The sequence below is a fragment of the Pollicipes pollicipes genome, unplaced genomic scaffold (assembly GCF_011947565.3).
Source record: "Pollicipes pollicipes isolate AB1234 unplaced genomic scaffold, Ppol_2.1 Scaffold_4740;HRSCAF=5597_pilon_pilon_pilon, whole genome shotgun sequence".
Lineage (NCBI taxonomy): Eukaryota > Metazoa > Arthropoda > Thecostraca > Pollicipedomorpha > Pollicipedidae > Pollicipes > Pollicipes pollicipes.
Window position 1 is genome coordinate 11,150,118 of NW_023596545.1, and position 70,603 is coordinate 11,220,720.

At 54.3% G+C, this 70,603-nt stretch overlaps 2 protein-coding genes across 7 annotated transcripts; one reads left to right on the top strand and one right to left on the bottom strand.

Moving 5' to 3' along the window:
- The first annotated feature begins 6,690 nt into the window (after positions 1-6,690).
- Positions 6,691-31,208, top strand: LOC119098528 (ELAV-like protein 1). Of its 6 annotated transcripts, none has more exons than XM_037221481.1 (7): positions 6,691-6,981; positions 14,919-15,022; positions 24,073-24,226; positions 24,847-25,099; positions 27,124-27,195; positions 27,543-27,587; positions 28,031-31,208. In XM_037221481.1, exons 1-7 carry the CDS (start codon positions 6,702-6,704, stop codon positions 28,353-28,355), a joined length of 1,233 nt encoding a protein of 410 aa, XP_037077376.1. In that variant the 5' UTR covers positions 6,691-6,701; the 3' UTR covers positions 28,356-31,208. The 6 variants fall into 6 exon arrangements, with proteins under 6 accessions (XP_037077376.1, XP_037077377.1, XP_037077378.1 ...); XM_037221482.1 differs by having other exon boundaries at positions 24,847-25,072; XM_037221483.1 differs by lacking the exon at positions 27,543-27,587.
- Positions 31,209-49,947: 18,739 nt separating this feature from the next.
- On the bottom strand, positions 49,948-58,179 carry LOC119099041 (YLP motif-containing protein 1). The gene is made up of 9 exons (XM_037222092.1): positions 57,440-58,179; positions 57,090-57,138; positions 56,405-56,560; positions 55,784-55,922; positions 55,231-55,306; positions 54,770-54,816; positions 53,657-54,047; positions 53,100-53,251; positions 49,948-51,602 (listed from the first exon to the last, which is right to left on the bottom strand). Exons 2-9 carry the CDS (start codon positions 57,126-57,128, stop codon positions 50,923-50,925), a joined length of 1,680 nt encoding a protein of 559 aa, XP_037077987.1. The 5' UTR covers positions 57,129-57,138; positions 57,440-58,179; the 3' UTR covers positions 49,948-50,922.
- Between the last annotated feature and the right edge of the window lie 12,424 nt (positions 58,180-70,603).

Genomic DNA, 70,603 nt, shown 5'->3' on the forward strand with positions numbered 1-70,603 from the left:
GAGCCTGGTTGATACGGCCGATTTGTGTGATGATGAAGCGGATCGCGGCGGGCGCGGGTGTTATTCTTCAGACGCGGCTGGCTGCGCACGAGCCCTGCTGCCACGACCCGCGCCCGCCGCGTCGGCCGCCACGCGCCGCTGCGAGACAGCGCTGACAAAGCACCAGTCGTGCCCGCAGTGGGACGACCGATCTCTCCACTCTCGATGGAGTGTCGGATGTGGTGCAGAGCCCCACGCAAGACAAATAAAGTCACCATCTTGCGGACGGTGATGGTCACTGGATGGTGATGGTGATGGTCACTGGATGGTGACGGTGATGGTCACCTGAAAAGGATTGAGTCCACCAAGTATATCTTTTCCGTGTTTTCCAAAACGAGCGAAAATGTGTGATTCCGAAAGGAACTCTTCAGCCTCAGCAAATCCCGGGCCTGAAGAATTTCTGGTCCTACTGGAATTTCTGGAATTTCTGGTTTCTGGTCTTAGGCAGTAAGACTGTCCTCCCAAAAAACCATTGCCAATACCAAAATTTAAAAGAGCTTTTTCTGTGAAAGGTGAAGACAATAAAGGGAGGCTGCCTCTGCACCTGGCAAGTATGCACCAATTTGCTTTGCATTTGACATTAAAATAAAACAACCTCAGAAGTCACAACTCCTTTACTCCGCACAAACAAGAATAAGTTTGAGTTCCTTGTGTTTCAGCATTATGAATATAGAGTTCTCATGCTGGCAAAAAGTAATCTTCTGTACGCCATAAGTTACTGGTTAAACGACGCTATTGGCGAACACTAGTTGTAATGTCGAAACGCAGATTTATGAGATAACCGATACTTGCGCTATAGCGTCGCTTCACCACTACCGTCTGGGGTATTGATGGTCGATATTGTCGGCATGCAGCTTTGAACTCACAAAGCCAACTCCTATACGTGGACAGAATACGCATTAATGCAATTCCTTACACAAAATACAAAAATACAAAGACAAATGCCCAATGCCCAATGCCAAAGCGTTTAAATTCCAAGCAGGCCGCATTCAACAACGTGTACGCACACAGTAACGCGACTTTAAAGTAATGACGAGCAATAGAAGTAGAAAGATAAGCATCTCTCACTTGCTTTGCCGTCAAAGATACTACGCTGCTTGCTAAAAGGCACTCGTATCATGGCTCTTTAAAGACGTATCAAATACTACTTGTCCCAGTTTATCACTTTCATGCTCTTGAATACCTACGCCTCTCTTATCATCAGCGCCACCAGCCTTTGCTCGCGTAGAGCTTCACCGCTCGAGGTTTGTACGGAACACAAAAGTAAGCTACGATATACTAGTGTCTTATGTAGGGTCCTGTTTCTTACAGCGGTGCCTACCGTCCGCTTCTTATGTTAAGAGAAAGAGGCCGCCATAATGTTGATGGCTTATGGTTAAAAGTATGGTTTTCTGGAGCATCTCATGGTTAATTTGATATCTTAAATCTTGTATAGATAGCACTGAATCCCCTACTCGTAGGACTGCTGGAGTAGATTTGCTCAGACATGTTACGTCGTTGCACGAATCAGCAGCTTACTGGAGCCATTGCAGAACACAGGGTGGGGAGTGATGACGTTAATGCTCCACGGCTTTGCAATATGGTCAGAAAAACTGGCTGGAAGTACATCTGCTCTTGAAATCGTGGCAGAAGCTCAACCACCAGGAAAGACAGTCATGGTGTCATAGTACTTAGTGGCAATTTTCTGCTGAAATAATTTTCACGAGGCTTTTTTCTACGGGTGTCTTGTGCTGACATGTAGGCAGAACACTCTGAGGCAGTTACCCACAGCTGACGACTTAACGTAGCTTTGAAAGCTCACTGACAGGCCCTAAGCTGAAGTTAAAAAAGCTAGAATAAGATATTCCCTCATCTTCAAAAGGATCCTTCGTCACGCCATCCGCTGCTCTACAATCGCGATCACAAATACCATGAAAAGAGCGCAATTTTTAGCAACGGGTCGACTTTTCTTACGCCTGATAGTTTTTAAAATTGCTTTAGGTTCCAGTAGAAACCCGAAATCACTAAACAGATCACGTTTCATTACCATATTGGTTGATACCTCGGCATTGGACTATGCACTGGAGCACGTTAAACTCTTGCTTAGAAATTATGCTGTCGAACTGGGATTTTATGGGCGCAAACTGTTTTACTGTTTGTTGTTACTGTTTTCAGTTCCCGTGACCTCCCAAACGTAACTGCGCTGCATGCGGTGAGAAAGGTGTACATTGAGCTGTGTACGTTCGTTTTCGTAATCAACGATGTATTGTTTTTTATTGAGCGTATTGAATCGTTTTGCTTTCTTTGATTTCGATCTTCGTTGGTCCGACCCAACCGTCACCGTGGTTGCAAGGTAATATGTAAAGCGGCCACTGGGCGCGGCTCCAGTTAGTCTTCAGTAGCTCGTGACTCAGTTGATCACTAAATCGGTGCAGTATTGTCGAGAACTGCACACCAGATTGACCTAGCGTCGTGGACTTCCAGCAGTGCGATATGATCAGGGGTTGACCTCCCTCATTCGGTCGACGTGCGGAACGCACAGTGTGTGCATTGCATGCAATCTGCAACACGGGTGTCAAAATCAAGCCAGCCCCGGGTGGCAGCGGCGGGGATTAATCCAGCTTCACTTCACTGAGAAAATAGCGGCCGGTGGTAAAGGTGCAAATGCCCGCGCGACGGGTCAGGCTAGCTCGAGCGTAAATCAAGTCCCCTTCCCATGAGCGGACCTCGCGAACCAAGCCAGATCGGTTGAAATCAGTTGCGCTGTGTTGACTACGACTTACAACTGATCTACCTCGCTGGGCATTCGTGCTTCCGGCCATCTGATGGGAGCGGGCGATATTGCCTCATTAAAGCCTGTCTTAACTTCAGACTGTACCACCGATAACAAAAATGAGGCGACTTTCATGATTTCCTAAATAGTTGTTGCTTTGCGATGCCAACCGGCTTGGTTTGGAATTCCACGAAGCTAGGAGCCCCTGTTCTATCCGTGTTGCAGATCACATACCACCAGACTCCGGTGAGAATGCGCTTTTGGGAGTATGTCCGTAGTATGACAAGAGGACATGGAAAGCAAGCAATTGTGACCAATACGCATACAAAATAACTGGATTCGTCAGGGGTATTTTACCACCAAAACATGCGTATGTTTCTTGTAGAATGAAACGAGGGTTGTGGTATAAACAATTACCCTCCAGCGCAGAAAGTATATGATGAATGGAAATATTGGCATGTCTTCGCTGCCAATCTTCTGCTCACGCTGCCGTAGCGCTAAGGCCTGAACGCCTGTCGCCGTTGGGGTGAAATAGTGATTGTGTCTGCGCCCTATGGGCCCGTTCTAATGTCAAGACTGAGGAGAATTTCGCCAAGATAGAAAGCAACCGGCGTCCAACAAAAATGTTGTATTTTCTCTAGAAAAGCCGCAGGTTTCTAGGTACATCATTCGCAGGCAAACCTACGCGTCCTGGCTGCTTTTTTGTCGGAATTGAAACCCACACGAATATACTAGCCACAGCACATGTTAAGCGTATCCATGATATTTATTATAAAACGGTGCATAAAATTTGGGGCTTTAAGTCATCCCATTTTGAACGGGTCACCGGATCTGCGAGCGGTGCAGGTTCGCGCACGCAACTGGTAGATATTGTGGTGTTCCGAATTACTACGATATACGCTTTCCTTCAACCGGCAGCTGCTCAACGCCTCAGTAGACGGAAGGTCACGCACATGATAGGTTTGAGATCCACGGGAAAAAAATGGAACGCTCCTGCACGCGTACGCAGCATGAGTACGGCGTCGCCTTCCACCCAAAAACATGATTTTGAGTCGACTCATCTCGCCATCGGTACGTACCAATCTCAATAATCGAAGGACATTGGTCAATTTGATGCGACAACGCAGTGTTAGACATTCAAAAAGCGTTGGAATGCTCTCTTAGGAAATTACGTCATTGAAATTAGGTTCAAGAATAATTCGATTAACCTTTGGTCAGGTATAGAGGTAAGGTCATGGTCAAGCCAAGCCGCTTTATTTCTAGAAATCTTGCTTTATGTGGTAGGCTCTGACACGCATGTCAAATTGCTGGATCGTGACGTCAAAAGATTCCGTATGTGTACTCGATAAAGGTCAGTGGAGGTCACTGGTCTGAAGTGACCGCGATCAACCTTTTTGCTTTGGGTAGCATGCCGCTTAGAGTAGTGCTTGGCGTCAGTTGTAAATTCAAATACTGAAATAAGCCCGGGGATATTCTTGAGTTTTATTATTTTAAGGTCAGATAAGGTCACTGACGTGCTGCGAACCCATTTCGTCATGAGAGGCATCTAGGTTAAAGCGGGTTGCATGCGGAGATCTCGGGGCACTTTGGACACCGATGTGAAGTTTGACCTTTTTGACGTCATTTGACCTAAAGTTTATGACCTAAGGATGTCAAGATTTGACGCACAATAGTTCACATAGAGGCCTACCCACTCTGTATATCTAGTGTCTCTAACTCTCTTTGTTTTCGAGATCTCGGGGTGGGGGAATCAAATTGACTCCTCCCCGCCCGAGCGCGGAGCATTTAACCGGCCACCCAGGAGCGTGTTACTCACAGATAGAGCCGGGAACGTTTGCCATCCTCATATCATGATACTGACTCACTGATCTGCATTGTCCGTGTTGCGGGTGTGATGTGCTCACTAAATTCGGTGGCTTTATATTTTTAGGTCGTTCATTGTTTTGCCAATGACGGGGTGCAACGAGACACGGTCGTATCGCACAGGACCTTTGGTTATTTCAGTATGAAGCAACTACGCTTGGATAATGATTTTCATACCAAGTTTTACCGTCACATTTCAACTTCATAGTAGTGATGTTTGTTGTGTAATTGCAGAAGAGTGCAAACGTTTTCACACATGCAACGTGCAAGGTACCGTTCTGATGGCATTGTTTATGGTTCGACATATCTCTCGACTGTTGCCTATTTCCAAAGCAGGTGGCGCTGGCCGCTCATCGGTGATCGGGCCGTGGTGAAAAGGCGCCCAAAATAGATGCATGAACCTTGGGCGTGCACCATTGCATATGTTATGACTTGGAACGCGTGAAGACATATCTACCTGCTGAACTCGGTAGTTATAGCTTTATACATTAGTGATTTGGAGGAATCTGGGTTAAAACTCTGAGCGTGGGTCAGATGCTCTGATCTGCATGCACGCGCGCAACGCGCACTCCATGATGTTAAACCAACACACCGCACTTTGCAGCGCTGACTAAGCTCTGCCCTGCAGCTGTGCAGTGATGACTTAAGCTATTACAACGGTTTACTTTCTAAGGCGCGTGAGGTCAACGGAGGCTGGGGGCGGTGAGGCACTGAGACACGTGGCGCATGAGGCGCGGATCGGTTCTGGGCCAGCGCCGCAGTCTGCGCGCCGGTGGGGCATACCCAGCAGCGAAGGTTTGGTGCCGACCGGCCGAGCCGTTTAGGCGCAGCACCCACGCAAACTAACACTCTCGCAGACTGAAAGGTAAACACAGCCGAAATGCTCGGAGCGTCCGCCGTGGATGAAATAGTCATCGCTAGAAGCGTGCTGCAAACGTTTGCGCTCTCCGATTTTGAACAAAGTTTTGCTCATAATTATTGCAGACACAGCAGGCATGACGACGAAGCCAGCCTCCTGGTTTCAAGGCTGAATTTTTAGCCAGTGACAGACGAAGAAACAAAGCTGAAGTCGAAGCTGAAGCCGATGGCTTCAGTGTTTGAATCTGCGAGCCGAAGGCGAAGCCAGCGACTTCGCATCTTTCCAAACGTGAAGACGAATCCGAAGCCGGTGACTTCGAACTTTGTACGCGCAAAGCCGAAGCCAAAGTCAGCTTCGTCCCCATGCCCGAAGCAAAGATCATTCAGACGAAGGGAAAATTGGTTACATTCCGTCGACTGAAAACAGCCATGCCGTGGGCTGCTAGTCCATGCGTATAATTTTGAGTTGGTGTATCCGGTCTCAGAATGACCATGAGCTGTCGGATTCCACCGGAATGGCGATCGTCTGGACGTTAACCCTGAATGCGTTTGGGTCTACTTGCATAGGTCTTCGATTCGTCTGACGTGAAAGCACATCCACATGTCATCTGCACGCCTTTTCCACGCCAACCAAGTCGCCTCGCCAGTGGTTTTCTATGGGAGACTGGTTAGGGTGTATTGTACGGGATATTGTGTTCAGTTACACGCTTTGTGGCCATGTTTTTTATTCAACGGCATTAGGACTTCTTTTCGAAGCATGTTGATATGTCAGGAACTGATAATCAAGAGGTTCCCAGTGTCGCATGCTCATTGCCTTTTTGCTGTTTGATAGGTCATTGATTGAACTGAATGGGTCACATTTGATACTACTCGTTTCCTGCGATGCCAACTCAACAGTTATTTGATTAACCATGTTTGGTCCAATCCAAAATGGGTCACTTCCGCCGTTCCGCTGGCTGGATCGCAGGCTGCTTTTCTGGGATGCGAGCGTTAACACCTGCCATTTGCCACACTGTTCTGGCCATTTGCTGGACGCTCGACGAGCCAGTTGACGGTGACTGTTGAGCACTGGGGTTGGGTGAGACATCAGCAGGGTTCAGAACCGAGCATATCGCCTGCCCTGATCTCCATAGCGTGACCTCTGTGTGACAGTGGCCGCCGCCCCGTGCCGGCAGACTCCGTGACGTCCATGATGAACGGCGTGGAGCTGGAAGGTCTGACGTCGAACGGAGGCGTGCATGCCGCCCAGGCCGACTCGAAGCCGGGCCACGGCGCCGTCAGCAGCGGCGGCGGCACCAGCCCTGGGCCCGGGCCCGGCCACGCGCCCCAGTCCTGCCAGACCGAGGAGTCCAAGACCAACCTGATCGTCAACTACCTGCCGCAGACCATGTCGCAGGAGGAGATTCGCAGCCTCTTCTCCAGCGTTGGCGAGGTCGAGAGCTGCAAGCTGATCCGCGACAAGGTGACAGGTACGGACGCGTGCGGCGCGCAGGCAGGGGCCGGGTTCGGCGCCGGACTGGTTTGCTCTGTCGCCTAGACTCGCCCTGCGCTGCGTCATGTTCGTCGCTGAGATGTTTGGTCCTCCGGCCAGGGCGTCGTCGGGTGTCCCTCGGGAGGTTTTCAGCTCTCCAGCGCAGGACGCAGTACCTGTGGAGCCGAGAGACAGGCGGCCGTGGTTAGCTGACTGTTATGCTACTTGGGTAGGCGGTACACATGTAGCCTGCAGGTGCATAAGATCGTGGAACCTCCCCGAGCTGCGGAGCCTTAAAAAAACTGAGCCGCTGAAGTTGTGCATCAGGTGAACTGATCTTGTCACATCCACTCAGGCACTGTTTTGAACCCGGTGCCCTGAAAAGTATGCAAACAAGGTAACAAAAGTAAAAACTGTAGCTTGACTTGGTTGGCTGCACTCTGCAAAGTGCTGCTTTTATATCAATCCATTGTCTCTCTTGCCGGTGCATACTGTCACAAGTGTAGAACGATTTTAAACTATGTTTCGTATTCATTTGCGACCGTTTCTAGGACACTGGGAACCGGGCTTCCGCGTCCTCTGGAGCCGGTATCTGAAATATGTATCGTGGTAGCCTTGCCAAACAAGAAACATCAGTCGAAATTGAGTGACATGTTTGACAGCTGGCAACCACCATCTACTTTCGTTCGTGTGTTGTTCCTACATGATTGATTACTTCCCGAGCAACTAACCATCCCGTCGTTTCCAGTACGCTTGTAATGCAAGTCCGCCCACTGTCACTTGTGCTCGGTGTGCCAGTATGTAAGCTGGCGTCCTGCGAAAGGGCAGCCGAAATTATTTCAAAGGCACAACAAGTATTCAGTATGCCGAAGCTGCCATGGATTACTTGTGCGCAAAACGCGTTTTGTGTGTGTGTATCCGAGTGGAATGTGGTACCAAATGTATGGGCAGTGCAGCTGGCACGGCACCAGGCGGCTGTCCGCACGCCGTGTAAGCGATCTGGAGGCACCGCAGCCGGGGCTGGGTGTCGGCGGAGACTATCCAGCCGCTCCTCTCACCCCCGGAGGCTCAGCACAGAGAATGCCAGGGGAGGCCAGGGGATTTACGGAAAGCCCTATTGACAGACACCGCATAGATCTGTCCCTCGCCCACTGCCCCTCCGCAAGGCAGCTGCAAGCGTTCTGCCGCGGCTGGTTGACCGACAGAACGCTGCGGATGGTGCAACAATGCGTAGAAATACAGGGTGCATTTTGGCTTCCAGCGTTTTTGCCTACGTTTCTGAGAACGGTCGAGGTCGTCCACCCTGCCATAGTCGCAGCAGATAGTCGGCGGTCCTCATGTAGCGGTCAGGCGTGCTGGCCGCCCGGCCTGGCCGTCCTGACTGGCCGTCCGGCGCAGTGTGCTGGCGCCCCCCGGCCCGCCGCCGGTCCAGCTGGCCGCTCGGGCGTGGTCCAGCCGCTGGCCGCCACGTGCGCGTCGCGCCGCCGGCCGTCCGATCGGCCGCTGGTCATCGACCGAGCCGCGGCGGCCGTCCCCTGCACGGCGGTGGCGGCGGCAGCGGCGACGGCTGACGTCATGGCAACGCCCTGGGGGAGCCGCCGTCGCCGACGACGCAACCACGAGTGCTGGCTAGCGCTGGCATGGTGCGTCATGCGCTTCGGCCGTGGCATGAGCAAGCAGACTGTGCTCTGGCTCATTGGTAGCGTATGACTGATAGCGGCCTTCGTGAATAGCACCGCATCGATAGTTGGCTGGGTTTCATAATGCACTGGCCTCCATCCATGTGCCAAGGAGTCGATTGTTAGCGTGTATGAAAGGAAGATGTAGGGAACGATCGATTCAGTTTGTGTCGATCGTCGTTGCCCTGCGGCTCGGCTTCCTCCCGTACTTTATGGCAGTGGTGGTGCTCAGAATTCAAGCACCTCGAGCAGACCAACTTTAGAAGACGGGACTAAAAATACATTGAGCCAGGGCGCAACAATAGGTGAACTCCCTAACCTCACTGTCCGCATTCCTGGCGTGTTTACGCAAACGAGCATGGTGATTGCTGTCAGAAGATCATCCGTGACTGGATAAGAGCATTCCTCCTCGTAAAAGAACATTGAGAAATGCTGTTGCCGCCGTCGATGCCTGGTGCCAAAAAGCCAGCGGTCAGATAGCTAGAATAGTGAACGTGCCATTTGTGAGCACCACTGAGGTGAGCACATGCCATATGGATGGAATGGGCGGGCGGAGGGGCGCTGCAAAGGAAGTGTCTTGCAAGCCGTGGGCGGCACCGGTGTCGCGGGTGCGCCGGCGCTGCGGCGGCGGCGTTGGCGGCGGCTGCGGCGGCTGCGGCGGGCCAGCTGAGCACCGTTTGGACCCAGGCGCCGCCGACGCTGCATAGCCCGTGTGCAGGCGGACGTGTCGCCGTCATATTTTTAGCCGGAATGGCGGTAAGGGCGGCCGACTCCGCGGCTGTGCCATAGGCCAGGTGCGGCGTGGCTGTGCCGTAAAACCCGCCGCCGCCTCTGCCCGGGCAGAGGGGAGGAGCAAGAGGTGCAGCTCGGTGCCGCGGCCGGCCGGACCAGAGACCGGGCCGGGACCCGCCGCTGGTTGTCTCGAAACCAGAGGCTCGGCTCCGTGTCGTGCACCGGTCAGCCAGGAGTCGGCGCGACCGTTTGTGTCCGGCCAGCGGTGGCCGGTAACAGCCTACACACTGCCCACAGATAGACACTGCACAGCTGCTCGCTGCTAGGCCACTTTGGTAAACAGTTGGAGCGTTCGACGAGTTGATGCATTTGGAAAGGTCAGCCGTCTGCACGGCCGGCGCCCGCCGCCTGGTATCTGGCGACTGTCACTTCTGGTCAGGTGCACAGGCCAGGAAAATGGATATGACACATTTGGCATCGTGTCGTCCGTGGCCGTCGAGTTTCAGCGTGACTTGGAACTCTGATTTCTTTCATAACGCCATGGGGCTAAAACAAAATATTGCTGACAGGAAGGCAGCTGTGCCTTGTCAAGGCTCCATCCCACGCCCGCCGCTTCTGCCGGGGGGACGGACCGATGGGTTCTAGGCAATCGGAAACCAAAGGATCGTCGGTACCGCGTTGGAATGCATGTCAGGTGCCGCCCTCGCTAGCAGTACACCTGATCAGCCCGTTTGCATCGCAAATTAGTGTTGTCAGGCGGCTCGACCCTCACACTGAAGTCTATGGCGCCCGGAGCTTGACGCAAACCTGTTCCAGAAAATTAATGGTTTGTGTCCGGGAAATACGGTGGAGAAGCTAGCAAATTATTAGCTGAGTTGCGCAAACAACGTTGCAAGTGTTATGCTTTCATAAAGCAGACAGAAATGTGCACGCCGTATGCTCAATATTCGTCGGCGATTAATGCTGGCGAACGCTCTGCATGTAATTCGGTATCTGGCTGGTTTGTGACTGCCAAAATGTGCTGCAGAGCTCCAAATGTGTCCCATTTTGAGCGCATTCAATAGGTCAGGGCATGACATGCAAGCACGTGCATAGTAAACTTTTTTTTAAACATGGAGGGGAACTTTTCGCATGGTAGGCTGATCGTGTGCAATGCTGTAAAAAGACGGTCTGTTGTGGACTTTGTTATCAGCCGGCGTTTGCAAACAGCTGTTTGCCACAAAATGATCTCACTTATCACCTGTACAGTGTCCATCCGCTGCGATTATTGGATGCATTAAGGATGCCTTATTGTTGAGTTAATATTTCTTAATGTTTACTGTTTTGTATTCAGATGAAATGCTTGGTGTTCATTGATGTGCCGTGCATTTTGTTTTAATATTAAAAGTTTCGGTGTTATTGATGTACTTTCACTATGTGAGATGTTAGATGTGCATTAATGATGAGCACGCGAGAGCTGCGGTTTAAACAAAAGGGTTCATTTGTAAGTTACTTGCCGTTGAATCTGTCGTCTGGCTGTAATTGCACACGGCGTCTGGAAATGGTGCTATATATATATATTCTGGGTGGCTGCTGCTGAGCAAACAAATGCGTTCGGTGCCGCGGGTGCACGCAGTGCCGCCTGGCCACAGCGGGGCTCCGGGAGCCTGTGGCCGCGGATACACGCGGTGCCGCCTGCCCAGACCGCGGGCGCACGCAGTGCCGCCTGGCCAAGCTGCGGGTGCACGCAGTGCCGCCTGGCCACAGCGAGGCTCTGGGAGCCTGTGACCGCGGATACACGCGGTGCCGCCTGCCCAGACCGCGGGCGCACGCAGTGCCGCTTGGCCACAGCGAGGCTCCGGGAGCCTGTGGCCGCGCCTAGCGCCAACTGTTAGGTAAACGGGGCTGCCGTGCTCTTGGCAGTGTGCCGCGTACATTCCGCCGCCAATGCGCGCCTCCCCCTCTCAGTTCTCCTGAAACTCCAGCTTTGATGAGTCAAGTTGTCCCGTAAACCCTTCTACGTTATGGGAGTCTTCGACCTTGGAGCAACTTGAGCTGTTTCCGGCCCTTCAGGCGCTGCAGGTTTTAAATGTGTCTCGGGGCCCCCTCAGTGTCCAGGAGCCAGATGTGAGCGTCTCGCGACTTAATATCCGCCTTGGCGTCTCTCTGGTGGTCGCAGATCCGGTACCTTCAACCCATCGTTGACTCCCAAGAGGCATGCGACCAGCCAGCCGCTGGTAGATTGCCCGACCGCTTTGATTTCTGTCATACAGTCCCAGATACACACGTTGAAGCTAAAAACAAACGCTCAAACAGGCCGCACGCCTTGCCAGCTTCTCTGTTGTTTTGGATAGCTTGCCTGTTAATCACTACTGGCGTAGTGATGTCAGCAAAGTTGTTACGTTGCTTCATGGAATAGACATTTTTAAGTTCCTGCTATAGGCAATGCAAAGAAAGTCTAGTATTTATATCTGAAACTTATCAGAATGTTGTCCGCTCTGTCTAAGTTTGTTTGCGCAGGACGCGTTCTACATTTGCTTAGCCACGGGTCGGCTGCCACGCCGGGGGCTGATCCTCCAGCAGCCGTCGTCAGCTCTCCGCAGCTGTTAGCGGACTGGTGCGGGCGCGCTGACGGCTGTCGCCCTGAGCCGGCCAGTCAGTCGGCGGCGGCGCGACGCCGGGCCCCTGGCTGCCGCCGCCGGCCGCCGGCCTGCGGGCCTCCAGGCGTGCCGCGTGGCCGCGGCGGGCGCCGACCGCCGGCTCCGCGGTGGCGCGATCGTGTAGCGCTCTGAACGGACGAAGCTTTGGTGGCGTGAAATGGACGGGCGACGGCGACGGCGACGGCGGCGGCCGCCGCGGCGAGGCTGCGCCGCACCCGGCGGCCGTCTCGTCGACATCCCTTGGCGCAGTTGGGGGTGACCGTCGGACGCGCCGCCTCTGTGAGACGAGCACTCTGCCGGGTTGCTCTTCCGGCGAAGTGCTGGTATTGAAAGGCCTGTCGGCGGCTGCGTTCGATGGAGTTGTGTTCTGAAATGCCTTGAAGCATTGGCTTTTGAGGGCTGGATACAAAATGGATATGAATGCTGACCGGCGGACGGTCCAGAGACGTCACTAGGCTGGCGGAACGCCAGGCATCGGCGCGCCGAATGGCATAGTTTCTCAGTTGCGCGACGATTTACGAGCGGCCACTGTTGTGTCCAAGCCGTGGACGGGCACGCGACATTGCGAAAAAGCATGCGCGCTGTCTGGCCGACTTCCGTCCGGCTGGCGCGGCGTCTCGGTGCCCGTCCGCGAGCCGACGCCGCCCGCCTGTTTACGACCGGGCCGCCAAAATAGCTACAGTGCGATGTTTAGGTTGCAGCGGCGGCGGGTGGCGGCGCGGCGGTGGCGGCGACGGCGGCAGCGGCGGTGGGCGGACTGTGTCGACCTGCGTCTGCTGCGGCGGGCGGCGAGCGCCGTCGGCGCCCGGTCGGCGCTCCTGGCAGCGGGCGCTCCGGCCCGGCCCGGCCCGGCCCGGCTCGGCGCCGTGCCCGACGATTAGAGCCGCTACCGGCCGGCTGGAGGGCCGGCGCCGGTCGACTCGGCGGACTCGGCGGAACGCGACTGTCTCTCGGATGCGGTGCGCCCGCACACAATGGCTGCCGTGTGATGTCAGCTATTTCGGGCCATTGGCAGAGACGCGCGGGGGGTAGGTCAGGACGGCCTGTAACCGGAGCCGCGTCCTGCTGGAATGTAGCAGCGAGTGACGGCGCCGGCGGCCCGGTCGGTTTCGGTGACAGTGACGGGCCGCCGCCGCCGCCGCCTGCCGACGGCCCGTCACCGACACCTGTCGTCACGGACGGCCGCCGGCCGCCCGCTGCCAGGCCGGCCCACTCGGCCGGCGCACGGCGGCCCCGTCTGCTCGGCGAGTCCAGCGACCGCTGGAGCGCCCTGAGAGACGCGGACGTCGATGCAGACGCGCGCGGCACGCGTAGCAGGCATGATCCTCGCGGACAGCGAACCAAGCATGGCTTACACAGCTGAGACCTTGAACTGCGAGACCAGCCGTCTGATCGCGGCGAAGCAGTGTCGCCCGGCTCAGAGCCGGTATGGAAGGAACGACCGGAGCGCGTCACCGCGCCGGTACCCGGCGATCTCTATGTAGCTTGGAGGCCAGCCACCCTCCACGTCAGGCAGCACAGGACCGGCGGCTGACGAGGCCCCCGTCTATGGATGGGTGCACGCTCTGGGTGGATGTCTGCCCCGAACGCATTTTACCTGGTCTGGTTAAAACATTGTCAGCCGGTTCCTTGTAAGCTATTTCATGCAGGTTTTACCCCTAACCGGTGAGAAGGCCCCCAGTTCGTTTGTTCAGCTAGCTGTGAGTGGGTGACCTGAGGTGCAGATGGGCCCGTCGGCCGCAGCTAGTTGTGGTTGAGAAAAATACGGTGCAGTCGACAACGTATGGCAGTGATATCGTTTTGTCTTTATATTGTGCGTTCACCTGCTTTTGCTTATCCCTCTGTGATCTGTGTTGAACCCGTTCGTCCGGCTTACGAAGCCAGGCCGAGCCGGGGCCCGCGGCGCCGCTGAGTGGGCACGGCCTCCCCTCTCTCGTCACCCGGGCCAGCCGGGCCGGCCGCATACGTAGCGGCCGCTGGCGCACTGAAGGGCATCGTCCCCTTCCCCCCCCCCCCCCCCCCCCACCATACACACTCCTCTATTGTTCTCTGCCTTGCTCTCCTTATTGCCCTGGCAGTGTATGCAGCGAGCAGCATTCTTGGGGCAGCAGGGGTTCGGTTACTGTTTTGCATGTAATTGCATTGTCTGCTTTATGTGATATTGAAATTGTCTGACTGTGGTTGTGGTTCTAACAGAAGCTCTCGTACGTCGCCGATCATTGCCTTTTGGTGTACGATTTCAGGAATCTGACTGGCGACTCTGTTGGAGTGTTTCGGGTCCTGTGAAAGTGACGGTTGCTTAAGGTTGCCCTTAAGGTGTTCCCGCGCTCTAGTGAGCTTAATGGATTGACAGATGATGAGGCGTGTCGTGTGTTGGCTGCTGCTGGCTACCGTCCGGCCGGCGTCGGTGCCGTGGGCGGCCCGCTGTCCTAGGCGCCGTGACAGGACAGCGCCTGACACTGGGTGTCCGCGATGAGAGGCGTGTTTGTACGCGGCCGGCTGGCCTGCCTCCAGAGCCGGCGAGTGATTCGGCGTGGCGGCTGCGGCTGGGTTCGGGTACGGTGTCGGGGTGCCCCCCCCCCCCCCGCTTCTGGTGCGGTGTCGGATGGTCCACGCCGCTCAGATGTTCGGTGTGAAGGGGGGCGGGCTGCCGTCTCAGTGGCGACGGTGTGCCCTCCGACCCCGCCGGACCGGGTGACCTTCGCGGCCGCCAGCAGCGCGGCGCCTGCAGGCCGCCCACAACTCGGCCGAATTTACAGCCGTGACAACCTTTCGAGTCGGCTTAATCGGACGATGGCGGCCGGCGAGACTTTGGGCGTCGTTGACTATGTGCCTGATGACCCCACCGCCACTGGCTGACCCCAGCTACCCTCTCTCTCCGGCAGGTCAGAGCTTAGGGTATGGCTTTGTCAACTACCATAAAATTGAGGACGCTGAGAAGGCTATCAGCACGCTGAACGGACTGCGACTACAGAACAAAACCATCAAGGTACGTGAACTGGGGCTGGCTGGCTGTGACCGAAGCTTCTGCCCACTGACAGACGCGGTTTGCTGCGACTTTTGCTGCGTAATATTCCTCACCGGCGCGGCGACCAAGTGCACGTCGCGCGCCGCCTGTGACACCTGCTTGCCCGCGCGTCGACAGCTAATGACTTGAGTCTTCGCCAGTCGGGTCGTCTTGCGGCCCAACTTTTCCTAGCTCTGAATGGCTTCCTGCGCCGTGATGGCGGTGATTTTTTCCCCCTTTCGCCGCCGCGGCGCACATTGGGCGGCGGTCAATGGCGGCTGGCGGCTGGCGGCGGCGCTCGGCACGGGCTGCATTATTCACCAGCAGCCGTCTTGTGCGGCTGTTGTGGTGTGGCCCGGCTGGCTGTCGGCGCGACCGCTGCGGTGTGGCGCAGGCGGGCGGGCGTGGTCCCGGTCGATAGGCGAGCTGTCGCCGGCCCGGCGGGCGGGGGCGCGGCGGACGCGGCCAGCTCGGCCCGGCCAGCTCGGCCAGAGCCGCCCGTGTGCGATGGCCGGGAGGGCGATGTGACCCGGAGGTGGACGGCTCTCGCCAGGCGCGTGGGGCAGCCGGGCGGGCGTGACCAGGGCGGTGTCAACCGCCCGCCTCGTCCAGGCGACCGGCCAGAGCAGGCCGGTGGCCGCGACCTCTGCGCCCGACGCCAGTCGGCCTGCCTGTGGGAGCGGGCCGCCGCTGAGCCGGCGGGCGGAGGTGGAAGCGGACCCGAGCCGGGCCGGCTGGCTCTTCTCCCGCACGCAGCCGGTAATGACGCGACGCCACAGCTGTCGGGCGGGCCGGCACCTGCAGCCTGCCGCGCGCGCGCGCGCTACACGCCGCCCCGGCCCGCTCCTCCCCTCCGCTGCGGGCGCTTCGAGCAGGCGGCTACACACCGCACAGCGCGGGCGGCGGTGCCGACGCCTCGGCCTGCGTTCTATGAACGTGTCATCCGACAGTCTCTGGACGTCGGGGGCTGTCTTCTTCCGGCTTCCGAAGACTGGCTGCCGGACCAGTGCGTTTTATTGTACGGCTTTTGAAAAGAAGGCATCGCGCGGTGTATCGAACTATATTGCACGGGCTGTCACTCAGGCCCAGTGCCGGCTGCCATTTGACTGATCAGAATGGGCCGTGAGGATCCTAGCAGTGGATGTATCCAGAAGAAGTTGGATGTTAGTTGTTCACCATACTTTGTGATTTAGAACATGAAATCTTCGTGATCGCACGTCACCATTCGTAGGTATGTGTGCATAGTGTAAGATCGGCAATGCTGATATATGTACTCACGTAGATGGGAAGTTGTACTCTTAAGTAAAAGACTCCCGCCCTGTTCGAGAGAATGGTGTCTAGGATCGCTTGATCTCGGCCAGAGTTCGCTGGTAATGCCGCTGCGGGCGCCGCTGTTGCCTAACTTTGGTTGATTCTCAAGGTCGGCGTTGCCCGCTTCCGAGTAACCTGCTCGGTAGGAAGGGAGTGGAGCAATGGAGTGCGATATGCCGGGATCTGCCATCTGCGGCACGTGCAGTGTGCACAGTGTGAGCCAGGGCTCCGGCGGGCCCGAGCCACCACGCGGTCACGGTTGTGATGATTGCCCCAGCCCGCGGTCTCGGGCGGTGGGACGGCGCCGGTCGCCTGCCCAGTCGGGCGGCAGTCGCGTCGGCCGCTGCCCTCGCCGCGCCGGATCCGGTGGGAGCGGCCGACGCGCCGGCAGCTGCCGTCGGCCCTCCCCCGGTCGCCATTGTCCGGGCGCGCCGCTCAGCTGATGCGACAGCCGGCTTTGTGGCGCGCGTGCCGGCCGCCGAGCCGCTTTGTTAATTCAGGGCGGCGGCGGGGTGTGCGGCTCCGCTACAGCGCACACGGGCGGGCGCCGCGCGCGCAGATCGATGCCGTGCCGGCCCCGGCCGCCGGTTATCATGCTGCTCCCCCAAACAAGTCAACGGCCGGCGGTCGGCAGCTGCCGCTGACGGCGGACGCCGGGGGAGGCCCGCCGGCCCGGCGGCCGCCGCCGGTAGCCGGCCGGCCGGCCCGGCACGCGCCGCCGCCGCCCACGCACGCCGTGCCCCCGGTGTTCGGGACGAGCGGCTGACGGATCCCGGTGTGCTCCGCCGCTGGCCGGATGGAGCGGGAGTTTATCGCGACTGGCCCCTCTCCCCTCGACCCTCCCCCGCCAGAGTGTGGGCAAGGACCTGGCGTGGGCTCGTTGTTTGTTCCTGCTTTGAGTGGAGCGCTGCGAGGTTGTCGACGCGCCCTGTCGGCTATCCCAGGGCGGACGGGAGCCAGTCGGGCCCAGTCGGCGGTCAGATGGCAAAGCTGGGGTCACAAGCCTGGGGACAGCAGACGGCGGGGTCTAATGACGGCTGCCCGAACAGCTCTCACACAAGGCATCACTGAGATGGGAGGTCATCAGAAACGCAGTTTCCGAACCGACCATTGCCGTCTCAAGACATGCATTTAGAGCGCTCATTGCTTAGAGGCACAATGGGTACGCAGTGACTGGGGACGTCGTGGCTGACAAACAGGCACTAGTATTGATTACTCATGGCGGTAACTTCTCGAGATTGATTTAAAGAAGCATCACCGGTAATTTCTGATCGAACAAAGCGATAGTGGCATCCGAACCCAGCGGCGACGCGACTCCTGCCTGGCCGGATTGATTGCGACTGCTCCCTTGCCGTGTCCGCTGTCACCGGGCGGGCGCGCTGTTTGCCGTGTCAGTCGGGTCGACAGCTGTCAGAGTGAGCATTCGCGATCAGTGCTCGGCGCCGCCCCCGACGGGCCGTGGCTGAAAGGCAACGGTCGGGGCCGGCGCTGGTGCGAAGACCGGCTCGTGCCTGCAGAACGGGCGTCGGCGGGCTGGGGGAGGGGCGCCCATCACGCGCTGGCACGTGCACCTGCCCCGCCCCCCCCCCTGCCCCTCGGCCGGCTGACGAGCGGCGTTTTCCGGCCGGCGGCGGATTACGGTAACATCTCCCCCATCCCTGCACGCGTCCAGCGGCGGGTGCTGACACCCGGCCGGCTGCATATCCCTGCGCCGGTCAGCTGACCAAGTAGCGCTCGCCTGGCGTCACCCTGTACAGTCTGGCGGGCACGTGAAGTCGGCTTCTCTGCCGAGCGTCGTGTCCCGCGGGAACCCGGCCCAACTTACGGGTCACATGTCGGAACCGTTCGCCTGCCGACATATTTACTATGGAATGTAGTTCGCAGTTACGTGAATGCTATTTGCACAAGGATTCACATGTAAATTGTTTGGGCTGGAGGGCGAGATGCGCGTAAGTTAGGAAATGCTTTAGTGAGCGCGCTAGCCGGGCGGCCGGCTGGGGCCAGATCGGGAGGGACGCTATATGGTGGTCTGCTGAGGTCAGATCGGGAGGGGGGCTCACATAGTGGTCTGCTGAAGTCAGATCGGGAGGGAGGCTCACATGGTGGTCTGCTGAGGTCAGATCGGGAGGGAGGCTCCCATGGCGACCTGCTGAGGTCAGATCGGGAGGGAGGCTCCCATGGCGACCTGCTGAGATCAGATCGGGAGGGAGGCTCACATGGTGGTCTGCTGAGGTCAGATCGGGAGGGACGCTCACATGGTGGTCCGCTGATGTCAGATCGGGAGGGAGGCTCACATGGTGGTCTGCTGAGGTCAGATCGGGAGGGAGGCTCACATGGTGGTCTGCTGAGGTCAGATCGGGAGGGAGGCTCCCATGGCGACCTGCTGAGGTCAGATCGGGAGGGAGGCTCACATGGTGGTCCGCTGAGGTCAGATCGGGAGGGAGGCTCACATGGTGGTCTGCTGAGGTCAGATCGGGAGGGAGGCTCACATGGTGGTCTGCTGAGGTCAGATCGGGAGGGAGGCTCACATGGTTGGTCCGCTGAGGTCAGATCGGGGAGGGAGGCTCACATGGTGGTCTGCTGAGGTCAGATCGGGAGGGAGGCTCACATGGTGGGCTGCTGAGGTCAGATCGGGAGGGAGGCTCACATGGTGGTCCGCTGAGGTCAGATCGGGAGGGACGCTCACATGGTGGTCTGCTGAGGTCAGATCGGGAGGGAGGCTCACATAGTGGTCTGCTGAGGTCAGATTGGGAGAGAGGCTCCCATGGCGACCTGCTGAGGTCAGATCGGGAGAGAGGCTCCCATGGCGACCTGCTGAGGTCAGATCGGGAGGGAGGCTCACATGGTGGTCTGCTGAGGTCAGATCGGGGGGATGTTCACCTGGCGATCTGCTGAGGTCGGATCGGGAGGGGCGCTCGCACGGCGACCTGCTGAGGTCAGATCGGGAGGGACGTTCACATGGCGTGCCACAAGGGATGTGCGCATTATTCTGAAGCTTGGAGAGCATGGCGACTCGCACCGAGACCTACGATGTGCCTCGCGATCCATCAAACTAGGATCCCTCCGGGCTGGGGGTGATAGTGGCTTCACATTCTGAACGCTGAGCAGCACTGGACGTGCGCCTGATTACAAAGATTGGTTCTCGAGAGACGGTTTCTGGTTTCTGTCAGCTTAACGAGGAAGAACGAGGAACCATTTTGGAGTGATGCTAACGGATCCAGCATGAACAATGATCCAGCTCTGAATAATGTCGAAACATCAAGCGAGCAGGAATCTAGGTGCAGATTGGAATGATGCCGGGATCCAAGCAAAACCAGTCGCAGTGTGAAACTGTGTCAAGAGATTCAGCAAAAAACAATATTTTTAGAGGAAACACGACGCTCGACGTCGCGCACCCTTTCATGGAGCGCCAGCGACGGGGGAGGGAGATCTTAGTTTTAAAATAGAGGTTTGCTGATAATTCCAAAATAACCAGGAACTTTTCCGAAGGATCCAGCAAGATCCTTCCAGAAAACTCGTATATATATATATATATATATATATATATATATATATATATATATATACCGAAGGATCCAATCAGATCCTTCCATGAATCCTGGAATTTTTCCGAAAAAAATCCGGCAACAGCCAGGCTTTTACGGCAGTACACTTTTACGGCAGGCAGTACCTGTTGTGAACCTTTATTGTTTCCACCTCGCAATTTTCCAGGCCCATTAATATGAATATATGTCACAGGATGCATGAGAACAAACCAGGGCTTTTCCTGTGCACGTGGGATTCTAATAAAATTATATAAAGTGAAACAGATTTCCCTCTCGCAGAAAATGACAAGCCGTTGCTTAAAAGTGCAGAGTATTCGGGAAGCATGGCTATAGGGTCAGAGTCCTGTACGACGTCGGGCGGGATGGTAGGGTTTCTGTTTTGAAAATCAGCCCCTAGCTATTTCTCAGGTCGGTGGCGGCTACGGTGTCATCGCATGACTATCCCCTTGTGATGGGGATTGTCATGGTGACCTGATGTCATTGGTCTCTACGTGTGTTGGAAGGGACCAGAGGCAAGCGCCCAGGCAGTATCAGGGAGGAGGGTCCAGGTGGCTGGATTTAGAAAAGAACAGGTCTAGTTGTGGTGCGAGTGAGAATCAGATGAAAACTGGGGTCCAGGATGGGTGTCTGCGAAGGAGTTGTCGTGGAAACCAGTTGCCAGTGTCCGGGTTTTGTACAAGTGCGAAACAGGATCCGGGATCGGGTTGTTACGGAAAGGCATTGGCATCAGTACCCGTGGTTTGGTTCTTGCGAACGAATCAACAGGCAATGGAATCCGTGGCTTGTGCTGTTGAAAAGACCACTAGGAGCCAGAGCCCTGAGTTTAAGTTTTGCGATGCAATTAATATCGGCCACGGATCCGGGATCTGAATTTTGCAAATGTATGGATTGCAACAGGAGTGCAGGCCTAGACTACTGGAAAAAAACATTGTGAATCAAAAACCAACAGCAAGGCAGGCACAAGTCTGATTGTAGTGATTTTTAAGCTCCACATTGCTCTGTGTGGCGATAGGAATGAAGGGACTACATGGATAACCCTACACATTATCGCCAGCTGGTATTACTCATGAGTGATAACACAAGCAAACGAGAGTAAGCCGGTCCACGTTTGTGCATGTCCAGCTGGGGGCGCAGCTGCCGGGCGCTGTGCGAGTCGTCGCGCTGGCACGGAGCGCCACAAAACGGCAAGAGGCGTGACCGGACGGCGGCGGCGGTGCGCGCCAGGCCTTGACCCGGTGCCAGCCGCGAGTGGCGCCGCCGCCGCCTCTTCCTCGCACTCCTGCCCGCCGCTCTTCCGCGCCCGCTCTCGGCGGCGGCCGGGGGAATTCGGCTCGGCTGGCGGCGGCGGCGCTCTGTCGTCGCTAATTTGTCAGCGTGCCGACCGGGCGTCGCGCCGTCGCCCCCCATCAGCGTCCGTTCCGCGCCACTTGGCGCCGCGGCCCGCGCCGTTTTTGCCGACAAAGTGTGCCGCATCGCGCGCGATGAGAGCGGTGCGCGCTGTTTTGTGGCCGGCCGGTGCCGGTGGGCGGTGGCTCTGGCGCTTTGGGAGGCGGGCGGCGCCGCACCGGACGCTCACGTCATTCCTGGGTGGTGCGCTTCGCCACAGACGTGGTCTCGTGTCCTTGCCGGCGCCGGCCCGCTGAAGCCTCCCAAAGGCCGCTGACGGAGGGCCGCCGCCGGGGTCAGCGCCCAGTGACTGGAGCGGCGCGCTGTCGATGCGCCGGTCGCGATGGCTGCTGACGGACTGCTGACGCTGACGCGCCTACCGGGCGGCCCAACGCTCAGCCCCGGCTCCGACAGCCGGCAATCGCGTCCGACGTTACTAATGGAATCCCATGAAAATTGGACAGGCTCTGGAAAGCAATCATTCGTGCTGCAGTTTGCTCCTGGAAAGTAGATATCGTTGCCAAGGTAATGGATTGCGTCGGGCCACGCGCCGCTGCCGGGACATGTTCATCCTGCCGGCTGGCCAGATGGTCGGCCGGCGATGAGCCGGAGTGTGGGTCCGCGCAGGCGGCCGGCGGGCCGGCGTGTGACGGGCGGGCGTTGGGCGGCCTGCGGTCGTCGCCTGCCGGAGCCGGTGTGCGTGACGCGGCGCCGTGCCGCCGGCGATGGTCCCGTGTCCCGCCAGGTCGCCGCTGCTGGCGGGGGTGTCCACGCGTGGCGGCCGGTGGAGGGTGAGGCCGTGCCGGCCTGGGTCGATACGGCGGGCCGGCCGCCGACAGGGGACGGTCGGCCACGCCACAGGGGCACTGATCAATAGCTGGCCCGCTATTGATCGTCCCGCCAGCCGACGGCGCCCGGGGCGCCGAAGGGGACGCCATGGCGGCGGCCGGTCCGCCGTCGGCTCCAGCCGCCCAATCAATACCCGGCGTCATTAGGCTATCCGTGGCGCACGTGGCCTTTGTGGCGCGGGCGCGGCGGCCAGCGGCGTCGGGCCGTGCGGAGCCGCCGCCGGCAGTCTTGACGGCGGCCGGTCGGCTGCCCCGGCCGATCGACTGGCGGCTCGGCGCTGACGTACGGGCTCGGACGTTGCGCGTTATCAGGTCGATGGAATCGTCCTCAGTGAGCGGCGTGACGTCTGAGTCGTGCCGAAGACATTGGCGGCGCCACCTGGTCGGCGGAATGGGCAGCCGCCCACTCGGCCGTCAGACAGGGTGGGTCGACGTCTATTTGCCCACCCTGAAATTGAAGGATTGCTCCTCAGAAGTCGTGATAGTTCTGGTATATTGGCACGGCCAGCGATTATAATGATGCTGGAAGGCTCGGCGACGGCCGGCAAGGTATCAGTTGGTGGGGGAGCTAGTCGGGCGTGTGCCGGTCTTGGTATCCATCTGAATGGCGTAGACCCACCGACCTGGTGGCCCTCCAAGAAGCCGGTGGTATCGCCTTGTGTTCCATAAAATACGTTCACGACGACTTGCAGCCGCCCATGACATTTTGTGCGTGATGGGTGGCTATAAGGAAGTCCCTTCGTTGCTTTGTGGCGGCCCGTGACACGGCGGAGGCCCACTAAAAAACGTCTGCCCGCCGGCCGATAAGACAGTGCGACCGACCGTGGCAGGGGTCGGCGCGGCAGCAGAGCCGTGCGCTCCGGCACAGAGCGGGCGGGCAGGTGGTGCGTGGTGAGCACAGCTGTGTCCGGTGCTTGTGAGCGGCCGACCGGCTGCCCGGCCCGCCACCTGTCTCACATTTCACCACTTGGCCCGGCAAAAAGCCGTCTCTCGCGCGCTCCCGGCGCGCACCGAGGGGAACAGCGGCCGAATATGGCTCTGGCTTCGGTGCTTGGGACGAAATTGGCGCGGGGAATGACAGTTCAAAACATATGGTGAGAAATCCGTGTAGCTGCAAGTGCATTGCCATTTTGTCTTTGGCCTTTAGCCTGATGGGCAATTCACAGCAGCATATTTGTGCTTAACTTAAGAGTTACGCCACGATTTGTTGTAATGACGAATCTACTGCTGGGCTCTATTGTAGCCTTTCTGACCCACGCTTCAGGAATGGATGTGTCGCATCGGCTCAGGTCGCCAAGTGCCTGATTAAGTGACGCATTGGATTAGGATAAGGGCCGCAAACTATTTGTCTGCCCGCTCATATTCGTTTTGCGGTTGACACGTGATGTTATCGCCTTCCGAAAACGCACCCGTTATTCCACACCGGATTTTTGCCATCCATCGTTGTCAGTCCTCAAATGGACTCAACATTCGTAGTGTTGTTGCCATGACTGGTGACGACGGCGTGTGGGTGGATGTGGCAGCCGGCTGATGTCCCAGTGCTTCTGGTCACCTCCTTTCGGTGACGAATTGGCTCGTCCCCCTTGAAAAGCCATCGTCCCCTAACAAGCTTACAGTCTGTCACTCAAGAGAGCATGCTAGCCTTCTCGTCTCGTCGCCCTTACGCGCCGCTGTCGGGTGGCGGTGTGCCTCTGACTGGCTATGATGTCTGGTCCCTGACGAGTTATTTGGCCTGTTCCTGACAGATTATTTTGTCTGTTCCTGACGGGTTCTTTTGCCTTCGTTTGACTCACATGATGTGTGCTCCTACTCCGTTTTGCCCTGACGAGTATTGCTGTATGCGTGCACGGAGCCGTGTGGTCTGTCTGTCTGTGTCGCTGTTTCGCTGTTTCGCGCTGTTCCGGCTCGCTCGTGCTGACTGGCCCTGTGCCACCCGCCACAGGTGTCGTACGCCCGACCCAGCTCGGAGGCCATCAAAGGCGCCAACCTGTACGTCAGCGGTCTGCCCAAGACGATGACGCAGCAGGACCTGGAGCTCATGTTCTCCTCCTACGGCAGCATCATCACGTCGCGCATCCTCTGCGACAACATGACCGGTAGGCGGCCGGCGTCGGCGGCGGGGCGTCAGTCGGCCGGTGGGTCTGGCGGTCGGGCGGTCGGGCGGTCGGGCGGGGCTGGGCGGCGCGGCGCCTCTGTTGTCCGGCCGGTGCTGCGACGCGCCCGACGATCGATGGCCGCCCACGGCCGACGGCGGCGCCGCCCGCGCAGACACGCGACGCGGCGGCGCGGCCCGACGGGCGCCGGCACGGGCGTGGCCGGCACGGCCGGTCCGGGTCACCGGAAGTCGAGGCGCGCCCAGTCGGGCCGTGCCGCAGCCGGGACTGCCCGCACCCGGCAACTGGCCTAGCGCCGGGGCGATGTGTGGTCTTCCTAAATGGGACTGGTCTCTGCTGGACTGGAGCCCGTTGCTTCTCAAACTGGTCAGCACAACCTCTTACGTGCCACTTAGAGCACCGCCCACATGACTCGATGGGGCTTGCTCTCCCCGTGCCTGCCTGAGTTGTCCCTTGCATTTCTCGACCGCAGCCTCAAATGTCCACTCCAGCTAACGCCCTGCCCGACGACAGGCGGTGGGCATGCTATCGGGCTGGGTCGGGGCAGATCCCCCTTCACTGGCCGCTGACTGGAGCCGCTGATGGTGTGTTCGCGCGCGCAGGGCTCTCCAAGGGGGTTGGCTTCATCCGGTTTGACCAGCGCGTGGAGGCGGAGCGTGCCATCAACAAGCTGAACGGCACCGTGCCTGAGGGCAGCACTGAGCCCATCACGGTCAAGTTCGCCAACAACCCCAGCAACAATGCCAAGGGCCTGCCGCCGCTGGCGGCGTACCTGCCGCTGGCGCGCCGGCTGGGTGGGCCCATCCACCACCCGGCGGGCCGATTCAGGTACAACATCCCCGTGACCGGCTCCAGGTACTAACCGCCACCGCCACCGCCACCGGCTTCACAGCACGCTCTCTGTCTCTGTCACTCTCTCTTTCTCTCACTCTGTGTCTGTATCTGTGTCTGTATCTTCCTCACTGTCCCTTTCCATCTGTCTCGAACCCCCTCTTACGAATCCCCGCTCAAGCCTTCTCTCTTAAGCCCCTCTCGAGCGCCCCCTCTCAAACTACTTTCAAACCGTCTCCTCTCTCTCTCAGCCCTCCCTTCCTCTCAAGCCCCCTCTTAAAGCGCCCCCCCCCCCCTCTCAAGCCCCGCTCAAGCCCCCTCCCCAAACCCACTTCTTTCAAACCTACTCGCTCAAACCAACTCTTTCCCTCTTCTTCTCTCTCAAGCCCTTCTAAGGCCTTCTCTTTTTCCCAAGCCCCGTTTGTTCCAAGCCCACTTTAGCCTTTTCTCTCACCCTTCACAAGCCCCCTCCCAAGCACTTGCTTTCCCGTTCGAACTCTGTTCATCTCTCGTCCTCTTTCTTTCTCTCTCCCTCTTTCTCTCTCGCTCTCTCCCTCTTTCTCTCGCTCTCTCCCTCTTTCTCTCTCGCTCTCTCCCTATTTCTCTCTCGCTCTCTCCCTCTTTCTCTCGCTCTCTCTCTCTTTCTCTTGCTCTCTCTCTCGCTCTCTCGTTTTCTCTCCCGCTCTCTCTCTCTCGCTCTCGCCCTCTCTCTCTTTCTTTTTCTCCCTCCCCCTCTCACTCTCTCCCTCCCTGTCTCGCTCGTGGCGCTCTTGCTGGTCGCGTGTTGTTATTGTAGTGTGCAGCACTGGCGGTCTGTGTTATGGACCGCCACAACTTGTCTGTTGGGGTCATTAGCCATGTGAGCGCGTGTTGAACCCAGCTGTTTTAGGCTGTATGTGCTGGCCCTCCCTCGCTCTGTGGCTTCCTGGTCCTTGCTTTTGCTCCCTTACCCTTGTCCGGATTTCATTTGCTTAATCTGTTTTTTGAGCCGTCGCTTTTCACATACTCGTTTGCTTATTCACATCCCACTCCATTCCTCCATATCCCCACTGCTTTTCCCCTCTTTCTCTCATTCCTTCTCCTTTTCTTTCGTCGTTTCAGGTTTTTTTCGCTCTTTCCACCACTTTTTCGGACCTGCATTTTCTGTTTGTTTGTTTGTTTTGTTTTGTTTTGTTTTTTGGTAGGCACCCGTAGTTATGTTTGCCATTCGTTCTAGTTTTGGTCAGCTGGTCTTGATAATGCGGGTAGTGTTTAGCCAGCCACCGTACGTAAAGCACGCCTTTTCTTGGAATATCGTGTTTGGAGTGGATTGCCCGATGTTACGGCGTACCAATCTGTTGGCCGAGTGCCAAAACGGGATTTGTTGTCGTGTCGTCATGTGTGTCGCACTAGGAGTCTCGCGGGATGCAGAGAACCCGCCGCTGGAGGCGTTTCCATTGGGCGAGAGGTCAAGACACCGTTTCGGTGCGCCGACTGGCGCGCATGTTTGCTATCCTGGGTTCGTGTTATTTGGCGGTTTGAGGTCTCATTTGTTGAACAGAATGCCACCTTTGCGCCGGCGAACTGGCAAAATTGGCAAAATTCGACACTTTTACGCCGGTTGAGCATGGTCAGCTGGTTACTGTGCAGCTGATTTGGGAGCGCTGTAGCGGGTTTCGCGCTGTGTTTCTAGCTGTGTGAGGAAGACGGAGACGATGTGCGGGCAGCCGTTCGCCGGGCAGGGCGGGCGTGACTCCAACCAATAGCTCACCGATGCAATGTAAATGGCTCGGATGGGCGGCTGCACGCTGTCTTAATTCTGTGATGAATCGGACGAGTTTCTGGTAGAGCGTCAGCCACCCTACCCAAAAGCTTGACATCTCCGGCTACGGTAGCTTTCGCTAAGGCGAGGACTCCCTGGGCCGCGTGTATGTGCTTGCGTGGGGGGAGGGGAGAGCGGACGCTCACTGGTGACCAGGGTGGACCGCCGTCGCCGCTGCCGCCGCCGCGCGGCTCCGCGGCCACAGTCTGACCGCCGCTCCGTCGGTCTCTCTCTCTGTTTTGTGTAGCGCACCCACCGCAATCATAGATCCCGTCGTCGCCCCACTGTCCTGCTGGAAGCTGGGTCCCAAAGCCGACATGTAAGCATGCCGCCACCGGACGCCGCGCGCTCTCGCGCCTACACGCGGAGACCGCAGCGCCGTCGTAGGCTCTGTGCCGTCAGCGCGCGCTCGTGTTCACTAGATTTTCATGTTTTTTGCTGTGCGTAGTCATCATTTTCTTCTATTTTTCACCGTCAGAATATCGAATACATGTTGCATTGGATTGTTACATCATATCAGTATATTGGTCTGTCAGTTCTTTGGCTTGTTGCTTTATTTCATTTGGTACTGAACACAGGTTTTTTGTTCCAGTTTATAATTTTGCACGCCTTACGTAGATCTGATTTCTGAACATCACCTGATGTATTTTCTCTTACTTGTTTTAGTCCTGGCAAAGTTCTGCCCATGGCTGTATCGAAGGGCGTTTTTAGGTCAGTATACGTTTCCTATCTTTTTGTCATACACTGTATATTTTGAATCGCTTGAATGTAGCTCAGTGACTTGCTTTCTGCCATAACGTACTCGCTCTCCTTGATTGCTGGCTTCACATCTCTGCCTCTGTTTCGTCTCTGTGCGCCGTCTGCGTGTGCCGCTACCTCCGTTGCGCTGCTGCATTCCCCGCGTGCATGTGTGCTGCGTGCCGCCTGTAGTGCGCCCTGCCCTGCCCTGCTCTGCTCGGCCCCGCCCCGGCCCACCCCGCCCCGCCCGCCCGCCCGCCCGCCCGGCACCGCCATGCCCTGCCCTGCCCTGGCTGCTTGGGACCCTGCGGCCCGCCGACCCGCCTAACCCTCTAACCGTGTCGCCTAACCTGGCCACGCCGCCACCGGAGCCGCCGACGGCCGCCGCTGACGCAGGCACGGCGCGCCTGTTGCAGGTACTCGCCGATGGCGGGCGACCTGCTGGCCAACTCGCTGCTGCCCGGCACGGCCATGACCGGCTCCGGCTGGTGTCTGTTCGTCTACAACCTGGCGCCCGAGACCGAGGAGAGCATCCTTTGGCAGCTGTTCGGGCCGTTCGGCGCCGTACAAAACGTCAAGGTTATCCGCGACCTGCAGACGAACAAGTGCAAGGGCTTCGGCTTCGTCACCATGTCCAGCTACGAAGACGCCCTGGTGGCCATCCAGAGCCTGAACGGCTACGCGCTCGGCAATCGCGTGCTTCAGGTGTCCTTCAAGAGCAACAATAAGCACAAGTCGTAAGCGGCGCGTCGCCAGCCGAGCAGAGGGCGAGAGGAAAGGGAGCGAGCAAGCGACGATGATGCTAGTCACTATCCCGGTTCACGTACACGCGCGCACGTGCTCGCGCCGCGGGGGAATTTGATATATTTCTAATAGTCATGAAAATGATCTCACTGTGCCACGGCAGCTGCGGCGACAGGACGAGGAGAGGCGGTGGAGCGCCGAGGCCGGCGCGTGTCGGACGGCCTGGACAGAGGCAGGGGCGGCCGAAATATATATATAGAGAGAGAGAAGGCGCGCGCACCAACCCGGTACACACCACGTCTAGTCATGTGAGCGTGGCGCGCGAGCCCCCGGCGCCGACGGCCGGCCGACCGGCCGCAGTGGGGCCGGACGGACGGCCGTCAGCTCCCGCTTGTTGCATATTTATTTACGGTATTTATTGCGGGAGAAATCGTGCCCCGAGCACGTGTATTTACAGAGCATAGACCAATGTTTCCAGCAGCTTGGTTCCGTTGTGTTGTGTTCAGTCTCTGTTTGTGTGCGCGGAAGCTTCCGCAACTTACATGGTTTCTTCATTTTGACTTCAGTTCGTCACTCAATAGAAGTTAGTTTGAGTTTATTAGACATAGGCTAACTCGTGCTTTTTGGATTTTAGGCTGTGTAGCCTTCTAACACTGATTTTCTTGGTTTTGAAAACCAACACGGTCACTATTTTTGTTGATTGGTTCATTTGTTTGAGGTAGTGTTTCTCTGTTAGATAATGCTGATGAAATAAAAGTTACTTTCGGCTTTTTATTATTTCTGTTCTACTTTGCTTTCTAGGATGAACGAGCATGCCACAGCGTCATGACCTTGCTGTCCGGTTGTCGTCCTTGTCCCGCCTCACCAGCGCGGTGCGGTGTCGATTGAGTTGGTCTGGCTGACCGGCGGCAGGGTGGGGAAGGGTCGGCGCGCGGCGGGCCCGCGCCGGCGCCGCACGCCCGCACAGCTGAGGCCGCGCACGCTCCCAGCACGCAGCACCCAGGCTACTTCCATGGAGGCAGAAACTATTTTTATACTGATTCGTAGCATGATATAAAATGGCATTCCTCCCGTTCGACCGGCCTCGGACGCCCGCAGAGGGCGCGAAAACTGCCGGTCCGCCGCGCGCGGGCGTGGCTCCTCCAGACGCGGCCCATCCGACTTAAGCCACAGCTGAACCGCCCTCGACCCGCCACCGGCCGCCAGAGACGCGCGGCATCACAGGTCTGCAATACCGCCGATAGAAAATGCCCCTTCGGATATCGTCATGTTACGGTCGGCGCTCAGGCGCAGAATCAACGGTGATCGGAATGTTGTATCTTTTTATAACACCTGTTAAAATTCAGAGTCTATGGCGCTCTATTGCCTGTTGTATGGGCAGGAGAGGAACTACGAGCATGTAGGGCATCGCCCCGGGCTAAACAGCCAACCTTGATCAACGAACAGTAATTGTTACATCTTGAGCATTCCTTTTTGTGAGATGTCCGTAGTTTCTATAAACGTTTTCTAAGGTGTGCGTGTGTCGACGTCCCATTTATGTTCGATGTAGTGATGTTAAGCTGAGGCACAAATCCATCTACTTATTTTGCTTAGTAGCGCCTCCCCAGTAACTACATATGCAAAGTGGAATGGCCGGTGCCTGCCGCCGTGCCGACGGCGTTTTGCTGAGCACTTTTCTACATGGGCACTGCGGCGTGGTGGTACGCTGCTCGGCGGATGCAATCAGTCCACTCAGCTGTAGCGGTTGCCTTTTGTGTACAGGACTCTAGCTTCACTGTTCGCAATTCTGTGTCGTTTATGTGTTGTACCCGTGGCCGCGCGTCGCACCGGCGGCGGATCGACCAATCAGCGCTGCCCCACGGCCGCGGCCACCAATCAGCGAGCGCCGCCGGTGTGCCGCCCGCCCTGATGGTGTGTTTCGTTCCCCTGGCTGCGCGGAGCCGCGTCATCGAGCCCTCTCTTTACTTCTATCTCAATATTAGTGTATCGGTGGTTTAGTGGTGGTTTTCTTGTGCCGATTACGTCGGCCAGTCATCTTAACATTCCAATTATTAGAGTACGGAGGCTAGGTGGCCGACGCCGGCGCTGCAGCGGGCAATAAACGGATGATATTGAGACTGGGAGAACCTGCGAATACTCGGCCCTGGGTCACCAGCTGCCCGGTGATGTGCATATGGGTGGGCGTGGCCACCCGGCGCCCTCTCGGTCGCGTGGCCGGCCGCGCCGGCGTGCGGCCGAGAGTCCGGCTGGCCCGCCCACCCGCCCACTGTCGTTGTCCTGTTTTAGCATATACACTAGGATTGTCATTGGTTTAGCTGTAGTTAGACGACGACTGGGCCCTAAGCCGCGAGTCTCATACCTGGTGCAGCCGGCTCAGTACTTAAGTTACCTGCTTAAGTATTAGCTGTGAGGTGGCAGTCACGCTGCTTGAGGTAGCTTACTTTGCCGTAGGTGGGCCCGCCCCGCGGCGCCCGGTAGTTAATTTATCCACTAATTTATTGTCTGCCTGATGGCCGTCGCCCGGGGAGCCTGGCGATGGGCGCGTGCTCCCCGGGCCCCGCCAGCTGTCGATATTGTCTGTGTTCATGATATTTGTGTTGCCGTGCAGTGGTTTATTGTAGTTCCTTGATCGACTTGGTACATATTCGCACTCCAAGGTCCAGCACCTCTTTGGCTGCCTTCCACCTACCAATGTTGCTGAAATTCAACAGTTGCGCAAGCACTTGCCGCAATCCGGTCAAAAGACGAAAAAAGACTAGCAATGAACGTTTTCCTAACAGTAGTTTGGTTGTAACTACGGCATTTGTACTTTTCCAATGTTGAGGACTTATACAATAAACTATTATGATATGGCGCTCTTTAGAACATTTGATATACGACTGCGCACGTGGACAGGAAGGGTGGGTCAGAAGACTTCACCCATCGAAGGGTGGTGTCCGTCTGAAAACACTGCAGGTACAGACCCGTAAATGCTGTGTTCTTGTCTCTCGCGGGGTCGTCAGCGGTGCGTGCCTGGACGACGCTCGAGTCTGCTGGAGCGGCATGAGGACACCACGTGAGTCGCACGGCCATCATGATGCTGCACACTATGCTGAACACCGTGCGTCACGGTGATCTTCCACTTTCTTTGCGAACCGCATCGTTCTGCCGGTCTCTTCGTGTAGTGCTGCGTGGAATTTCAAGCGTGCCTCCTGTGTGCAGAATTGCTGAAAAAGATGTTGACCCTGTGGATCGTTTGAAGTTCTAAGGCTGCGCACTTCCATTTATTTCTTGAGCTTGCTCGCGAAAGCAGAGAGGAGAGGCCTGGAATTGGCATGCCGAAGACAATGGAATGGGGATGAATGAGGCAGCACACGACATCTATGCAGTAGGTGATGTTCATCGGAGCATTCGTCGCATGACGCAGCTCTTGCGCGTCGTGAAATTGCTCTCACTCAGTTTCTCACCACGGAATAATTACTCGTGAAGGATCCTGCCGATGGTCTGTTCAGCCTCGCTGGTCGCTTGGGCGCTTGCTCTGTTGCCTGGCGCGCCGTCGGGCCGGCAAGGTCTGGTCGGTCGCCGGTGCTTTTTTCGAGGCGAGAGGCCGGACGGGAGGGCGTACTGGGTGTGGGTACGTTCTCGATAAACAAGTTGCCTCTATGGTAACTATTTCACGAGGCTATAAAAAGGAAGAAGCTCTTAAAAAGCGGCCCGCCTCTAGCGCGCGGGGTTTGAGCTAAACGATTGGCCTGCCATAAAGTGGCAATTTTTTCATTGCCCATTTCTTAAATGATCCGATGAAAACGAAACAAATTGGCATATATGCGTGCCCGAGGTATCGCCATCCACTCCGGGCGAGGGAGGGAAGCGTAATTTAAGTGGAGACAGTGGGGCCACGACGATGAATGGCAAGGATGACCTTAAAAAGTCGAAAATAGCTTCTCTCGCCCCGCTTCCATCCTTTTTGGAGAGCATCTCCCGATGCGCGCGCTTTGGCATATCAGCCTGTTCCAAGCAGCTCACCTCGTTCATAGTCATCTCAGTCTGCCTGGTGCCGCGCAGATAAGCACCGCTACATAATGCTGGTATAGTGGCACTTGATGTCCCTGGCTTGGCAACGTTGCCAAGAACTTTAGAATGGCTCATTCGCTCGGGTATTTCACCAAGGGCTCTTGCTCTACACGCGCACAGTTTCCAGATCAGCCCAGCCCGGTGCAAGAGCGGAGTCCGCAGGAAATGCCATAAAGCGGGGCCTCCAGTAATGAGTAACATTTGAGGGGATTTCTTGCCAATACATAGTTGACCGGATTGTACGTTATACGAAATAGAAGGCGACTGCTTCATCGCAGACATCTTTCACGGAGAGGGATTTTCCACGCCATTGGGGATTTCCACGCCAATGGAGAGGATTTTCCCCTCTATTTAACATATTACAGAAGGCCCTGCCATAAATCCATGCACTGATCAACAAAAATTCAATTCGTGTACTTGACAGAACACGAACAACATTATTGACCTCCACCCAGGGGCTGGAACGAGCATGTTTTCCCCCCTCGCTCCCTAACTTTGGAGAGAAGCAAAATGGGGTTAGTGCAGCCAGTCCCCATTGGCAACTCCACACTGCCAACCGTATGTTCCTGACACGGAGCGGGACTGACTCTGAAGCAGGGCGATACTATTCAGCCTTCATTGTACGCTTCGATGCTGGAGGCCCGCGTTGTGCCGTCTGGCGGTGAAGCACATTCGGAGTCCATGGTGTCAACTAGGATGTCATCCAACCCTACATTCGAATCAAGTTTGTAAGATGACTGCCCGTACCGAGAATGGCATCCGTTACCTGAGCAGACATCTGGAAGACGTTTCCGTTGCGGAGGCGCCGGATGACTGCTGTTTCCAGCTATTGTACTGGGCGTGACTGCCGGTCGTCGTCGTTGGCGATATCGCGGCTACACTCGGCTCAGCCGAAAGCAGCACCACAGCGTGTCTCCGGGAGATAAACATAGATCACCACTGTCTAGGACGGTAAGTCGCACTTTACGCCGATCGTTGCGCCGGCTCTTGATGCCAGTAGCTGCAATGGCTCGTGAGACCGGCAGCTGCGACGGCTCTGGTAAGCCCGGAACTGTACTGGCTCTTGATGCCGGTAGCTGCGCTGGCTCTCGTGAAAAAAATGTGCCGTCTCTCTTCGGGCCCCAACGTTCAATCGGGGCCCGACGTGGTGCTGCAATGCAAGCAGTCCGAAGATGGTTCACTAACAATTAAACTGGAATGAGAACCACGCGCTGCGGCGTGAGGTATAGTTCTTGATATTCTTTGGTCCGCATCGCCCGAGACACGCCCAAGAGTCATCGCCCAAGAGTCAAAGTCAAGGTTTAGTAATTTAAAGAAGAAAACATGTGAAGCTTTAGTACTTGTTTCCACCTAGTAAACGCAAAGTGACCATCAACGCTACATGAACTTTTGCCATTCGGTCCTTACTCCATGCAATCTGCATGAACAACTTTTTGGTTTTTATAGTGCTTACGATTACATCGTTACCTGATGCGATATTTTGTCATTCAACCATGACATTTTAGTTTACCTCATGACATGCATTTTTAGTCTAAACTGAGTAACTTCTTTACTTGTGTCTGGCGTGCTTACCCTGGGAGATCTTCATAAGTCATTGGTCAAAATTGGCTTCTACACTATAGATATACTCTATCGGCAAAATATGCATGTTTGCATTCGTCTTTAGACTTAGTAATTCTGCTTTCTCATCTGCGTAAACATTTTGGCCACGACAGGTCATCATTTTATCACTGACCTATAGGTTAATCTTGACACGCAGCTGACTTGACAGCTGGATGACCCGGCTCAGACTCCAGCAGTACATAACTATGGTTGAGCACAATGGTGAGTTACACAACTTTTCAGATGCTAACAGATGAAAACCGCAGACGATATTTGTGTGTCGATTGTGCGCATACACATTACAATGAATATTACAATGGCCTAATGTGACGTAACCTCTGCTCGACATTGATAACAATTTAAGCAAGGGCGGGTCTGAATCTCAAGCGCTATACATTCACTGTCACTCGTTTTTTTACGTTAACGGAAGTTTTCCACATTTATGTGGGGGTTTGAACTGAATTAGCCAACTGGAAGACCTTTCGGTGCTGTTCACAGCCCTGCCCTCATTAAGACCTCGTCTAGTTTCGGAGCTACACCCCAGCAGAAATGGGGAAAAACATCGAGGAGAGTATGTCAAAGCCACCTTGGTATGCATGACGTCCTGATAACGTCGTTCGAATCCTCCCATTCCATAAGGCATGTGGTGATCAAGGCCAAGAAAAATATGATTGTCGGGGCGTTCATACCTGGCGTTCGTGGGCGCGACTTCCAGCTACAACAGCCAGCAACTGGCTCTCTATCAGCGTTGTGCAAGGTACGATGACCAAACCATGACGCATTGAAGAGCATCTGTTTTGCTAAACAGACAATTGCGCTGTGTAGAATAGTACTTCCACTTAAAAAGTATACCAGTGGTTATAAGTAAACCTGCTTCATCATATTTGATGCCTGCCTCGATGTCTTCAAATGCAAAACATTCCTTTTAACTTTCTCTTGAGATAACGGAGAGACAGGTGTCCACCTCTCACTCCTGTCTTTTGTAGGCCTGCGCGGAACTTGTCAGTGTAACCGTTATTATAAGGCCGCATTTGTTGGGAATGAGTGTAAATGGTTGCGTATACTATGTAATAGGTGGTGGTTATCGCTAGCCGAACGTGGTCATGCCCGTGATATTTTGGCATTATATTCACTATTTGTTGTTTTCAAACCCTTTCAGTACCTCGCACCCGAGAGGCCATATACCGAACAAACAAACGCGTCCATACATCACCGCATTTGGTGCCAGCGGTCAACATCCTTATCACTGCACACCGACTGTATACAACGCTGATTCCGTATCAAGTGATGCTAGATCCGTTTCAAAAAAACCGCTTGGCACGCGATCCTTGGGATGGAACCGGCACCCGCAGGCTTCCACGCGATTCTGTGGCGATTATTCAGGCTGGCGGAGCATCGCGAATCTGCCACATGGTCCATCCCTCCCACGCCGCTTGAAACTACATGTCGCTGGTCACGAGTCTGACACAAGATCCACCTCTTCCTCTGTGCTTGAAACTACATGTCGCTGGTCACGAGTCTGACACAAGATCCACCCCTTCCTCTGTGCTTGAAGCTTCATGTCGCTGGTCATGGGTCTGACACAAGATCCACCTCTTCCACGCCGCTTGAAACTACGTGTCGCTGATCACGAGTCTGCCGCGTGATCCACCTTTTCCACGCCGCCTGAAACCATGCGTCCCTGACAAGCACCAGCTGAACGGCATTTTGCCTTAGAGGCCAATTTTGCCGACAAAACAAATGTGGACGGTGCGTCAGAGTACCGTCTACCGAGCGACACCGTTAGCTACTAAATAGGATGGACATTGCTTCTGTTGGTCGTGAAGTGGACCATGCGTCCTTGCGTCCGAAAACCACCCAACCATGCATCCCAAAAACCATTCATCTTGATCATTGGGTTTTGTCAGTTTCTTGTCCCAGGTCATGCCAAATTATTCAGCTATGACATTGCATTCCCGTTTTAGACCCATGCCATTTATGTTTGAACCCTTTCATTCGTTCAGCTTTTGAGAACGCTCTCGACTGAAGCAGATTTGTGCTCGATGACGTAATAAGTCTGCATTACTCTAATTTTGCATTTTGCCTCCCTTTCCTTTTCGCTGAGGTGGGCAATTTTCTAGAAAAGTGGGAATGGGACCCGTGTGTATACCAAACACACACTCCTGCCGACCAGTCAACCATGCAAGCATTCTTCACTTATTGATCGTAAAGGGCTGCCTATGCAACGGGAATGACGTGAAAACAACCTCGCGCCGTCGCGAGCCTGCACTGTGGGCAGGTTGGAAATGAGTCCGCAAAGCCACAATGTGGTAAAATAAAGGGCGGAAAAGCTTCGGTTAGAAAGTTAAAACCCTGTCGTTATACTGGACACTGCCGTAGTTAGTGCCGAGTAACGGCTGAACGCAGTACCACGCATGTCACTGTTGATTTTTTTCTCGCGAACGTTCGGTGTGAGACGGGCTAGCTGAACAGAGTCTGATGGACCTCCGGCTTGAGATACTTTGTCTAATTACCTAATCTGTCTTCTGAACCTGGTCAAGTTTTGCGTCTAGGCGCTGTTCGTGTCGCTGCAATGTAAATATCTCCTGGTTTGTTATATGTCCGCGTTTGAAAGTGGTCGTCTTTAGGCGCTGTGCCAAATTATTTTCTCCAAAAGGCTGCCATTTGTAAGAGGGGAGGGGCCCACCGGCTATCGCCCGCTGCACCCGTCGTCGCGCACGTCTATCGCGGCCAGCGCCGGCCAACACCGACGAGATCGTCCCTGACGCGCCGGAAATGGCGGCGTAATCGCCGCGGCTGGTGAGTGCGGGCGGCCGAGCAGCGCCGGCGCTATCAAGCACCGCCGGCCGGCCGGCGCACAGGCGCGTGTCATCATGGCATCCCTGGAAACCAAGCCGACCGTCGTCTGGAGTTGCCTGGGTAACCGTTCCTGGTCCACCCACCAGCGGCGGGGTGGGTTCGAGGCGCCTCGAGCGCTCGATATCTGTCCCTGAATGTGATGGCCTGCCGACAGTAGCAGCGACCACGCTGAAGCTCAGATGGCGTCAGAGAACAGGATGGACCGGGCTGGTCAGTGCGGTACGATAGGCCCGCGGCAAGATCCGCCGTCACCGAAGTACTGTTGTTAAATACGCGTTGGCCCGAAATAACGCGATCGTATAGTGGAAGCCAGGGGTCAGGCAACAAGCATAGGTGTAACCACCCCTGGATTTGGCGGGGTACGAACCTCAGTACCTTTCGGGCCGCTGGGGCCCACTCCAGTGGCTTGTAAGCTACTTTTTCTCGAGGCAACTTACAGCCCCATTGAAATTTTAGCAGCCTTACATTATCGTGAGCATAAAGGAATCGCAGAGATATTTGTTGATAGACTTGCAGAACACCAATAAGAACACAGTGAATTGCGTAAGTCAAGAAATATGCTATATTCCTAACGAAATGTGTAACTCTACAATGCTGCCGTATGCTGATGACACTGCTATTTTCTTTAAAGCTGATGAAACACATAAACTTCGAGCATTAATTGGCCAAGAATTACGTAACATCTGCAGATGGCTGCAGATTAATTAATGGTCCCCAAACACTCAGAAAACAGTGTATCAGCTATGCGGTAACTCCCGCACCTTTTGCAACTTCAAAATAAGACTTAATGATACCGCCATTAAAGCGGCAGACAAGGGCATGAGAACTGAGGAGAAGTAATCGGGCATGTATATTGACTTCAACTTGAGATAAAACCACCGCATTGATCACCTATCTTAAGCTATTAGCCGCAATAATGGCGGCATGAAGCGATGCAAGTTTTTCTTGGATATACGGTCTTTGCTTCTAATTTGTAGTTCATATGTTTTACCATAGATAGATTCTTACTGCCTTCTATGGGGTTTTACATTCCAGCTTATACCAGCAAAATTTGCCTGCTGCAGAGGCTTGCAATTAGAATTGTTGCTAAACAACACAGACTGGGGCATAGTAATTATATTTGGAAAAAATGCACATTGCTTAAAATCAGGGACATTGCAAAGCAGCACTTAATCTCCTCAATGCTAAGGAAGCTTACATCAGACCTGCACCCTGACATGGACGCTTTATTTACGTTAGCAGATATCCCAAGAGTAACGACAAGAACTAGACGTCACTCTAATGAAAAATTCACCGAAAAGCTCTACCGTTGTGGTGTCGCAGCGTGGATCGGTCATTGTCTCTGGAATTCCATTGTATCATCTAAACTACCCATAACAGATGTTATTACGGCGGCAAAAAGCTCTATTAAGAGGCTCACAAAAGATAATTTTCCTGAAAGGCATAATACTTCGTGATACATTTGATGGACCATGTGGCTGTGTGTGCATGTGTGTGTGTATGTATGTATATATGTGTATATGTGTGTGCGTGTGCGCCCACGTGAGTGCGTGCGTGTGTGCTTGACTCTAGTATGACCATGTGTGCGTTTTCACCCCGTAAATGGCGGCTCTGTTTTTCGATCTCCCACCTGCAAGCCGGACCAAAGCCAGAAATCCTAGGTAAAACCACGGGGATCTTTGCATTCTTGGTATGCTGCGGTACATGACAGCCGTGGTATCAGGTAACCTGGCCCGCCTCTCCTGTGGTCCGTGACGAACGGTGCGCAGGCGGGCGGATTGGGGCTGTTGATCTTCTGCTTCATTTGGATGATCAATGCTCGCTGTGTCAGGTGCGCCTCACGTCTTGATGAGTTGCGTGTAGTAATCCACCAATCCACTAAAAGAGCATATGCAATAATGACGGAGGCAAGGCAGTTTAGCGCCGAAGTAAAGTTAATTATCGGCTATACCCTTGGCTTACAAGCAGCGTAATAGGACGCCGCATTTCTGCGCCCGTGTATACCGTCACTACCGCCTCCTAGGGAAAGATGCTGGACTCGCAATCCAGCGGCACTGGGTACGAGTCCCAGAGTGGGCGCATTGTTTGACCCGACTGAAATGGAAAGGCCAGCTGGCAACTGGCCAACGAGTTTCAACTCAGACCCGAGGCGGCCGTGTCGTAGCATTGTGCGGCACGTAAAACCCTCCGCATTCCTGTCTGGCGAAAGGGTGGAAGCAAAATTAGCTGTTGAACTGGACGGCACGCTTGGGTGGTGGGTTCGGGGTACACGCAACAAGCTATGCTTAGCAGGTACTCTCATTCCGAAGTGACCCTTACAAACCATTCGGGATAAATTTATAAAAATAAAAATAAGTAAAAAACTAGCTTGCCGATGGAGGGTCGTAGTCACGCCGGACACCCATGCTACAGCGAAAGTATTGTATGATTTGAAAGTACAGCCATCTGTAGCTTTGAAGCATTTGTAATTATCAAAATCAAAGACACGAATTGCCACCGGGGTGCCCATGCGGGAATATTCAGTCGGTACAATCTACAACAAAGCCTCCAAGACAAGCCAAGGCCATAATAAGTATTCAGCTGAGGCTTCAAGAAAGGTTGAGCAAACGGAATATCCCACTGATAGTATCCATCCATTCTAGCATTGCTATAGGATTAGATAGCTTATGCAGAGTACGCTTATGTAGTCTTTCTTGGATTCCTCAACTTGTGTGACGAAATGCATGTTTCAGTAACTTAGTTGGCACGTGACCAAGTATCAGGTGATGATAAATGATAGCTATTGGTGCTATTCGTAATCGCTTGATTCCATTTTTCATTTGACGTAATTTATGAAAGGAATTGCTCGGAGAAGGCAACGTTGCTTGGCTTGGTGAATCATAGCTTCACGATACACATCAGCCTCATCCAAATAATCCTACCATGAGTGTTCATAGTCAACAGTCAACACGCGCCCGCTAACAACCTTTACAAATCACAACGCGTGTGCACCATTCACACACAGGGCATCCTACCCTGTGGATTTGTTGCCTCTGACTTAGTTTTTGAGATCTCGGGAGTCAAATTTCCCCCCACTTCACCCCACACCGCCGTTACCCCCCACCCCACTCCCCCATCCCTCACCCCACCCCTCACTCGAGCGAAATGTGTTAACCGGCCTTCCGGGCGGGTTAATGTAAGTGCTTTCAAATTTCACATTCTAGAAGCAGATTTGTTTTACAAAACACTGGCTGCAATGAAAATTTTACACAAATCAGTTGCTTTCCTTGCAAATTCACATAGCGTTGTTTCAAAGCCAGCTTTTTTAACATGTTAACCTTTACGTACTTGGTTTTAATAGCCATGGCTTTGCCATCACTGGAAAGGATATCCCTCCAAACGTTTGCACGAGGAGTCGGTTGACTTTTATCCTGCATGGCATTGCCGAACAAGATAATCGTCTGTACTTATATATCTCCAGAGCACGTAATACGCCATAAATGTGTAAAATTTAACTGACACATGCTTGAATCATTGACGTGTATCAACACGCACATGTCATTACCGAGATCAAATCATTTCCTTTAAAATTTCCCGAAGCGTGTTTGCTCTTGTTCCTACGCCTTAGAATGTGGACCGGAAGATGAAAGGTCACCATGAAGCTGACAGAAAGATGAGGACTTCTTTAAGCACACCATACCATAAAGACCACAGCGCAGGGACACCATAGGGACATCATAGAGCATCATATGGACAGCAATGTTTTAGCCACGAGTGTTGGAACATGCGAGAGGCCGGTGGTTAGAACGCTTTTAGCATCGTCGAAACGCCCTCTTATCGTGCATCGACCTGCAGCTTTAGTTAAATTTTCCCCATTTAGGCATGACCTTCCCCGCCTCCTACCCTATTTCCTGCTCCCATAATTTCAGTCGGTGCTGTGAGAGCAAGCCCCCGCCCCGCCTCCACCACGGTGACATTTATCCCGGCCATGATCGATCGGCGCGCTGTGCCGGTTCCGTGAGCTCCCAGAAGTCGCTCGGTATGACGTGTGCTAGCTTCACCAGTCCTCTGGTTGCAGGCGTCCCGCGAGAAGCGGTCCGTGACGCCGGCGGGGCTCGCCGTCAGCGGCGGCTCCATTCGCCGTCTGATCTCAGAGCGCCTGCAGGAGCCGTTCGTCCCGGCCGTAATGTCGCGTCGAACGCGAGCCGGTGCCGGCGGCCGGCCGCCCACGCCGCTCCCCTCCCACCGGCCCGAGCGGCTGGCCGACACCAGTGCAGCCAGCCGCAAGAAGGGCGGTCGCCGGCCCCGCTGCCGCCGGTACTCTGATCCGGACCGGCGGTCCCGGGTCCTGTCCCCGCACCGGGCCGGGCCGAGGCCGGCGAAGAGGAGGCCCCGCATGGACACAGTCGGGCGGCGACATCGCGGTGCGCCTCCGAGCATGTTGGTCGCGGCACAGACCGACTTCCGCGCGACCAATGGTACTGAGCCTCTGCGCCTTGATATCGCAGAGGCAGAAGGTGCTGAGCCTCTGCGCCTTAATCTCGCAGAGGCAGAAGACCCCTCAGCATGTTTGATGACGAGAGTGAGCAGCGATAAGGCCCACGAATCCCACAAACCGGGCGTAGAGTGTGGATCCGCCCTTTCTGTCGCTGAGAACTCTAATACTCTCGCTTCTATTTCAAAGCAGTGCTCCTCAGAAGTACAGTCCCGCAGTACAAGCCTTGAAAGGGGCCACACGCCTGCCGGAGATTTGGAAGGCCCGTCAGCTGGATCTCCCTGCATAACCTTAAATGAGGTGACGACCGAACCTCACCCTCCTGTCCTCAGCGAACGGATGGTCTCCACGAGCACGCAGACGCCGGCTCCGATCGGGCTGAACCGATCGGGCCCGGCCTGTCCCGCGCGCCCCGGGTGGGCAGGCGGCCCAGCTGCGCCGGCCGCAGGCGGTCCAGCTGCGCCCGCCGGCTGCCCGCGTCATCAGTAGCTCAAATCAGGTGGCTGCGCTGGAGACCGGGTGGAGCCTGGCTGACCGCCCTCCAGCCGGTGCAGCAGCCTCATGAAGGTACGTGAACTGAGGCATGGCGGGCCCAGTGAAGCGCTGTGCTCACGCGGGGGACGCTCCTATCCAGCCTGGGAGTACCCCCGGCACGCTCAGCACCGGATGGACTGCCTGGTCCAGCAGAAGTGCTCGCTCAAAGACGGCATCCGGCGTCACATACCGAAAGGCAAATTGCTTTTAATACAAATCGAATTTGATGGCTGTGTCGTTTGGCTGAAAGCAAATGGCAGCGATCGTCGTCATGACAACGGTACGCGTCAACAATGGCAACTCAGCCGCATGCATAGAGCGCTGAGATCAGATAACAGACCAAGTACGCGGGGATAGTGCGCGGGTTCGTGCGTGGCGAGACATGTTCACTTAACCTGCAGCGAAAGGCTATGGCTCGGGTGTGATTAAAATAGACGCTGAAATTAGCACAAATGATTTCGCCCGTTCCATCACATATTAAATACGAAGGTAAATGTGGTGTGTGCGTGCTCGGGCAAATTAAGTGCAAGGAACGATAGCTGAATGAATGGGTGCAGAGCATTGCATGGTAGACATAGGATTGAAATTGGGAAACGACAGTTCCAACACTGCCAGAAAGTAGAAGCCTCAGCTTATGTCACGCCCTCAGCTCCGCTGCTGGTCAACCACCTACCGCCGGCCAGCCATCCACCGGCGGCCAGCCACCCACCGGCGGCCAGCCACCCACCGTCGGCCAGCCAACCACCGGCGGCTAGCCATCCACCGGCGGCCAGCCATCCACCGGCGGCCAGCCACCCACCAGCGGCCAGCCACCCACCGGCGGCCAGCCATCCACCGGCGGCCAGCCACCCACCAGCGGCCAGCCATCTACCGGCGGCCAACCATCCTCCGGCGGCCAGCCACCCACCGGCGGCCAGCCATCCACCGGCGGCCAGCCACCCACTGCCGGCCAGTCACCCTCCGCCGGCCAGCCACCCACCGCCAGCCAGCCGGCCACCGGCGGCCAGCCAGCCACTGACGGTCAGCCACCTACTGCCTGCCAGCCCCCTCCCTCCCCCACCCACTGCCGGCGCGGCGTGGTGCGTCACTGACACGTACCCAGCTGCGGCCGCTCCGCATCATCAGACGAGGCATGGGATATATTGAACAAACGGGCTCCAATGAGCGTCAACGAGCTGTTCGAGCTTTCTTAACGATATATGGTATGCGCTCATTAAGGGCGTCATGAACAAGCTGACGCTGACTGAGATGTATATTCTAGTACATTGTCCCGTTGTTGGCGACATTTGAAGTCCATTGGCACCACTTTCATCAAAATAAAAAAACGACTCAAGGGTGACATACGGAACTTAGACTCTGCATGCTTAAGTCATTTTAGACTCTGGAAAAATTGAACGCTAACAGAGAACACCTGAACACCATGAAATATCCATCTGGAATGATGGAACGTCCATCTTTTCTGATGCGTTTTCATGGTGTCAGTCCTTCGATACAGACAAGGGTTTAATACTTTTGTCTGCTAAAAACAAACCGGAATTGACTGGACTTTCCAGGGCAGCGGCAATACAGATTAGGAAAATAAGGCATGCTCATTTTTAAAGCATATCATACTTGTGTTCTGCCAATACAGCGATAGAAGTGCGTAACCTAGCTATATAAAATTTGTGCTTTTGCATATAAAAAACAGTATGTGGGGGAAGCTAATCGTATAAGACATATGATATGCTCCTGTACGGCTCAAATGACACCTGTCCATGGCATATTTCCGAGCGTGTGGAGATATGCGGACGTTGAAGTGAACAAAACTTTGGCTATGCTCCGTAGTTGCACCCATTGTTTCTATGGCCTTGTTTGCGCCGTATGACGCTCCACCGCCTGCACAAGTCACTGAACACGAGCCTCGTCCCCAGTGACGTGTCCACGAACTGCCTCCGTATTCCTGTCCCGCGCTCAGCGACACCGTTGACTACTCTAACGCTGCCGACGCGGATTTGAGGTCCTGGAAGGTGACGCCTGGGCCTGCAGTCTTCCGGGGTGCGATCAGCCAGGCGTGGGCCGACGGCTGACGGCGCTGAACGCCATCCATGAGCATTCATCGACCCCGTCAGCTAGCTGTGAGGCTTCGGCCAGCCACACAGATGCCACTCCTTCCTCGAACTCCGGACTGGGAGGTCCAGGCGTTGCCAGAAGTTTCCGACTTGTGGAAACTTTGCCAGCTTCACTCACCCTGCCGCTGTACAGTGCGAGCATCATCGCAGGTGGTCTCAAGTGCCGCCCGTGATGACACGTTACCGCCCGGGCGGCGGCGGTCAGTCGACGGTCCTGTCGAATATTCGAGTCGAGTCTCCTCATTGGCCCGGGCTGTCCATCGGTGCGCCACCGGCGAGAGGTCGCACACTGGCAGCAGCGTCGCATCGACATGGCGCCAGCTCACTCGGGAGTTGGCACCATGTTGGCACACTGCAAAGATGACACGGCGGGTAACCCGCGCCGAAGGATCCAGCCTCTGGTGCGTCTGCTCATCGGTCGGGCCTGCATGGCACCTCTTTCTGATTGTAACGATTTAGGAAAAGTACTCGTTCGTATGCGTATCTCCGTCATTGATGAGAACCACCAGTGCTCGTGGAAACAGTGTCAGCCGGTGCCAACTTACTCCCGGCCAGTGGCACGGATGCAGAAGCGTTCATTTAGACAGGAACGTTCCTATAAAATACTAAAAAAAACTATGAATGCCAGCGTAAGACGGAGGTTTACATAAGACCGCGCAGCAAAAGGCACGCAAACAATGGCCAGCGTTTTGCTCCGAGCATTTGGATCAATGCAAGTGAGTAGATGTGCAACCAGCACGAGTGCGTAGGCACTTGAATTCATAGATGGCATTTAATTTCGTCCCTTTAGGTAAAGCCTGGGAATAAGCTGTTGTTGCGGGATACTAGTGCTGGGAATCGTTTCTGGGAATTCCACTTTCCAGGGAAGCCCCTCAATGACGGGGAAAGGCATGGTCAGTGTTTATGGAACAGTCGTTCAGAACACCATGCCTTTAGAGCAGGTAATGCGTGTAATCTAAACAACTAGTCTTTTAACGCACATAGTTGTTTGTACATTTATATGAACGCACAGAACAAAAAGACAGCCAACTGGGATTAGTACCTCGAAGTCATCACAAAGGAAACCTGGTTATTCCTTCCATCATCCCCATACTTCAGTTGTGTGTATGCCATTATAATCATATTTGGAATGTAGTTACAAGCTGTGTTAAGCTGTAGTTAAGCTGTGTCGGGCTTATTTATTCTGAGACACATCCATGCATTAATCATTGTGTGGACTTGTTGATCCGGGCACTTATAGTACCGTGATAGCGTATCAGCCATGCACATAGCCATGTGCAGAGTCATGCACAAGCCATGCACAGTACCATGCGCAGATCCATGCACAGAGCCATGTCGTGCTGGACACAGCGCGATATGTCCGTGAAAACAGCAAGAGTCCGATAGTGATATTCAGATGGATTTTCGATCTCCTTGGATTTCGCTGAAGCTCCGCATATTGGTAGATATTGCACCACTGAGTAGAATGGGACTATTCCGGAGCCTAGGCATTGTCCGTTCTACGGGTGCTAACACGCGCCCGGGTGGCCGGTTGGATACCCCAAGTGGTGAGGGCCAATTTGACACCTAAGATCTCACAAACTAATAAAGCTAGAAACACCAAATTCACAGGGTGTCTTTTTTATACATGAACTCATTTGGGTCAAAGTTTGAGGTTCCTAGGTCATGGCTTTTTTGTCAATTAAGGTCAAACGAGGTCAAACTACATATTCGTGTCTAAAGTGACCCCAAACCTACACACCTGCTTTAAGCAAAATGACACATGCTCGTTTAAGGTCCGTAACCTTGTTTGACTTCTTAAAGGGCCATGGTGATCAAAACCATACAAGACTGCTTTGAGTTTTGCATTTGGATAAGCGACAAAAATTACGCTAGGCAGTATGTTCCATAAACAAGATATTGGCCCGGGCCACCTTGGGTCAGTAACCTATCCTGCCCGTTAAGAAGCCATGGAAGATGTATAATGCGGTTCCTGTTATCAATTAATTCGGAATGAGTACCAGAAACTAACGCATACAGTAAGCTATCAAATGATGCAACGGACTAGTTTCGGTCTTGGTCAGACCTTCATACCTGACCCTAGGTCGATGGAATTTGTTCGTTCAATTGTTGTGCTGTCTAAGAAAGTATCTCAGAGACGTATGGCTCCGTCTAACACTCCATTGTCGCATCAGATTGAACCATTCCCTAGAATTGAGTTTGCTGAATCTATGGCCTGACTTTGACCTGCCGTATATCAACAACCTTACAAGATACGTACAGATTTTGATACCGAACGATCCGCCATTCCATTGTCTACAGCTTTGCAAAAGTTGGCGCGGCCACGCCGCACCGTTCGGAAAGCATTCCGGAAACACCTTCGGGGGACAAATTGACCCCCACCTAAGCGCTTGTTGAGAAATACAAGTAACCTGTAATAATAGTCCAATAGCAGAGCATGTGTCCAAATGAAACCCCATCACGTCGCAAAATCCGGTAGAAGCATGTTTTCCGATCATTTTGAAATTTTTCAGATAGCTGCAAAGAACGTAAGTTGTTAAGTGCATTTGCGAGGAGCATTGTGCACATAGATAAGACGCTAGTAATGACCTCATTCCTCGAAGAAAAAAAAATAGAAGAATAGAGATAAAGACAGTCATTCGTGACATCTATATCTCCATTCTCTTGTTTTTCCCCGAGGAATATGGCTATTACCACTGTCTTATCTATCTGCAAAGGACGATCATTTTGGACATTTTCTATCCCAATGTGTTAAACCGGGTTCGCCTCAGCAGGAAACCTGATTAAACCAACATTACAGTCGCCATCGATTTCGCTAAAAACAGACACACAGCACTGCATGGACCTATCTCAATTGCAAATCAAGGCATTAGGCTGGGCTTTGGCTCGTTGGACCTCAAGGAGTCATGAAAGTTCAGATGAATTTAGACCTTGCCAACGTCCACGGCCACGTGAGCAATCAAGAGGCGCGAAAGCTGTTCAGAGCAGTTGAGTGACACTTAGAATAATGCCACCACCACATGACATCACGATTGTAAAACTCGACGAAAGAAGGCAAAAGGTCATATGAAGCCAGGGTCTCATTGTGACGAAGACAACTCAGGATAGGTTACATCGGCAAGCTGACTTCATGACGAACCCATCAGTAATATGGCCTTTGCGATACAGATTGACTTCATAGGGTCATCATCTATCTCGTGACGAAATTAGGCTTTGGGCATATAACATGTGAAAACGCAATGGCCTTGGCATGAAACTGGATGAAAATCACATTCGGGTCGCCAAGATGTCGCACAAAACAGCTGCATAGCCTGACCTATCTCAAACGCATGAAAGGTGTTAGCTTGGACATCGGGTAGTACCATCTAAAGAGGCCGTGGAAGTTCAGAGGATTTTCGACCATGACCACCGTCCAAGGTCATATGAGCAATATACAGCACGAAATATTGGCATATGAGTTGAGTGATGGTGTTAACAGTGCCACCATCACATGACAGCAAAGTAGTAAAGTAAAAATGGCGTGACACAAGAAAGGTGCACTGGGGTAAAGGTCTTCTTTAGTCCCAGGTGATGCAAGATGATATCACTGAAAAGCAACGCGTTAATATATGAAGTTTTTTACATTTTGCGATAAAGATGGAGCTTGGAGTGTTTTCGTTCATTCCCTTAAAAGCCCGTAAACCGTACACTCAGCCATCTGGTGCCCATAAGCTGCCGCTTATCGCAGTCCGTTTTTTGCCCGATCAAGGCGACATCTCGTCAAAACCTGCTAATATTGGCGTACTAGCCTAAAATATGAGGAGTTGGAATTGCAGCAACATGTAAGGTACCTACAGTGTACTCTGTGGTCTAAAATGAACGGGAAACTAATAATGATATTTTCAGGTACCTGACATCCCAATACTTCACTCCTGTTTTGTCCACGTACATTGGGGCTCAGGAGAGGGTTCAGAGGGCTTGCATTGGGGGGGGGGGTGCTTAGTAACCCCAAAAATTGACATCCGTGGAGCTCAGGTTCAAAAGCACATCAAGACTGTTAAATCAGTGGGCTCAGATAGCTTGAGTTCATGGAGTTCATTATTATGGTAGGCAGGTAAGTAACTGATGGCGCTCTGTGGCTGTCATGGTAACGCATGCAAACGGAGCACTCAGTATGGGTACGCGTCCCGCATTTAGCACTTAAATGAGCACGCGTGCACAACCCCCGGAGAGGAGTCCCATCCACCAACAGTCGCTCGGTCCTCGGATATCAGGAGCATGGCTAGTTCTGCCATCTAGGGGTCGAGTAAGTTAATTAAGCTTTTGAGCTACGACGGCTTTCATGGTGATCCGTTATGGCAGGTCGGTAAAGAAGCATGTCCTATGTCCCTGAAATAGCTTGCAGCCAGTCGGGAGTATTGCATACGCTAAATTGATAACATGTTTTAGTTTTCATATTACAAAAATAACTGTAACATTTAATCAAAACGCATCCCCGTAACTACATAGTGGGGGATACTCCGCATTTATTACAGATTTAACAGCGAAAATTTGTGAATTTCCTTTACAGGTCAAGGAAATGGAAAACTTGGCCATGCGATGCCTGCCCTGAAATATCTATTTACTCCAAAACGGAGGCGTGGCTTCCATTTCAGTTGGAGGAGGGAAACGGGGTTGTCGGGGGCTTATTGGGTAATGTTGGTTAGGTCATTTTTCACTATTTAGTCCTCCCCCACCCCCCAACTCATTTTGCGGAACTGCACCGCTGCTCCAAAGGCAACAGTACAGAGATAAACTGCCTATCATTTTTCAACGCTAGCGTGTGAGAAAATGACTGACCGATTATTATCAACATGACGCAAGAAACTTCATTGGCCTTCGAAACCTATATCGTTTCGATAAAAGCATGCTGACGAAATATCAACCTGGCTGTATCTCCATTTTTCTAGTTTGTCTCCGAGGAATGAGGCCACTAATACTTTCTTATTTATGCGGATGGCGTCCCTCGCAAATGCACCTAACAACGTACTTAGCCACTCTGAATGTTGCGAGTGTTTCGCGGGTCAAATAATGATAACCGTGCGCAGTGCTGCATGTAAAATGAGGCATCATTTGGCAGAGTATTGCAAAGGAAAACATTCCTGCGATCAGAACCCGCCACGTAAGTTTTCTAGGGGTTTTTGACCCCCATCCCTAAATAAACGAAAGATTTTCTTCAGTCAGACCGACGGCCTTCGATCGATGACTTGTTGGGTCGTTTTTTAAAAAAATAGTAAGGCCGCCCCACAGACTGATTTTTCCGAGGCTGCCGCGCGTCGTTATTTGAACAGTATGCGGAGGTTTGATCGCTAAGCATGAATGACTCACATCGTTTGTTTAATTGGATTCATGGAAATCGGTGGAGGGAAAAGGGGAATCGGTGAGATGTGCTCTTTTTGAAGAAAGAATTGAAACATTGTCTTCCAATGTGTGTTGTAATACTTGCAACCAACGTATCACAAAATATTTGAGTAAGAAATGCTGCGCAATCCTGAGACACTGTTAAGACAAAAATATATGCGAACATAAAGCTATCATCACGCGAATTGAACGAAACGTGTTTGATTTCTCCTCTATGACGCTAAACACAGTTGCTCTTTTCGAGACGCACTTTGGATGTCGGAAACGGAGTGTGACGAGACCCATGTGGTGCAATACTTCAAGTTTCAACTAACAACTTCCCGGGAACAGGCTCTTACCCATGGGCCAATCACAACCGTTCTTTTATTCGCGCCAGCAGGGGAGCGCATGGTCGTTTTCATGACGGTGGTCGCAACTGTAGGAAAGAATTGCAGTAGCACTAGGTAGTGCTGTCACAAAGCATAACGGCGTGATTCGGACTATAAATAAGTAAAATTGATATCCTTGTCTCGACGGTACCGCAGCGGCACTACCCAATGCTATCATTAAACGCAACTGGTGCTGACGTTCCACCAGGGTACGTTTTTGAAATACGTCCCAAAGATGGGACACTCAAGTGCTTTCTTGTATTGATGCACCCGGTTATAGGGCTGTTCTTGAGCTAGTCGAGTAGGGTCCTATTTCGGCAAAACTAGGATGCATGCACAATTTCTGGTACTACCCAGCACAAAATTAATTCGTGATACCATCTTGCAAAGTTTGCACATCGGTTGGGAGCCAATTGGCGGCCGCTATATCTGGAAATCGTGCTCGCGAACGCCGGATATGAATGAACTGACAATTACATGCTTCGCCTTAAACGCCGCATGGCCAGCAGAGTTACAGGATTTGAATGACGACACCATGACGTCGCGGATGTCCGGGCAACCTTGAAATAGTCGGCACAAAATTTGGATATATGGCACTGAAAACAGGCACCGATGCATCGCTTGGCTGCAATAAGAGCTCTGGTCCGCGAATTGATGCGAGTTGCTACAACCGCAAGCTCGTCATGCTGATTGGCACCAAGATAAGACAGAAGTATTAGCCTTATTGCTCGGAAAACGCAGGAGAATTTAGATATAGTTAAGTTGATATTTCGGCCACATGCCTTTCTCGACACAATAGCAGAAGTCTCAACTGAACACTGAACAGCTTACGTTATTAGCACAAAATTGAAACCCATTTCATCCAGTTTAGATCCGTCTGGAAAGGATGCTGACAATCATATCGCACCACCGTTTGCACACCAGTGCACTTTAATATACACAATCCCTGTATTTGCAGGTAAAATGGAGATGGTGAACGATTCGCACGTTTCTCCGTCGAAGTAGGCGGAATTCTGGCCTGCTACGCTAGCAACACTGGCCGGCGCAAACGCCACAGCGGACGAGCCACGTCTGAACGAACATCCCTCGACCGCTCCGCTTCTCTGACGAAAACGAGACGTATTCTGGTTCCACTCAAACGCATCAACACTCGCCTCTGAGCCGCAGCCGGCCACCGGCGAGCCGCCCTAGTCCTGCCCCAGAATATCGCCCCAGATGGCATCCTCGTCGTCGCTTGAGGCGGCGGCCTCCTGGACGGACGGCTTGGCCGCCTCCCGAGCTTCAGCCCCAGCGCCGCCGCTCGGCTCCGGCCTCAATGCCGGCTCCGGCTCCGGCTCCGGCTCCGGCGGCGGCCCGCTGACCACCACCTTCTTGCCGAAGAGCTTCTCATACTCCTCGATGCTGCCGATCACCTGGGGCAGCTCCTTGACGCGCGGCTCCTCGGGCCGAGGCGACGGTTCGCCGGTGCGCTTCAGTGACTTGAGCTTCTGCTTGACGCGGCTGTACACCTTGCTGGTGTTGACAACGCTCTGCACCTTGTCACTCTGCAGCCAGCGCACAGCCCATGTGTGGCCAGCCATGCCCTGCTCCAGCGCGTCATCCTGCTGCTCCAGGCGCGCTTCCAGCTCCTGCAGGCGGCTCTGCTCCTGACGTGTCAGCCGCGCCGTCTCCGCCTCCTCCGCAAGGTAGCGGTGCTGCGCCTCGGCGGCCAGCTCGCGCCAGTAGCCGATCCCCTGCTGCGCCGACGCGTCCGGCCCGGAGGCTGCCGTCGGGCCCGCGGAAACGCTCGGGCCGGGCGGCGCCTCGCTGCAGGCGGCCGCCTTGGCCCCTCCCGCTGCATCGCCCACTTGACCGGCGGCGCTGTCCTCTGCCGGCGCCGGAGCAGCCTCCGAGCGGCCAGCGCCGCCGCCGGCCTGCGACCCCTCAGGGCGCGGCTCGCCGCCGGCGCCGGAGCCGGTCCGCGGCCGGCCGCCAGTGCGGCGCCGCACCGCCGGCCGGCTCGGCTCCGGCTCGGCCGGTGGCGTGCGGCCCGAACTGCGGCCGCGTCGGGCCCGACCGCCGCCGGCCTCGTCCGCCCGCTCCGGCGACGACGCTCGGGCCGGCGGCGCCCACGAGCGCCGCGACTTCCGCGGACTCGAGCGAGCGGCGGCCGGACAATCGGCCGGAGGCGCATCGCAGGCGGAGCCCGCCGCTGTGTCGCCGCTCTTTCCCGGCCTGGAGTCAGTCGTCTTCCCTGGGCTTGTGTCGGACATTGCCGAACCTTTGTCCTCACGTTCCTCCGTACTGTGGTGTGCCAAAGTCTCCGCCTTCCCTGCGGGGCTGGTGCCGGCCGCAACGGCCCGCGAGCCGCTGCGGTGGCGGCGCAGGCGGTCGGCCGGGGGCGACTGCCGTGCGCCGCCCGTCGGCCGCCGGCCCCGCAGTCGACCCGACCTACGCGAGCCGCCTGTCGGGTCCTCAGACAGGTCATCGACCTCAGCGGCCTCTGGCGCCCCCTCCACCGGCCAGCCAGCGTCGAGTGACGGCTTCTTGACCGGCATCACCTCAGCGGAGGTAGCGTCGCTGGCGGCGGCCGGCGGCCTCGGTGATCTCTGATGCCGCCGACGGCGAGGGCTGGGGATCGGGGACCGCTTGAAAGCCTTCTGGGTTTCACGTGGGGAGGCTTCAGTCTTGGTCGCACATTCCGGCTGCGTGGTAACACCCTTACCGGCAGTGTCCAACGACTGGGAACCCGGAGTCAAGGGGGCAACCTTTGCGGACATTTTGTCAGTCCTGACTAGAGTACTCTCAACAGCGGTGACATCGTCCACATCTTCGCTGGAATCCCACTTCGCGGCGTGGTCCTTCATGCGTCGAGATCCCGCCGCGGGGACATTGCCCAAATCGTATTGCTCAACGGAAGTAAACCCACCATGCGGTTCAAACTGAAACCCGAGGACGGGCAAGTCGTCCCCAGAGGAAGCCGGCGATTCTCCACAAGCAGACGTTAACATCTCTGAGCTAGGAGGCACTGGCACGCCCGAGGGTGGCGCCGCTGCATGACTTGGACCTCGGATCCGGTCGGCCGCCGTCCCCGCCGCCACAGCTGAGTCCGTCGCTGCAGGACCCTCTCTCCACGGTGAGTGTCGCTCGCCGCCTGTCGCCTGGCCCTGTCGATCTGCTCCTGCTGCAGCCACGCACGGGCGCTTTCGAGGCGAAGCACCGCCGGCCTGGACGTTCCTGTCGTCTGCGGTGGACCCCGACCCCTTGTCGGCCGCGTCTTCCGTCGGCGCCGGCTTCCCGAGCGACGCCGGCCGGGCTGTTCCAGTCGACTCCGGCCGCGAAGCCGCATCAGGCGTCTCCGCGCTGTCCGCGCCGCCCGCCTGACCGGCATCACCGTCGCCCCGCTGCGGCGCCGGCGCGCCGTCAAGCCTCCTGTCATCGGTCGCGAAGTCGAGCTCGACGCCCACGTCGTCGTTGTACTCTTGCCAGCGGCGCTCCTCAGCCTGCTGCTCCGGCTCGCTCGCCTCGTCGTACTCGCTGCTGAGCTCGCCCTCCTCCAGCTCCACGCCGACCGGGCGCGGCCGGCGGCGCCGCACCGCGCGCCGCTTGGCCGCGGGCGGACTGGCCGTCGGCGGCCGACGCCCTCGCCGCGCCGAGCCGCTGCGCGAGCGCCTGCCACTGCTGCGCGAAGAGCGACTGCGGCTGCTGCTGCGGCTGCTGCTGCGACTGCTGCTGCGGCGGCGGCGCCGGCCGCTGGCAGAGCCGGACAGCGAGCGGCTCGAGATGCTCGACAGGGAGGAGTTGCGGCGCCGTCGGCCGCGCGGCGGAGTGCATGCCGAGCGCCGCCAGTCGCGCCCGCCCGACCGGCTGCGCGACGACCGGGAGCCCCCCGAACGCGAGCGCGGGCGCGGGCGGCTGCGGCTGCGGCTGCGCGAGCGTGACAGTGATCGTTTCCGCGTGCGGTAGGAGCGCAGCAGCGGCGGCGGCGGCGGCGAACGCGGCGGCGGCGGTGAGCGCGGTGGCGGCGAGTTACGCGGGGCGGGTGAGGCCGAGCGGGACCGGGCTGCCGGCGGCACCCAAGCCGGCTGGACTGACACCGCGTCACCCGGCGGGGTGTCTGCGACAGTCTGCCGATCGGCCGCTGCGTTCGCGGCCGGCGCAGCGACGGCGGCGGCTTGCGGTGGTGGTGGCGGCGACGGTGGAGGAGGGGGCTCGGACGGCGGCGGCGGCGGCTCGGACGGCTCCTCGTCGCGCTCCAGCAGGGCCTTAATTGCGCGCGCTCGCATCTCCAGTTCAAGCAGCTCCATCAGCGTCAGGTCCGTCTCCTCGCCACCTGGCGGCAGGTTAAAGAGCCTCAGTCAGGAGGGCGGACATCGGGCGACAGATGCACCATCCATTGCTCGTGCGACCAACGCCCGGCTTCGGCGTTGACGCAAGCCCCGGGTAGCTACTTCAGAACACCACCACACAGATCCACGGGCGACTCTTGTAACAAGGCAACCGGAAGTGGACGATATTGTCACGGTCAAGGCATTACGACGCGACAGTTCAGTGACGAAGACTGCAGAGCAACGTTACTGGGATACGATTGGTGATCTCCTGAATATGAATGCAAGCCAGCAGATGATGTTTAGCTTCGGCCAACTTCTATCTTTTGAACCAAGAGATCACCGTGGCATTCGACCACACACCGGAGCTTGCGAAAATGTTAGTTCGAAATTAGATTTTGACGTCCCTTGAACCACACAATCCTATTAAGACCTTTAATGTGGCTAATACAAAATGACTTTTGCAGAGGTCACGAAAGGTGACCGCTGAACACTACATGCTAAAATGCCCCGCGATTTTACTCACTCGCCGTCCCCACCGTCCCCCTTTGCTTAAGAGTTCAGACAACGTAACTAGATTTGGCATTTCCCGCCCACATATTTCCCTCAGCCGTATTTTCATCCAAACTTGGAGGACTAGTGCTTTTTCGCTGCATCAGCTCCGTGGTGAAACTCACAGGCCATTGTGCTGCCCGTCATGACAGGGCAGTGTGACGAGCTCTCTCACCTTTGCCATCAGCTGCAGGGGCGGCCGGGGGCTGCTGCTGTTGCTCCCTGAAAACAAGATACACGTCTGTCTGACCCCGTACACTCGGTGACGCAGCACGAGGAACACCAGCCTGGCTTCACTGAGGCCCTTTCGGAGAAACATCAGTGAACCCTGCATCAGCAGCATAAAATGAGGCCTCAGATCGAGATTATGTGTTCTGAGCATCTAATGACCGACACATGCTCAGTTCTAGAGCTTCTTCAAGCGTCACCCACCCAGTACCAATTGCCAGGACGCTGGAGAATGGTACGACTCCCGCGTGAGGGTCGGTCTCCCAGAGATGGTGCTTCACGTGCCCTGTTGTACCCGGCCGTGCCAAAGAGAGGCTGGGTACGACACTGGAGATGATAGCGCCACCGACGTTGTGTCTGTGTCGGGCGTGGGGGGAAGGACGGCTGCGCTGGCGAGCCCGTACTCACTGTTGTGCGCCGCCGGCCGGCGCTGCCGCGGCGGGCTCGATCGAGGTCGAATCTGGCTGCTCCTCGGCGACCACGTCTGGAGTACAGCACCGACACAGCAGTCAGCCGTTAGTCCAGCCGCCCGACACACACGAACAGCCGGCGACCGGAACCGAGAGGCAGCACAGCGGCCACGCAAGGGCAGCTGGCGACCGGACCCGAGAGGCAGCACAGCGGCCACGCAAGGGCAGCTGGCGACCGGACCCGAGAGGCAGCTGGAGACCAGACCCAAGAGGCAGCTGGAGACCAGACCCGAGAGGCAGCACAGCAGCTACACATATCCACAACATCCTAACACAGTGAACACTCCTTGGTAATATCAGCCAGTCAGCAATGGGGCATGCTTTAACATCTTCACTGACCTCAATTCCGGCAAACATGCTCGCTTTTGAGAAGTCAACACCAGCCATGATCGTCCACCGGCATGGGCCTGGCCCGACGACGTGACTGGCAACAGCCTGCCACCAGCCCCTGGTCGGGCGGCAGCCGCAGGCTGGGGGGGGGGGGGACTGACCGGAATCAGCTGAGTCGGCCGAGTTGTCCTCCTGATCAGGGGGGCAGGGCTGGCCAGCCAGCACTGTGCGCACCTGCTCCGACGACATCTTGACCAGCTCTACCAGGCACAAGCTCTTCAGCTCTGACAGAGGCAGCTCCTGGGTGGCCCCATGTCCAGTAGGTCACATTAGGTAGACTACTGGCAGGCAAACCTGGGGTGGATGGGAATGTCCAGACTCCCTGGACACTTAAGTTGTGACCTGAACAGTCCACTGGAGCTCACATGAAAATACTAATCACATGCTGATATCTGAGACTGGAAATGCATGACATGTGTCATGCTTTCCCCTGAAAATAATCAGTCCGTGATTCACAGCCCACATAAGGATGTGTCCAATGTTGAAAAAATGTTAGTACATAACATCTGGGAAGGCACTAATAAGATCATAATAACAGTTGTGTACAAAAGCTGAAGTGTCTTATAACCTATATTCTCACCTTATCATGAAGTTTGAAATTTGTTTTCAAGTGATAAGTGGCAGCACTAAACATGACACACCAAATGCATCAAAGTGAGTAGAATAGGACATAAATACAGGCAAACAGGACAATTTTGCATATAACATAATCACTTTCTCACCTTCAGCAAAGGTGGCAGCATGGCCTTAAGTTTTTCACCCCTGATGATGGAAAACATCTGTTCCAGCATTTCAGCCTTGTCTGACATATAGTGGCCCATGGTGTGCAGCTTCTTCTCCAGGTTCAACTCATCCTCCTCACTCAGGTCCACCCGTGTCTGACAAGACACGTCCCACATGCCAGTTATCACACATGGGTGTAGACTGTGCTATAGGTAGTCCTCAGTTCATCCCAGTCATACACTCCTTCAGGTAGCCAACAATGTGCAAGCTCACAGGTTTTCTGAAATGCTCCTAGGGGCAGTTTGTAAATACTTAAAGCTAGCAACATGCAACAGCATCCATACTTTTCTCCTGGAAAAGGTGAGGCAGTATTGAGGGAGCTGGTGAAAGCCTGAGAAATCCATCATACACAGTGTGAACATGGTACTTTAAGTGATGATCTAAGTACTCCATTCATGTTGCAATGACAACACTGATTATTTGACTCCATCAAGGTGATGGTGGCATACCAGGATTCAGTCCAAATGCATTAAGGCACAGCACTTATGTCAAAATGATCTCCTTGCAACATAGCGAGAATATTTTGCACCAACTCCTATGAGACAAAATATCATTTTTATTGTCAACAATATGAGCATCCCTAATGTGAAAAAGTGCTAACACAGGTAAATCATGTTCATTTACCTTGGACCTCTTCATTTTCTTGGCCTTCTTTGTTTTCATGTTGAGCAGCCTGATAAGCAGCACATGGTTAGCTATTGCCATCACCAGCATCAGTGAAACAAATTAAGGTGCATAATATTGTCCCATCCAGCATACATAACACAGATCCCATAGTCCACCCTGCAAAACAACCCATCCACTATGCAAGAGACCAATTTAACATTGGTGCACTGACACTTGTTCTCACATGCACCAAACTAAGACCAGGCTGAATCGAGCTTAATTTTCAAATGACTTTGGTGTGTTCAATGTTCTCAGAGCACTTTAGCTTGAAATTATCTCAGGATCTGATCTTGTCACTCCTAACTCACCCTGAGGTTCTAAGCTTCCTAAAGCTCTTTCAACCTAATGTTATCATTCCTGTAATTCCTCAAACCATCTCCAAGTTCCTCAATGATCTTTCAAACTAATCTGATCATTCCTGTGGTTTCTCACACTCTTCCAAGCTTCTCAATGCTCATTACTTGAAATGCCTTTGAAGTGAAAGATGACTTTTTGGAGGAGTTTGCAGGATGCTGTGATATACATTAGTGACATGGTTCATTCATATGCTTCTCAACTTTCAACAAATGGGTACAAAGTTGTCCCCTAACAGAAGCAAAATATTGGTATAAATTAGCACAGGTAGGTTTCATGCTAGGCATTTTCATGGTTTCATATTTGTATATTATTATCATTTATATTCAAAGTTCACAGTGCATTTTTCAGTATGTCCTATGTGATTCACCATCAGCACACTAAGACTGCTTGATTAAGTTCCACACTGGCAGCTGGTATCTCCCCTGAAATGGTTCTGCAGCAGCAGATTTCAGCACTCCTCCAACCTTATCCAGACTTGTCTCATCCTTTCTTGGAGAAGTGATGGGAACAGACCCATTGCAACATAATAATTCCCTGAATTTCACTGACCCCCAATGCTCTGAAACTGATGCTTTAACTGATGATGATTCAAACTATAAAAGTTCAGATTACAGTGTGTATGCACCCAAGCCATCAGCTGAATGTTCCTGCTATGCCTACCACGTTCAGTGCTACATGTATTTTTACAATCTGGCCACCAGGTAAGGTGTCATCTCAGTGGCAGCAATGTGGTGGCATAGAATGGAGTAACCAGTGCCTATGTTTTCACTATACACAGCTCCTAACAGAAGGATAAAATCGGTGTGCTGCATTCTGACTGCACTCCGTCTCCCTCTCCATAAAAAATTACTTGCTGCAACCCCGATGGCACACCTACTACACCACTTGTTCGCTCATGGGTGGGGGCAATACAATGGCACGTCAGGGTAGGAATGAAACAGGCGGTAGTTACATGACATGACTTAAATGGAATGCAATGACAAGTCAACACACACGCAAATGTTCACACCCCAGTAACCCACCCCCACCTTTACATCACACCCGCACCACGCACGTTTTGCACAATGCGCCACAATGCCAAAGCAAGTCAAGGTCATGCATTTCTTTGCTCTTCCAAGGTTCGTTAAATGTTCGTCAAAGTTCAGTCAATATTACACATTCACATTCACATTCGTGTGTCACATCCGCCAATCGAAATCCGTATATAGAGCTATACACAGACATGCATAGAGCTAATCATTCCATTTGCGAATATACGAGTTGCTAGGTGTAACGTTAAAACACAACGGAGCTATCAAAGGTCAAAGCTCAGTGTATTTCAAAGCCATTTTTGGTGGATTTGGTAACCTCCACTGATTTTGACCACATTCAGAGTGTTGACAGATCGAAGAATCGGAATATAAAATTCACACTTTCGAACTGACGCATTCAAAATTGTTTCCGTAAATGATCTTGGAAGCGTAAGGTGGCACAAAATCGGACTCTTTCGATTGCTCAGAAATTTTCACACGATTTGACCTCGTATAGTTCGACATACTGAATATTATATCACGACAATCAAGCAAACCATCCCCGAGGCATTTAAACTTTAAAATGACACCACCTCATGTGTTCATTCACGTCCGGGTGGCCGGTTGAATATCCTTTGCCCGGGTGGTATGGGGATGAGGGCAATTCTACCCACTCTTAAGATCTCAGAAACTAAGAAAGCTAGAGACACCATATTCTCAGGTTGTGTTGTCCTGTACGGGAACTCACTTGTGTCAAATTTGAGGTTCCCAAGTCATGACTTTCGAGTCAAATAAGGTCAAGCAAGGTCAAGCTGCAGATTTGTGTCCAAATTGCCCCAGAACCGAGACACCTGTTATAATCAAAAGGTTTCTGGTGCTCATCAGAGGTCAGTGACCTTGTTTGACCTTTTGAAGGCCATGATGACCAAAATCATGCAAGACTGGTTTGAGTTTTCATTTGAATGAGGGTCAAAGAATACGATAGACAGTATTGCTCTCAAAAACAAAACGTTAACCTAGGTCATTCTTGGCTAGTGGCCTATTCTGACCTTCAAGGGGTCCATGGAAGATGATATTGTGGTTCCTGTTGTCAATAACTTCTAAATGCGCACCAGAAACTGCTCCATACAGCAAGCTCCAGTGCAACCAGAGACTTTGGTTTTGGCCTTTGTCTGACCTCCATACTTGGCCCCAGGTCAATGGAATTTGTGCACTTAGTTGTCATGTTGGCTCAGAAACTATTTCAAAGATGCATGGTTTTGTCTAACACTCCGTTGTTGCATCAAACTGAATAATTCTCTTGCATTTGCCTACGCTGAATTCATGCCCAGATCTTGGCCTGCCGTAGTTTAACGACCTTACAAGAAATATATAAATTATATATATATATATATATATATATATATATATATATATATATATATATATATATAATTTCAGCATGGGCCCGTTCAGCCGACCTGAGGTCTATGCACCGATTACTTGGCACCTGCGGCGATCAGGGGTGTTACGTCAATGAGGGTTTCTGCGTCGATCCGGGGCCAACTGCACAGGTCAGAAGGCCTGCCGTGTTAGAGAGGGGACAAATGTGACACGATGTCTCCCTCTCTGGGCCTCCGGTTCGACCAGGGGATCCTGCCCGTGTCTCCAGAATGACAGTCGGAAGACACTCCGCGGTGGAACGGAGTGGCCCTTAAACTCCCAACCGGGAACAATAAGGTGCCTCCTAGTGTTCTGCTTAAGAGGACCTCTTGCCCGGAAAGAAATAAGGGGTCTCATTAGCGCTGAATAAGTAGGTTGGAATGACGTCAAAAACGATCACGATCCAAATACGATCCTGTTTGCTTGAGAACGTTCATTCCTTTGCAGAATCGAGTAGTGGACAAATTATGTCAAAAGGTTTGACTCTGCGCGCTCAAAATCTCGGGAGCAAGGAAAACGTTGGTTTGGGCTGCAGTTACCGTAAAACTGAACGACGTTAACCACTGCAAGTAACATCACGCGCCCCGCGCGAGAACGGCCGTCGTGAAATAATGGTTCCGAATGAGTGTCAAAATAAATTCATACCGAGCAAAAATAAGACTGGGCGTATCTTTGTTAGAGCTTTGAGGCTATCCTATGAACAGCTGTACAGTTGCAGCAACACGAAAAATAGAGATTGTAGCTTTATCCTTCCAAGTCTACCACAAGATTCCAGCCAGCACCAAGTCGCGGCGCTAGAAATGCCTATCCATTCTGAACATCAATGTAAAAATCGCAGCGGTGAAATATACGCTCAGACTACCTCCTAAAAATACGATTTGATGTCCTAGAGCGTTCACAAGTACTTCTTTTAGATGCAACATCATTTTCGTCTATCCGTTGACCACAACTAGCAAGAGCGCCGTTGTGCAGCCTGCGGAGACTGCAACGCCCGGCGTCGCGGTTTTTGTTTCTAAGATTTGCATGCACGCATGTTCAAAACTGCATACAAAATTGACGCCACTAATCGATTCTGACCAAATGCTGAACATTTCCAAGCAAACCGTATTTGGCCGAATTTATACAAATTGTTGACACATTTCTATCTACTATCTACATTCGCGGGATCCCAAACATCTTTGTAGAACTCAACTAAAAAGTTCTGGCCAAGCTTCTAGCTCTATCAGTTTAGAAAGAATCTCCTGGACCAATGTTTAGTTGAAACCGCCGGCAATTTATTTCATGCATTCGCTTGACGGATGATTTTTTTTAATTTACTGACCATAGAATTCAATCAGAATTTATATAGCGGTAGCTTCTGGCATCCATTCCGGTTATACAATGAATAGAAATTGGAGAAGAATATAAATGAAAAACATGAACAAACAGGCCATATCCGACGATTTCTTTTGGAGGGGGGGGGGGTTTCACAGCCAGGGGAACTTTGCCAACCCTGTGCCCCCCCCCCCCCCCCCACTTGCCAAGGCTCTGACTGTGCGCCTGCTTGGTGGCATGTCTCCCCCTCGTTACCGAGTTTATGGCATGGAAATTTGTGTGTACATGACTAAATGCTGACCGCTAAGACTCCAATCAGATACGTAAAATCAGAAGACTGAAAATGTGCCATGTTGTTTTATGTTACGCAAGGTGTTGCAGGTGCCTGCAGCACGTTACACCGGTTTTCAGTAAAAGCGTTACTTCTGTGTTCCTGTCCCCCCCCCCCACACTTGTGAAAAATCCTTCGTACGCTCCTGGTGAAGTAACGTGTTTTCCATATCTACGCTGAAAACACACATGCCATTCATATGTCTGCAAAGCAAAGCTGACCCCCGTCCAAAGATGTCATCGTTTCCTTTAAAAAATGATACAAGGTAAGAAGGGTCATTACTCCATATATCGTAAGCTTGAATGGCCCTAATGTTTCATAACCGGAAATTATCCTGCAGTGTAGCTTATCTCAGGTTAAATAAAAGTCGTCAAGTGTGTGAGCACGTGCGCCGTAAACACCGAGTCTCGTCGCACGCGAGTTAACGATGGCTGGTTTTTCGAGTCGCGTTGTGTTGAACGTCAATATTATATATATATATATATATATATATATATATATATATATATATATATATATATATATATATATGTGTGTACAAATGCATTGGTACAAATACCAATTCCAAGGAGCATATATCACATTCATTACAATAATTTATTTTGCTAATACGATGCTGCAAACTCCACAAGACCGCTCGGCGATGAAAGTTAATGGCGTCGACGGCAGATTGGCATTGCCGGCCGATAGTCCTCTAAAATGGCATTATCTGTGCACGGTTACACCTTTCGCGCTCAAATAAAGTTCTCTTAACTTGGACGTCGTGTCTGTCCAAATCATCGCATCGGCGGCCAACAAGTATTGAGTGATGATACGCTGTCGGGGGTTGGCCGAATACAGTCGCGATCGAAACACGACGAGTGTGCTTTACAGGCAGCTGGGAGCCCTACGCCGTGGTATGGAATGCATTTATACCCAATTTTCGGGTTGGATGGTTAGTATTTTCCCCGTGCTGCCGTATTATGGCTATTCCTCTACGGGCAGGCCGTCCGTCGTTACCTGCGCGTGGTAAAGGGGTGATTTGATAAGAATGGCATGTCGACCGTTGAGAGATTTCATTTTTTATGAATCTTTTCCGAACGGTTTGTGTGGGTGGATTTGGGTTTACAGTACTTCCATAGCTTGTCGCGTGTACCTTAAACACACCACCCAAGTCGTACCGTCCAGTTCAAAGGATAATTTTTGCCTCCACCCTTTCGCCAGCCAGGAATGCAGAGGTTTTTACGTGCCGCACAATGGTGCGACACGGCCGCCCGTGTTCATTCTCGTTGGCCAGTTGCCAGCTCATCTTTCCACTTCAGTGGGGTCAAACAATGCGCCTGCTCCGTGTCTCGTACCCAGGGCCGCGGGGTTACGAGTCCAGCATCCCTCCCCCAGACCACGGAGGCGGAGGGATCTGCCCTGCTAGCCAATAGAACTTCCAGTGACCTCGTGGGCGCAGGGTTCCACCTCCATGCAGCAGTGAGAGGGATTAAAATTGGACGCAGTACCTGCGGAAATCACCACTCCGACGGAACCTCAAGCACTGAGTGATAGCTGTCGACGGGTCGACTGAGCAAAATCGAAACCGAAATCCAACGAGTGCGTGGTACTGACGGGTGTCAACCTTAAACCAATGAAGGGTGTCGAATGCACACACTTGCAATCTTCCGGTTTTATTTGTTGTTTTTTTTTCAGGCAGCCGCCTTGTGGTTTTCACTCTACGAGAGAACGACCGCAGCTTAGTCATGCGCTGCCATGGGGTGATATGAAGCAAGAAGGCCTGACAGCCGATTAGAGGCTTACATTGTTGGGTAATTGTGCTCCAACAATGACATTATGTGCGCAAGGTGGCACCTTCCGGACACAACTAAAATTACTCCTAAATGGACCCGTAATCTGCGTAAATCACTGTTTGGTCGGCCAGCAATCACCGACTGATACACTACCGGGACGGCCGAACAAGTCGCAAGCTCCGGGGTTTGATGAAAAGTATTTTCCCGAGCTGACGTAGTGACGTCACCACTCTACGGACAGGCCACGTGGCAGTTATCTATTTGCCGTCAAGGAGCGATTTGAACGAAAATCCACATAGGCCGATAAGAGATTTAACTTTGCCGGTCGGTGCTGCCCCCTCAATGAAATGGCGTGTGCATGGTTGCATCTTCCGCACACAAATAAATATATTTCGAATTGGCTGCCTTTCTGCGAAAATCATCGTTGCGGCCGGCTGGCAATCCTTGCATGATACACTGCTAATGGATCGACCGAAAAAATCAAAACCAAAATCGGACGAGTGTATTGTACCGATAGGTGATGCCCCTATACTAGCGCTAATAAATCCACACAGTTGCAACATTTGGGGATGACCATCATTACTTGCATTATGGTAATCACTCTACAGGCAGGCAGGGTACAGGATTTATGCACCGCCAAGATCATCGGGCAAACCAAGATGATTTGAATAAGAAAGATACTGTCGGCCCATGAGAGAGCTGCATTTTCGACCGCTAGTGCCCCCACACTGACGGCACATGCGCAACGTTACACTTACTGCGCTCGTGTAAAAAATTGGACGCATTTTCGGCGCAGTTCACCCAGGGGTGTCTCTTTGTGAAATCAGTTGTGGGGTTCAGCCGAAAACGCTAACTCAGCCTACCGACCCAAACCTGATTTTTTGCGGATTTCGACCAGTTGAACTTGCGTCCTCAATCTTAAAATTACAGGAACTGTTTCAATGTTTTGTCGATTCGAAATTGATTTCCTGCGGAGGAGTGACTTCCTATTTTAAGCAAATGTCAGCTGACTTCAAAACACATGCGACAGTACTGTCATTGGGGCTTTACAACGCTTGCAGCTGCGGAGGCCATTTGACGTCACCTACCGCCCCCTCTGGCAAGAAGGGCGGGACGCCGGCACAGTCCCTTCCCAGTGGCGTAGCGACCGTTGCATTGTCTCGGTCAGTTGATTGAAGGGACGCTTTTTGATAAGCAATGTTTACACGATGTACACAGCATAAAACAGCGCGCAGCCAAAGCTTTTTAAGTGTCTTCAGTGCGGGGAATCATGTATACGTAAGGTTGAGCGCAGGCATCATGTTTTCGCACGCCTGCACAGATGCGTATGCCACGAAACTTATATTTCGCAAGACAAATGGGCAACGCCCATCTGCTATCAGATTCCTCGAGAACGCTATTGCCTACCAAGTGATCTAGCTGCTGAGGCGCCCGTTTTTTCATATGCGGAGGGTGCGAAGAGGACTCCTGGATCGGTGGATGGTCGCCTGTGTCGATATAATGGGTCTCGAATGTGTATGACGCGTGTGATCATCAAACATGCTTTAGTGCCCTTTTAGCATCGCAAGCAACACCTGCCGCTAGGATTCGATGAGGCCAATGAGGCCGGATAAATCGACCAACACCTCACATTCCACTACACTATTGAGCTCAGGACGTAGCTCCGGCTCCAGCTCCTCGAAGCTGACGGCTCCAGCTCGGCCGCCCGATTTCTCCGAGATAGAGAGAGATATAGAGATAGAGAGAGAGAGAGGAGAGAGAGACAGAGGAGAGAGGAGAGAGAGAGAGAGAGAGAGACGATAGGAGTATACAAATCTGAGATAATATCATAATATATATCTAGAGGAGAGAGAGAGAAGCGAGATGGAGAAGAGAGAGAGAAGAGAGAGAGATGATATATTATACATATAATATATATATAATATATATATATATATATATATATATATATATATATATATATAATGCACTTGAGTTGGGGTACGCGCCGAGTCGCAACATTTTGGGTGAAGGGGGGGGGGGGACGCTGCGAAACCAATGCGCCTCGCTGCTTCGAAACCAGGCATGTCGAAATACGGCTCCACAGAGGCGGCACCAGAGTAATCACAATTATCAGCCCTAGCGGATATGACGCTGCTGTGTGTAAAAAATCCCTGCCAGGAAGTGTGCGAAAAACCGACGCTCTTTCAGCAGATATAGAGCACACGCTATTGTCCAGTCGACAGAAGCTGTTTACGAGCGAGGCCAGCAACACATGGGGCCACCTGGAAGGAGCTGAGGCGAGGATACAGTGAGCATCTGCGTCCTCGGTAACGAACGCAGAAATCACGTGTGTGTGGTTTGTTATTTCAGTGGTTACTTGCACACGCCCAATTGAGAGAGCTCATGCTGACAAGCAGTCTTTGCTCTAGCTGCAGCCCTATCAAGAGCCAAGAACGTGCGTGACCAGCACGGTGATGGGTGACCCAATGTTCAAGAGGAATCTGGACGGCACGCTGAAGTTGTTGCTGAAGCCGCCATGTCATTAACGAGCGTCACGCCCGGGGCCGCGTCGGCGTACCATTGGCTCGGCGCAGCCCTCAGCGCACGGGGCTGGTCGGCACTAGACGGGACCCTGTGTGACCGCGACCCGCGGCTCCCTGCGCGCATATAGTGCAATGTGGCCCGATCTGTCACACACGAGACGTCAGAACTCCTCCGAGGACACGTGCGGCGCAAATGAGACAAACTGTCACGGGTGAGGCAGGGTCACATTACCTTACCACCCGGGTCAGGCAGGCCGGCTCGCTGTGGCTGGCCTCGTCACATCCAGCTGCCACCTGCGGCAGCACGGTCTGGAATGGAAGAGCGTCAAGCCCGTGGGGCCTGGCGCTCCAGCTGTTTCAGTCGCTAAAGAGTATGCTCCATGACTGCAGGTTCTGAATTAATCGCCTGGTGCACCGAAGAAGCCTGAGCACACTCACTTCCAGTGGGATCGTTCACTTCCTTTAGAGCTCTTCAAAGGTATTAACTTCCGCTCCAAAAATATACACGTGGTATTCACCAGGGAGGATGGAAAGGAAGGAGTAGGACGTAACTGGCCACTACCGCGGCCCGGGAAAGCCTCGGCTACCACCCGGTTCAGCAGAACGACACATAGACGTCAAGAGACAAGGGTGAATCAAACCCCGTCTCGCCGAGTCGGCTGTGTGCAGCGGGTTTGCGTGCCCGGACGAAGAACCACCTAAGCCTGGTGACAGGCCGTCTAAAGACGTCCAGCTGGTCCCCCTTTGTGACGTCATGAACGGTTCTCAAGCCAATCAGCGATTTATTCATCGACTATCAATCGTGGCGCTCCATCCGCCCCCTCCCCCCAGCGTAACGATGCGCGTGTCGGACTGCTCAGGTGCCAGCTGCGGTGCCAGTGCGGCGGCGGTCGGTTTCCGTTGCGCGTGACGTCCGCCAATCGATGCCCGCCTGTTGACATGGTAACGAGCGACACACGGACGCCGGCGCCGTGTGACGATGCTCGGCGCTGGCCGCGGTCAGTCGGCGCCGACCGCCGCCGGCGACGGTGACGGTGACCGTGACATCTGACCCGGCCAGCCGGTCGCCAGGTGACCGATCCCCCGCCGTGACGTGACGGCGGCGGTGTCTCGTGGCTGGAGAGGTCCTCGGATTTGTGACGGATTTCCAGGCAGTCCGACCAGTGTCGCGCGCGTGGGCTCTGGTCCGTGGCCATGAGAATGTTGTGAACTTTCAGGAGTTCCAGGTTTGACATCATGCACGCAGGAACATCAGCCACCAACGAGCCCAGCTGCTTGTCGCGGACAGCGTAACTGTGACCCAACGGCTCGCCACGTGTAGGACGGGAGCCACGCCAGCGCACTCCGAACTCCGTGCCACCCGCCGGTGATTTCGTGTGCGGTCGAATGTGAACGCGCTGCTTCCTCTTCACCGGCGATAGGCCGCTTCAGCGATATCAGCTGGAGCAGCGGGACAGGGAGGCTCACCATAGCCTGCCACCGTCTCAGGTCATCTCAGGGGGCGAGGCGAGATAACCACATTGCACCTGACGACACGACGCGCCTGATTTCGCTCAGCCCAAGAACGTTGATACTGTTGTCATGAACGGATGCCTGTCGCTGCCTGGATTTTGATGACCGCTGACTCGCCAGATATGCGCGGCAATCGGGGCGACCCGAATACTGTTTACATCGACTCAACTCGAGCTCAGTATCAACAAACCAGCACCAACATCATCGCTTTCCAAAATGCAACAAGATTGTCACGCGCCGACAACGGTCGTCTTCGTCAGTTCCTGATGTGGACGGCTCCTCGGCGCCGGTGAAGCTTGCGCCCACTCCCCCCTCCCCGATCGTCCGTCCGGCCCGTCGCGGTCGGCCGGACCATGCACCGCCTGCTGACGACGCTGGTGCTGTCACTCTGCCCGCTGGCTGGAGCGCTGAACGAGCCGTGCGCGTCTGCGGCCGACTGTCGTGGGGATGGCGAGAGGTGCGACCGCGGCCTGACCGGCGCCGCGCGCTGCCAGTGCCTGGTCGGCTACGTGGAGTGGGACGGCGGCTGCCTGTCGTTTCGCCGGCTGGGCGAGTCCTGCCACGACCCCTACCAGTGCCGCATCGGTGACGGGCTGGCCACCTGCTCGGCTAGCGGCCGGTGCGTGTGCACCCGCCTGGCGCGGCCGCTGGCTGGCCGCTGCGTGCCGCTGGAGCCGGGCGCGCCGCCGAACGGCGCCGGCCGCTCCCCGTTCCGGTACCCGCTCTGGGTGGTGGCCGTGATGACGCTGCCCGGGGTGCTGTTCGTCTGCCTGGCGGCCGTTCTGAAGCGCTCCTGCACGCGACCGGGCGAGCCGGGCCGCGGCCGGCGTGCCCTCTCGATCTGGTCCCTAAGCGCCGCGCCGCGGGTGGCGCCGAACGCCGCCGCGGCGTTCGCGGCGCACGGCGGCGGCGGCGGCGGCGGCGCACTGCCGCCCATTCGCGGCGCGGTGCCGTCGCGCGCCGAGTCGGCTCGCCTGCGCGAGCTGCTGCCGCCGCCCTACACGCCGCCGCCCAGCTACGAGGAGACGATGCGCACCAAGCCGCCACCCGTCCAGTGACGCTGGTGACGCGAGCCGGCGCGGGGCTGGACCATGACGTCACAGCCGCTCTCCGTGTCGAGGGCGGTGAAGGCTTGTGTGTTGATGGGTCGATGTGGTGGCGGAAACGGACCGGCCAGTGTGTCGGTGCAGTGACGGGCTGATCGCCCCACGGCGGCGAGAGAGCGACGCACGTGGAGGCGGCGCCTCTTGCGGAGTGCACATCTCCCAGCTGGCGGGCAAAGTGGGCGAAGTGTCGTTGTTGGCTCCGGTACACAGACGATGCTGATGTGGCGGCTGATCAAGACACAGAGCGAGTCAGCGGCCTGCCGGTACTTGGTCTGGCGCCGGGGCTATGGTGTGACGGCGTCGGCGCTGCTGTCAGCGAACAAGTCCGGCCTACCTCCGACAGTCACCCCGATGAGACTGGCCCAGCAGGGGAGGGCCACCACTAACCTGACGCTTGTGGTGACTCAGAAAGCCGCCGACAGCGAAATCTGTTCGCTATGGGGAACAACGACACAGTGATGTTACACAAGGCACTTGACTGGGCCTCGGGCGTTGTGCCGCAGATCCTCTTACCAACTGCATCGTGTTCAGCAATGTGGATGCATCCGCGTCGTTAATTGTTTCAAGATGGCCGGGTCCAAGCAGGTGTTGCGAGTGTGTGATTCGCTGACCCTGATGAAAAAGTGTGTTGCGCGTAGGTATGCCGACCTACACACTCCTAATCAAACATAAGCAATCACACGAATAATTGTTAGCGTGTTACGTCAGCGCAAATCGTTGTTGGATTGTGCGTTTTTCGGGAGCAGTCGATACAGCAGGGTGGCTAGCGGCAGGGCAGTAGAACGTCGTACTATACATAATCCGACGGCAAGCTACTTTCCAAATACAGCACGCACCATCTGCTACAGACATCATACGCCAAAAGTGAAGCTGACGCCGGATGACTGCAGGAACACGATGTTTGTGTAACGAGCGGGGAGTCACCATTAACAACCACCACGCTGCTCGGAATCGTTTTGAAGCGTATGATGACGTCAAAGCTTCGTGCAAGGGAATAACAACGAACGATCGTGAAAGCAGGGCCGCCAAGAGCCCCCCGCCCCACAACATTGACGTCCCGAAAGTCAATACAACGCAACACACGGGTGTTGCTACGCATTCTTTTGGGTGGACCACTGGCCCCAATGTCCACGTCTAGTAACCTCCCAACGGTGGGTTTGGCTGCCTCAACCGTCTGGAGCCTAACGACAGGCAGGACATTGAAAATAGAGTTAAAAATTTGGTCAATTTTAAAAGAGGTTTCTACTAATTGCTTCACCGCCAGAAAGAACAAAAAAATCAAAACTGCCAATGCATGTGCAGTTCAGTGCAGCTGACTGAGCTAGCCACTCTTTTAAAGCTCCGCCCTCGTACCGGGCCTACCTCAGTATTTTCTTTTCCCTGCATACTACATGTATTTGCTGACACATTCATTGCACCTTGCCGGCTCTGGTCTAGTTTTGTGCTATTGCCTGAGTGTTTTGGCATTACTAAGATGTTTCAAGTTCTACAGACTGCAGCAAGTTGGGTTATTTAACCTTGCCGTCTTAATACGTGAAAGCAAACCGATCAAACATAGATTCCTAAAATTTGAGCAAATGATTAGCCGTCTAGGTTAGGAATAACCTGTAAAGCATACTAACGTTCTTTTCAACGTGAATTTAAAATGGCACAGTTATGAACTCCTGACGATCGATAACACCCGACTAAACCGATGGACATAATCGTCCAACAATGACCATCAAAACAGCGCTCGCTGTCTCACATGCCTTACACGAGTGCAGCGTTGCAGCCTGCTCCCACCTTGCGGCTACCAGCCGGGGTTTCCATGGCAGCCATTAATAGCCGCGCACATCCACCAACACTCTAAGCGCCATGCCCAACAACGTCTGAAGCCACAGTACATCGACTGTACATCGATTACCGAAGTCTGGTTTCGACAATCGACGCCAAACTAAGTTATGATGATGCCCAACGATAACATCTTCTGCCGAAACAGAGCGAGGAAAGCTATAAGAACAGGGCAGTAGTTTCCTATTCAGCTCCTTGTATTCCTTTATTCATTCCTGTTATGTAGTTTCCTATTCAGGCTTAAACTTCATGACGTTGAGAGCAAGGCTGGTCAGATCGAGGAAAGCTAT

What these genes read in the sequence shown, in the direction of transcription:
- LOC119098528 (XM_037221481.1), top strand. Translation starts at nt 6,702, where the DNA reads ATGATGAACGGCGTGGAGCTGGAAGGTCTGACGTCGAACGGAGGCGTG. An exon ending in CCTCTGCGACAACATGACCG is followed by an intron (nt 24,227 to 24,846) that starts GTAGGCGGCCGG and finishes TCGCGCGCGCAG; the next exon opens with GGCTCTCCAAGGGGGTTGGC. An exon ending in GTATCGAAGGGCGTTTTTAG is followed by an intron (nt 27,588 to 28,030) that starts GTCAGTATACGT and finishes CGCCTGTTGCAG; the next exon opens with GTACTCGCCGATGGCGGGCG.
- LOC119099041 (XM_037222092.1), bottom strand. Translation starts at nt 57,128, where the DNA reads ATGAAAACAAAGAAGGCCAAGAAAATGAAGAGGTCCAAG. An exon ending in TGCTGCCACCTTTGCTGAAG is followed by an intron (nt 55,923 to 56,404) that starts GTGAGAAAGTGA and finishes GGGGCCACCCAG; the next exon opens with GAGCTGCCTCTGTCAGAGCT. An exon ending in GGCCGACTCAGCTGATTCCG is followed by an intron (nt 55,307 to 55,783) that starts GTCAGTCCCCCC and finishes GCTGTACTCCAG; the next exon opens with ACGTGGTCGCCGAGGAGCAG.